At 40.9% G+C, this 72,089-nt stretch overlaps 2 protein-coding genes across 4 annotated transcripts in view; one reads left to right on the top strand and one right to left on the bottom strand.

Moving 5' to 3' along the window:
* LOC139752797 (mitochondrial tRNA-specific 2-thiouridylase 1) overlaps positions 1 to 1,704 on the bottom strand; it is a 111,230-nt gene extending 109,526 nt beyond the window's left edge. Inside the window, exon 1 of one of the 2 annotated variants that reach the window (XM_071668715.1) lies at positions 909 to 1,704. In XM_071668715.1, the coding sequence (XP_071524816.1) occupies positions 909 to 1,002 (94 nt within the window). In that variant the 5' untranslated portion in view covers positions 1,003 to 1,704. The remainder of the gene's footprint in view (positions 1 to 908) is intronic. The other variant, XM_071668714.1, reaches the window with a different exon arrangement.
* An 18,761-nt stretch (positions 1,705 to 20,465) lies between these two features.
* Positions 20,466 to 50,504, top strand: LOC139752796 (DNA-(apurinic or apyrimidinic site) endonuclease 2-like). 2 transcript variants are annotated; one of them, XM_071668712.1, is made up of 6 exons: positions 20,466 to 20,703; positions 22,549 to 22,619; positions 23,042 to 23,114; positions 26,990 to 27,117; positions 30,485 to 30,703; positions 47,077 to 50,504. In XM_071668712.1, the coding sequence occupies exons 1-6, from the start codon at positions 20,583 to 20,585 to the stop codon at positions 48,454 to 48,456; spliced, it is 1,992 nt and encodes a 663-aa protein (XP_071524813.1). In that variant the 5' UTR covers positions 20,466 to 20,582; the 3' UTR covers positions 48,457 to 50,504. The 2 variants fall into 2 exon arrangements, with proteins under 2 accessions (XP_071524813.1, XP_071524814.1); XM_071668713.1 differs by lacking the exon at positions 20,466 to 20,703 and having other exon boundaries at positions 22,576 to 22,619; positions 23,042 to 23,122.
* The last annotated feature ends 21,585 nt before the right edge of the window (positions 50,505 to 72,089 follow it).

Genomic DNA, 72,089 nt, shown 5'->3' with positions numbered 1-72,089 from the left:
ACTGTCTACTATGATTTTCCTGTGGAACAGCGCTGTCCTGTGAGATGTCCCCAAAGAAGATGGTGTGAGATGTCCTCAACGGCTATGGCAAAAATTTTTGAGGTTGAAGTTAACAATAAAGGTGTGGTTGGGTTGGGATTTTGAAGTTATGTCACAGGAAGCAGTCGTCTGGATTTCTCTATCTGTATTCTTTCCTTTGAGACAGTTTGGTGAGGTTGACATATAATGTTATGGGTGAGGTTGTGCATAAGTGTGAAAGTTTGTTTTGGTCACGGTAAAGATTGGCCTGAAGTGCTGTTCTCCAGCACTGACCTTAGAAGCAACACTGCCCTGTGGGGCGATTGTCGTCAGGGATGCCGGGAGCAACTGTTGGGGTTGAGATTGAGATCAATAGGATGGTTTTGAGCGAGTTTAAATGTTGTTATGGTGAACTGTGTTCTGGATTTCTTTCTCTGCACCTATTCCTTTGTGGTAACTTGGTGATTGAGTGAGACTGAAGGTACGGTTGATGTACAGTATTGTGGGTGAGGTTCAAGCTTAGAATATGCATGATTATGAAAGTTTGATTACTCCGAGGACTGGCTTGGTTTGCTGTTTCTAAAACTGTCCTGTGGGACGCCCATAGCATGTGCCAATAACTGTCAGCACCAGAAAAAAGAGAAATACACTAGATCACCAGATTTAATAATGCCTTCAACTAGAAGAGGATCTGTATGCATCTAAACAGTTCGTCACAACCTTAACAGGGCTTTTCGAGAGTTGCAATCAGAGGCAGACGGAACCACTTTACTAACTCATCAAACCATCAGTCACCTCATTTCTGACATTAAATCTGTTGAGCACCATCACAAATTTTCTCCTAAAATCCTGCTATCATTCAACTGTTAGGGCCAGAGGGCAAACAAAACCTTTTCTTTTGAGCAGAAGAGCAGAAACGGCACTGTCCACTCCACCGGATATCCCCAGAACTACGCGTGGAAACCGTTTTGTTACGCCGGCCATTTCTAATCCTTCGTTTTGTCTATATTAATATCATCTACTTGAGAAAGCTTCAGATGTTATATAATTACTTCACATCGTCTCAACAACGTGACTACTTTTTCCCTAGCCAGAAAAGGATAGAGGTAATGAAGATTAAAGATACTAGGCCTAACTGATTTATTTTACGCAAAAATCCAAATATTTTACATATTTCAGAGGATTTATCATAGTAATTATAAAAGGAGAGAGGATATAAGCCAAGTAAAAGGATCTCAGAGCCAATGACATGACTCTGCTGCCCTTACTTCAGCTATATGTTTCATGTATTGTTTTTGTCATTTTGTATTTCATTAGACAATAGTATGAATACCAGATAGAATCTACCAGTTTACAGGGATGATTGCCCAATTGAACTAGGAGTTCAAGCACTATTTTTGTCGGGAATTAGTTTGTTACTGATGTGTTCAAGAGACTTTGTATATGCTACCAAAGCACATTGATTTTTTAAAGTGCGAAACGAAAAGGAAAGCTAGTTTGCTTGGTAATTCCAAGGTATTTCATATCATGCTCTGTCTTGAATTACGATGCGTTTGCGTTAATTTTCTCGTTTTTGTCAATGATTCTATTCATATTGTATGTTAATAATATGTATTAGTTTGGTAATTATATTGCAAAAGGACGAAAATAAATATATATTTTGGCTGTTCTCCAGTTGTGGCTGAGGAAAATATCACAAACAATTATTTTAGAATATTTATGTCGCCTCTTTTCGCGCAACAGCTCGTTTTCCCTTACCATGTGTCTATCATGTTCTGAAACGAAAGAGATACTTTATAACTCTTGCAAATGAATACTTACGGATCCTTTTCTGACTTAAGATTTTCTCTATTGATTTTCCAGTAAATAATATGCGAAAAGACTGCCCCGTAATCAACGTAGCACAAAATCCGAAAAGTTACATTACACAGCGTATTTACACGAGCAGTAGTAATAAAAATCACAATCACAATGGTAAAAATAATACTGTGTACGGAAAACAAAAATTTTATCTTTGCTACAGAAATTTTGCTACATTAAACGTGAAAACATTTCAGTAGTACTCTCTCTCCCATGTTATAAGTCATCGCAGTTATGAGGTACAGAATGTCCGCTAATATGGCCATAGTTTCAACATTTCCTATCATCCTACAGGATGGTCAGACCAAGCTCCCAGGCACAGTGGTAGTCCAGAAGACAGAGTGTGACGCGCTGGTAGTCTTGCGAAAGTGTTGACAGGTATTCATTTACTGGCTAATACTAGATACCAGGCGGGCGTAGGAGAAAAGTTGCTGTCGTGTAGTGTTGGTAGTCATTTAATGGCTAATACCAAATACCAGGAGGATGTAGGAGAAAAGTTAGAGTTGTGGTGTTCAAGCACAGGACGCTTCCATCCGAACTTCAACTTCGATTCATGTGGTTGAATTGAAATATTTATTGACATATATTTTTCTTTTTTTTTTTTTTTACTTTGTCGCGGTCTCCCGCGTTTGCGAGGTAGCGCAAGGAAACAGACGAAAGAAATGGCCCAACCCCCCCCCCCCCATACACAAACATATACATACGTCCACACACGCAAATATACACACCTACACAGCTTTCCATGGTTTACCCCAAGACGCTTCACATGCCTTGATTCAATCCACTGACAGCACGTCAACCCCGGTATACCACATCGCTCCAATTCACTCTATTCCTTGCCCTCCTTTCACCCTCCTGCATGTTCAGGCCCCGATCACGCAAAATCTTTTTCACTCCATCTTTCCACCTCCAATTTGGTCTCCCTCTTCTCCTCGTTCCCTCCACCTCCGACACATATATCCTCTTGGTCAATCTTTCCTCACTCATTCTCTCCATGTGCCCAAACCACTTCAAAACACCCTCTTCTGCTCTCTCAACCACGCTCTTTTTATTTCCACACATCTCTCTTACCCTTACGTTACTCACTCGATCAAACCACCTCACACCACACATTGTCCTCAAACATCTCATTTCCAGCACATCCATCCTCCTGCGCACTACTCTATCCATAGCCCACGCCTCGCAACCATACAACATTGTTGGAACCACTATTCCTTCAAACATACCCATTTTTGCTTTCCGAGATAATGTTCTCGACTTCCACACATTCTTCAAGGCCCCCAGAATTTTCGCCCCCTCCTCCACCCTATGATCCACTTCCGCTTCCATGGTTCCATCCGCTGCCAGATCCACTCCCAGATATCTAAAACACTTCACTTCCTCCAGTTTTTCTCCATTCAAACTCACCTCCCAATTGACTTGACCCTCAACCCTACTGTACCTAATAACCTTGCTCTTATTCACATTTACTCTTAACTTTCTTCTTCCACACACTTTACCAAACTCAGTCACCAGCTTCTGCAGTTTCTCACATGAATCAGCCACCAGCGCTGTATCATCAGCGAACAACAACTGACTCACTTCCCAAGCTCTCTCATCCCCAACAGACTTCATACTTGCCCCTCTTTCCAAAACTCTTGCATTTACCTCCCTAACAACCCCATCCATAAACAAATTAAACAACCATGGAGACATCACACACACCTGCCGCAAACCTACATTCACTGAGAACCGATCACTTTCCTCTCTTCCTACACGTACACATGCCTTACATCCTCGATGAAAACTTTTCACTGCATCTAACAACTTTCCTCCCACACCATATATTCTTAATACCTTCCACAGAGCATCTCTATCAACTCTATCATATGCCTTCTCCAGATCCATAAATGCTACATACAAATCCATTTGCTTTTCTAAGTATTTCTCACATACATTCTTCAAAGCAAACACCTGATCCACACATCCTCTACCACTTCTCAAACCACACTGCTCTTCCCCAATCTGATGCTCTGTACATGCCTTCACCCTCTCAATCAATACCCTCCCATATAATTTACCAGGAATACTCAACAAACTTATACCTCTGTAATTTGAGCACTCACTCTTATCCCCTTTGCCTTTGTACAATGGCACTATGCACGCATTCCGCCAATCCTCAGGCACCTCACCATGAGTCATACATACATTAAATAACCTTACCAACCAGTCAACAATACAGTCACCCCCTTTTTTAATAAATTCCACTGCAATACCATCCAAACCTGCTGCCTTGCCGGCTTTCATCTTCCGCAAAGCTTTCACTACCTCTTCTCTGTTTACCAAATCATTTTCCCTAACCCTCTCACTTTGCACACCACCTCAACCAAAACACCCTATATCTGCCACTCTATCATCAAACACATTCAACAAACCTTCAAAATACTCACTCCATCTCCTTCTCACATCACCACTACTTGTTATCACCTCCCCATTTGCGCCCTTCACTGAAGTTCCCATTTGCTCCCTTGTCTTACGCACTTTATTTACCTCCTTCCAGAACATCTTTTTATTCTCCCTAAAATTTAATGATACTCTCTCACCCCAACTCTCATTTGCCCTTTTTTTCACCTCTTGCACCTTTCTCTTGACCTCCTGTCTCTTTCTTTTATACATCTCCCACTCAATTGCATTTTTTCCCTGCAAAAATCGTCCAAATGCCTCTCTCTTCTCTTTCACTAATACTCTTACTTCTTCATTCCACCACTCACTACCCTTTCTAATCAACCCACCTCCCACTCATCTCATGCTACAAGCATCTTTTGCGCAATCCATCACTGATTCCCTAAATACATCCCATTCCTCCCCCACTCCCCTTACTTCCATTGTTCTCACCTTTTTCCATTCTGTACTCAGTCTCTCCTGGTACTTCCTCACACAGGTCTCCTTCCCAAGCTCACTTACTCTCACCACCCTCTTCACCCCAACATTCACTCTTCTTTTCTGAAAACCCATACAAATCTTCACCTTTGCCTCCACAAGATAATGATCAGACATCCCTCCAGTTGCACCTCTCAGCACATTAACATCCAAAAGTCTCTCTTTCGCACGCCTGTCAATTAACACGTAATCCAATAACGCTCTCTGGCCATCTCTCCTACTTACATAAGTATACTTATGTATATCTCGCTTTTTAAACCAGGTATTCCCAATCATCAGTCCTTTTTCAGCACATAAATCTACAAGCTCTTCACCATTTCCATTTACAACACTGAACACCCCATGTATACCAATTATTCCCTCAACTGTCACATTACTCACCTTTGCATTCAAGTCACCCAACACTATAACCCGGTCTCGTGCTTCAAAACCACTAACACACTCATTCAGCTGCTCCCAAAACACTTGACATATATATACATCAAAAGGACGGGGTCGTACTCCCCTCCTCATCATCCCCCAGTGGGATTTACAAAGTATGTACGAAAATCATAGCTTTTGTGAAAATATGTACAGTGCACAAAACAAACAGTGGCCCTCTTTTTAAATAATCCAATGAACTCATTACAAGGGTGTTACAACCTTGGTGCAAAGTTTTTGTAATGTGCAAGAATCTTATTAATCACACCATTATTGATCATCCAACAAACTTTATCTTTCAAATTACCAGTTTCATTTTTTCTGTACGGCCGATTTTTTTTTTCACAACCTAATACATAATGTTCTAATGTATGTCCATCTTTCATTTGGCAAAGTTGACAGGGTCAACCATTCCCTCCACTTAACTGCCAATAATATTTATATCCCAGTTTGTCTCATTAACACATTATCCCTAGATGTAAGGTTTGCCCCATTAGTTACATTTGTGTTATTTAACACATATAGATAATGTAGTCTCACTTTGTTCAACATTTACAACTATACTTACATTTTCCCATTCGTCTCTTTTCATTTCATTCTTTATCATTCCTACATCATTCCTATACTCTTATAACTAACAATATCTATGTACATCTTTTCTGTAGCTTTCCTGGCCAACCTATCAGCCACTTCATTAAAACGAATCTCTCCATGTGATGGAATCAATATAAACTGTACATCACATTTCATCTATTGCAATCCTATAACCAGACGTTTACAAATGTTAACATGGTAGTTACATGCTTGCTTACTCTGCAAGGCCTTCAGTGCATTTTTACTGTCTACAAAGGATTACGTATCCTTACATTTCTCTATAGCAATCTGAAGACCCCTCACAAATTGCATGTAACTCAGCCAGAGTGGATAAGGTGTTATCACTAACACTTTTAATAATGGTTTCATCTGCGAAACATCCATTACTGAAAAATTCCCTAATAAAAACACCAATATCCCGCTCGGTCGTAATGCAAGACTGATCCATCACAATCTATATGTGCAGAATTACGTTTGGGAAAGCTAAATATTTTCTCCAAAAAAAATCACTCCGTAAGTACTGGGATGGCAATCAGCTTTTCTCCACTCAAGCTGTGAGATATCTACGGCAATACACCCATCTTGCCATGGTCTAAACCTCTGTAAGTCGGTAAGGAAACACAATGTATATCAATTCCATACTCCCCTCATACAAAGTCCTTACATACTTGAACACATTACTAAGATTTCTTCTTACACTCAAATACATCACTGCACGAGACAATCTGTCACTACATTTCTCCTAGTGTATATGAGAGTAGCAGCTACAGCCAGTTCCTTTATCCAATGTTCAGTACTTGGTAAAGTTAATTCCATTCTCAGTGTTTCATTGACAACCTAACACTATTCTCAGGACCTCATTTTGTATGACTTCGAGTTTGTAAATATCTTTCTTACTGTACGTAATGAGAATAGGTGTTGCATAATCAGTAACTGATCGTACTATGGTGATGTACACCATCCTTAAAACCGGGATGCCAACGCCATTTCCACCCTATGCTAAAGCTCTCAGTGGTCATAAACGCCCTTTGCCTGCAGTCTCCAGATACTGTATCTTCCGTACGATCCTGCTGCCGTGTACCCAATGTTCATACCAAGATATTTATAACCAACTTTTTCTAACCTTCTTCCATTTAAGAATAAATCCCCCTGTTTCAAATTCTTAATTTGATAGTTTTCTCATCATTTACAATACCCATTCCACAGCAAAGTATGCTCAAAGCGTCTTAAGTCTGTTGCATGTTACTCATACCTTTTCACTGTAACAGGATATCATCATTATATGACCTGAATATCTCTCGGAAATTCATGCCGAGCTATTATATTCATTAGTATATGAAAATGAGTAGGGCTAAGGACACCTCCCTGTGGAGTTCCCAACTCCATGTCTCTCTCTTCTGAAAGCAAACTCTATCCTTTGTTACTTAAATAATCGTCAGTCCATTTCAGCAACTTCCCGGAAACACCCAAGTTAACAAGTTCTAGTTAAACTTCTTTATTTGCTCTATCAAATGCTTTTAAATCTTTTAAATCTTAAATCGAGAAATGTTCTACATATAGCCTCGCTATTACTCAAACTCATGACACAAATAGTAGTGCTTTACCCTTGTTTAAACCCATGTAATCTAACAATGATGAGAGAATTATAATTAGGCAAGAAGACGTGCAGAAGTCCCTGCAGAAAATACGAGCAGGTAAAGCTACAGAGCCTGACGGGATGCCTGCAAGGGTACTTAAACGCTGTGCTAAACAACTGACACCTGCACTGACCACATTATTTCAGGACTCAATAGATCAGGGAGTGGTGCCTTATAAATGGAAAGAATCGGAAGTGAAACCTATTGCAAAAATTAACTGTCCGAAAGATCCCAAAGATTTTAGACCTGTAGTATTGACATCTAACATTATGAAATGTTTAGAAAGTATATTGAAAAACTACATCTGTGAAAGAACAAATAATTTAAAAGACCCTATGCAGTTTGCTTATTGCTATAATAGGAGTGTACAGGATGCAACACTTACATTATTAAATGATGTTAACGAGCACTTAGATAAGACTAAATCACAAATTAGAGCACTATTCATCGATTTTAGTTCAGCATTTAACACAATGCAACCTCATATTTTGCTTAATAAAATGTTACAGATGAGTGTAAATAGAAACATCTTAAAATGGATTTTTAGCTTTCTAACGCAGAGACCTCAATATACCAATGTAAATAATGTCAAGTCTAATGTGGTAGTTACCAACACAGGACCCCCCAAGGTTGTGTTTTGTCCCCTGTTCTCTTTACCTTCTACACAGATGATTGTAGGAGTGGAACTGATGATTGTACTATTATAAAATATGCCGACGATACAGTTATCCTAGGAAAAGTTATTTTATTTATTTCATTTATTTTGCTTTGTCGCTGTCTCCCGCGTTAGCGAGGTAGCGCAAGGAAACAGACGAAAGAATGGCCCAACCCGCCCACATACACATGTATATACATACACGTCCACACACGCAAATATACATACCTATACATCTCAATGTACACATATATATACACACACAGACATATACACATATACACATGTACGCAATTCATACTGTCTGCCTTTATTTGTTCCCATCGCCACCTCGAAACACATGGAATAACAACCCTCATGTGTGCGAGGTAGCGCTAGGAAAAGACATCAAAGGCCCCATTCGTTCACACTCAGTCTCTAGCTGTCATCTAATAATGCACCGAAACCACAGCTCCCTTTCCACATCCAGGCCCCACAGAACTTTCCATGGTTTACCCCAGACGCTTCACATGCCCTGGTTCAATCCATTGACAGCACGTCGACCCCGGTATACCACATCGTTCCAATTCACTCTATTCCTTGCACGCCTTTCACCCTCCTGCATGTTCAGGCCCCGATCACTCAAAATCTTTTTCACTCCATCTTTCCACCTCCAATTTCGTCTCCCACTTCTCCTCGTTCCCTCCACCTCTGACACAAATATCCTCTTGGTCAATCTTTCCTCACTCATTCTCACCATGTGACCAAACCATTTCAAAACACCCTCTTCTGCTCTCTTAACCACACTCTTTTTATTTCCACACATCTTTCTTACCCTTACATTACTTACTCGATCAAACCACCTCACACCACATATTGTCCTCAAACATCTCATTTCCAGCACATCCACCCTCCTGAGCACAACTCTATCCATAGCCCACGCCTCGCAACCATACAACATTATTGGAACCACTATTCCTTCAAACATACCCATTTTTGCTTTCCGAGATAATGTTCTCGACTTACAAACATTCTTCAAGGCTCCCAGAATTTTCGCCCCCTCCCCAACCCTATGATTCATTTCCGCTTCCATGGATTCCATGCCAGATTCACTACCAGATATCTAAAACACTTTACTTCCTCCAGTTTTTCTCCATTCAAACTTACCTCCCAATTGACTTGACCCTCAACCCTACTGTACCTAATAACCTTGCTCTTATTCACATTTACTCTTAACTTTCTTCTTTCACACACTCTACCAAACTCAGTCACCAGCTTCTGCAGTTTCTTACATGAATCAGCCACCAACGCTGTATCATCAGCGAACAACAACTGACTCACTTCCCAAGCTCTCTCATCCACAACAGACTGCATACTTGCCCCTCTTTCCAAAACTCTTGCATTCACCTCCCTAACAACCCCATCCATAAACAAATTAAACAACCATGGAGACATCACACACCCCTGCTGCAAACCTACATTCACTGAGAACCAATCACTTTCTTCCTACCCGTACACATGCCTTACATCCTCGATAAAAACTTTTCACTGCTTCTAACAACTTGCCTCCCATACCATATAGTCTTAAAACCTTCCACAGAGCATCTCTATCAACTCTATCATATGCCTTCTCCAGATCCATAAATGCTACATACAAATCCATTTGCTTTTCTAAGTATTTCTCACATACATTCTTCAAAGCAAACACCTGATCTACACATCCTCTACCACTTCTGAAACCACACTGCTCTACCCCAATCTGATTCTCTGTACATGCCTTCACCCTCTCAATCAATACCCTCCCATATAATTTACCAGGAATACTCAACAAACTTATACCTCTGTAATTTGAGCACTCACCCTTATCCCCTTTGCCTTTGTACAATGGCACTATGCAAGCATTCCGCCAATCCTCAGGCACCTCACCATGAATCATACATACATTAAATAACCTTACCAACCAGTCAACAATACAGTCACCCCCCTTTTTTTTTTTTTTTTATAAATTACACTGCAATACCATCTAAACCTGCTGCCTTGCCGGCTTTCATCTTCCGTAAAGCTTTTACTACCTCTTCTCTATTTCCCAAATCATTTTCCCTAACCCTCTCACTTTGCACACCACCTCGACCAAAACACCCTATATCTGCCACTCTATCATCAAACACATTCAACAAACCTTCAAATACTCACTCCATCTCCTTCTCACATCACCACTACTTGTTATCACCTCCCCATTAGCCCCTTTCACTGAAGTTCCCATTTGCTCCTTTGTCTTACGCACTTTATTTACCTCCTTCCTGAACATCTTTTTATTCTCCCTGAAATTTAATGATACTCTCTCACCCCAACTCTCATCTGCCCTCTTTTTCACCTCTTGCACCTTTCTCTTGACCTCCTGCCTCTTTCTTTTATACCTCTCCCACTCATTTGTATTTTTTCCCTGCAACAATCGTCCAAATGCCTCTCTCTTCTCTTTCACTAATAATCTTACTTCTTCATCCCACCACTCACTACCTTTTCTAATCAACCCACCTCCCACGCTTCTCATGCCACAAGCATCTTTTGCGCAAGCCATCACTGCTTCCCTAAATACATCCCATTCCTCCCCCACTCCCCTTACCTCCTTTGTTCTCACCTTTTTCCATTCTGTACTCAGTCTCTCTTGGTACTTCCTCACACAAGTCTCCTTCCCAAGCTCACTTACTCTCACCACTCTCTTCACCCCAACATTCTCTCTTCTTTTCTGAAAACCCCCACAAAACTTCACCTTCGCCTCCACAAGATAATGATCAGACATCCCTCCAGTTGCACCTCTCAGCACATTAACATCCAAAAGTCTCTCTTTCGTGCGTCTATCAATTAACACGTAATCCAATAACGCTCTCTGGCCATCTCTTCTACTTACATACGTATACTTATGTATATCTCGCTTTTTAAACCAGGTATTCCCAATCACCAGTCCTTTTTCAGCACAAATCTACAAGCTCTTCACCATTTCCATTTACAACACTGAACACTCCATGTATACCAATTATTCCCTCAACTGCCAAATTACTCACCTTTGCATTCAAATCACCCATCACTATAACCCGGTCACCTGCATCAAAACCACTAACACACTCATTCAGCTGCTCCCAATACACTTGCCTCTCATGATCTTTCTTCTCATGCCCAGGTGTATATGCACCAATAATCACCCATCTCTCTCCATCAACTTTCAGTTTTACCCATATCAATCTAGAATTTACTTTCTTACACTCTATCACATACTCCCACAACTCCTGATTCAGGAGTAGTGTTACTCCTTCTCTTGCTCTTGACATCTCACTAACCCCTGACTTTACTCCCAAGACATTCCCAAACCACTCTTCCCCTTTACCCTTTAGCTTCGTTTCACTCAGAGCCAAAACATCCAAGTTCCTTTCCTCAAACATACTACCTATCTCTCCTTTTTTCTCATCTTGGTTAGATCCACACACATTTAGACAGCCCAATCTGAGCCTTCGAGGAGGATGAGCACTCCTCGCGTGACTCCTTCTGTTTCCCCTTTTAGAAAGTTAAAATACAAGGAGGGGAGGGTTTCTGGCACCTGGCACCCGTCCCGTTTAGTCGCCTTCTACGACACGTGAGGAATGCGTGGGAAGTATTCTTTCTCCCCTATCCCCAGGGAATAGGGGAGGAAAAGTTGTCAATGATAATTATGAACCTTATTCAACTCAAGTCAAAAAATTTGTTGACTGGAGTAAACAAAATTTTTTGGAGCTTAATGTTAAGAAAACTAAGGAGATGATATTCAATTTCGGAACTAAAAATAAACATGTACCCGACTTATTAACAATTGAGGAAGAACACTTTCAAAGAGTAAACCAGTACAAGTATTTGGGACTTATGATTGATGACCAGTTGAAAGGCAGTGTTAATACGGATATGGTGTCAAGGAAATGTAACCAAAGACTACACTTTGTACGTATATTGCGTAACCTAAATGTAGATAAAGTGATCATTAACTTATGTTACAAATCAATATTAGAATCAGTTCTAAATTTTTCAGTGACTGCCTGGTATGGGAAACTTACTTGTAAAGATAAAAACAAGTTGGGAAGAATTGTTAAAAGGGCAGGAAATTTAGGTGCGGCGACCACATCACTAGATAAGCTTTATCAGACAGGCGTAATGAAACAAGTAGATAGGATTATGAAAGATGTAACCCATCCGTTATACAATTGTTACACATATTTAAAATCAGGAAGGAGGTTAGCTTTGCCCATGCAGCGTACTGAAAGATACAGAAAGTCTTTTGTACCAAAAAGCATCCTCCTTTTCAATCATTTGTCATCACAATAGGAAAGTAAAATATTAAAGTGTTTCCTTTAATATTTTATTGCTTTATTGATTTTATTATTCTTTTAATGCAGAAACACTAGGGAGCTCTCAAAGCCAAGAAGAATTTCATTTTGTAATATATCTTGTATTACAATTTTACCAATAAAAACTTACTTACTTACTTACTTACTTAAATTGGACGATAAAAGATTTTCAACTTTATACTACAGCCTGTCAAATATTATTCTCTCCATTATTTTGCTAAAACAGGCATATAAGGTTACTGGTCGAAAATCTCCATTAAATTTAGGTAATGGTAGGATTACTGCTTTTTCTTCCATTTATGTGGAATACAACCTTCATTGTATGACATTAAGTCCAGAAGGGGCCCTTCCCTAATGCTAGCTATACAGTTAATAATGTCATATGTTACTCCATCCTCCCCTGGTGCAGTAGATTTCCCCATCTTAATCACATACAATTATTCGGCTCTCTTTATTGGCACCCATGTATCATCTTCCATCGTACACTGACCCAGTACTAGTTTCCTCCTAAATTTAATTTTGCTTAGTAACAAGCCCTACACTACAGGTGGTAACTCTGCAAAACTGGCCGCTCCAGCCCATTCATGAATAAGTTGATTGGCCCTCGCTTGTGGATCGGCGGTGGTATTGCCGTTGCTTCCAATTCCTCGTACTTTATTTACTTCCCTCCAGACGTCACTCAAGCTCTTATGTTTACTAATTCTCTATAAAAAGTCCTTCCAATACTTATATTTTGCTTTTGGCTTTACCTCAGTGCACATTTAGCAGTCTCTTTCAGCGCTTCCTTAATTTCATTATCATTAGGATTTGCACTCCAATTTTAATGCGCCTAAGTAATTCACTCCACCTTTGTACTAACTTTTCTTTAAAATACACATTATGTTTCCCATAATTGATTTCTCCTTTATACCAATAATTTTTGGTCATCAGCACAGAATCAGTAATATGTAATAAACCATCAAAAAAGCTATCTCCATCTCTTGCTTCATAACCTGTATACCAATCCCGTACAGTACCGATAAGTTCCTCCTTTTTGTCATCCAACAAGCAATATTTTTTTACGCTCAATAATTTTCTGTATCTTATTGATATGTACTGTGACTCGCAAAGTAAAGTGATCACTGAGCAAATCCACCACTATCTCGGCACTCGTCCTCTATTCCACCTGCATTGAAGAGTACCACATGTCCAATCCTCCTCCACGTCTATGGGTAGGCTCATCATTACCCAATATTCTAACATCATAGAACTCCCCTAAAAAGTGTAACCATCTTCTATCATCAATACTGCTGGGTCCTACAGTACCCAAAACTTCGTGTTTTGCATTAATATCACCAAGACATAGCCATTAGTAAATAAACACACCGACATATCATCAATATCCAGACTTTGAGGATGCACATAAATATTAACAATGCATATAGATCTCTCTTGGGGGAGGTAGACTTTAACACAAATCTTCAACCCCACTCTGCTTGTTAGCTAACATCAATTCAACCAGCATATTTTTCCGAACAAGTTAACAGTCCTCTTGTATTATTTCTTTTATTAGCTGGTAAACAGAGACATTGATAATCGCGCAAATTCATTCAACCACCATTCTCTGTGCCCGTTTCTTGAAGAGCGATAACATCCACCTTATTCAACAGCGCATAAGCATGCACTTCTGTGGTCTTAGTACGTAAGCTATTTACATTCCATGAAAGACTACTTAATTTATGGTCTTCCATAAATACTTCAGGGATGTATCCCACCTACGGGTTATCTCTTCTAATGTCCACATTACCGCTCCCTTAAAGCAAGGATGATTTGTCAGTATTTACTTTACTTAACTTTCTAAAAGGGGAAACAGAAGAAGGAGTCACAAGGGGAGTGCTCATCCTCCTCGAAGGCTCAGATTGGGATGTCTAAATGTGTGTGGATATAACCAAGATGAGAAAAAAGGAGAGATAGGTAGTATGTTTGAGGAAAGGAACTTGGATGTTTTGGCTCTGAGTGAAACGAAGCTCAAGGGTAAAGAGGAAGAGTGGTTTGGGAATATCTTGGGAGTAAAGTCAGGGGTTAGTGAGAGGACAAGAGCAAGGGAAGGAGTAGCACTACTCCTGAAACAGGAGTGGTGGTAGTATGTGATAGAGTGTAAGAAAGTAAACTCTAGATTGATATGGGTAAAACTGAAAGTTGATGGAGAGAGATGGGTGATTATTGGTGCATATGCACCTGGGCATGAGAAGAGAGATCATGAGAGGCAAGTGTGTTGGGAGCAGCTGAAAGAGTGTGTTAATGGTTTTGATGCGCGAGACCGGGTTATAGTGATGGGTGATTTGAATGCAAAGGTGAGTAATGTGGCAGTTGAGGGAATAATTGGTATACATGGGGTGTTCAGTGTTGTAAATGGAAATGGTGAAGAGCTTGTAGATTTATGTGCTGAAAAAGGACTGGTGATTGGGAATATCGATTTAAAAAGCGAGATATACATAAGTATACGTATGTAAGTAGAAGAGATGGCCAGAGAGCGTTATTGGATTACGTGTTAATTGATAGGCGCGCGAAAGAGAGACTTTTGGATGTTAATGTGCTGAGAGGTGCAACTGGAGGGATGTCTGATCATTATCTTGTGGAGACGAAGGTGAAGATTTGTAGAGGTTTTCAGAAAAGAAGAGAGAATGTTGGGGTGAAGAGAGTGGTGAGAGTAAGTGAGCTTGGGAAGGAGACTTGTGTAAGGAAGTACCAAAAGAGACTGAATACAGAATGGAAAAGGGTGAGAACAAAGGAGGTAAGGGGAGTGGGGGAGGAATGGAATGTATTTAGGGAAGCAGTGATGGCTCGCGCAAAAGGTGCTTGTAGCATGAGAAGCGTGGGAGGTGGGTTGATTAGAGAGGGTAGTGAGTGGTGGGATGAAGAAGTAAGATTATTAGTGAAAGAGAAGAGAGAGGCATTTGGACGATTTTTGCCGGGAAATAATGCAAATGAGTGGGAGATGTATAAAAGAAAGAGGCAGGAGGTCGAGAAAGGTGCAAGAGGTGAAAAAGAGGGCAGATGAGAGTTGGGGTGAGAGAGTATCATTAAATTTTAGGGAGAATAAAAAGATGTTTTGGAAGGAGGTAAGTAAAGTGCGTAAGACAAGGGAACAAAGGGGAACTTCAGTGAAGGGGGCTAATGGGGAGGTGATAACAAGTAGTGGTGATGTGAGTAGAAGATGAAGTGAGTATTTTGAAGGTTTGTTGAATGTGTTTGATGATAGAGTGGCAGATATAGGGTGTTTTGGTCGAGGTGGTGTGCAAAGTTAGAGGTTTAGGGAAAATGAGTTGGTAAACAGAGAAGAGGTAGTAAAAGCTTTGCGGAAGGTGAAAGCCGGCAAGGCAGCAGGTTTGGATGGTATTGCAGTGGGATTTATTAAAAAAAAATGGGTGATTGTGTTGTTGACTGGTTGGTAAGGTTATTCAATGTATGAATGATTCATGGTGAGGTGCCTGAGGATTGGCGGAATGCTTGCATAGTGCCATTGTACAAAGGCAAAGGGGATAAGGGTGAGTGCTCAAATTACAGAGGTATAAGTTTGTTGAGTATTCCTGGCAAATTATATGGGAGGGTATTGATTGAGAGGGTGAAAGCATGTACATAGCATCAAATTGGGGAAGAGCAGTGTGGTTTCAGAAGTGGTAAAGGATGTGTGGATCAGGTGTTTGCTTTGAAGAATGTATGTGAGAAATACTTAGAAAAGCATTTATGGATCTGGAGAAGGCATATGATTGAGTTGATAGAGATGCTCTGTGGAAGGTATTAAGAATATATGGTGTGGGAGGAAAGTTGTTAGAAGCAGTAAAAAGTTTTTATCGAGGATGTAAGGCATGTGTACGTGTAGGAAGAGCGGAAAGTGACTGGTTCTCAGTGAATGTAGGTTTGCGGCAGGGGTGTGTGATGTCTCCATGTTTGTTTAATTTGTTTATGGATGGGGTTGTCAGGGAGGTGAATGCAAAAGTTTTGGAAATAGGGGCAAGTATGAGTCTGTTGTGGATGAGAGAGCTTGGGAAGTGAGTCGTTGTTGTTCGCTGATGATACAGCGCTGGTGGCTGATTCACGTGAGAAACTGCAGAAGCTGGTGACTGAGTTTGGTAAAGTGTGTGAAAGAAGAAAGCTGAGAGTAAACGTGAATAAGAGTAAGGTTATTAGGTACAGTAGGGTTGAGGGTCAAGTCAATTGGGAGGTAAGTTTGAATGGAGAAAAACTGGAGGAAGTGAAGTGTTTTAGATATCTGGGAGTGGATTTGGCAGCTGATGGAACCATGGAAGCGGAAGTGAATCATAGCGTGGGGGAGGGGGCGAAAATTCTGGGAGCCTTGAAGAATATGTGGAAGTCGAGAACATTATTTCGGAAAGCAAAAATGGGTATGTTTAAAGGAATAGTGGTTCCAACAATGTTGTATGGTTGCGAGGCGTGGGCTATGGATAGAGTTGTGCAGAGGAGGATGGATGTGCTGGAAATGAGACGTTTGAGGACAACATGTGGTGTGAGGTGGTTTGATCGAGTAAATGATAATAGGGTAAGAGAGATGTGTGGTATTAAAAAGAGTGTGGTTGAGAGAGCAGAAGGGGGTGTTTTGAAATGGTTTGGTCATATGGAGAGAATGAGTGAGGAAAGATTGACCAAGAGGATATATGTGTCAGAGGTGGAGGGAACGAGGAGAAGTGGGAGACCAAATTGGAGGTGGAAAGATGGAGTGAAAAAGATTTTGTGTGATCGGGGCCTGAACATGCAGGAGGGTGAAAGGTGTGCAAGGAATAGAGTGAATTGGAACGATGTGGTATACCGGGGTCGACGTGCTGTCAATGGATTGAACCAGGGCATGTGAAGCGTCTTGGGGTAAACCATGGAAAGTTGTGTGGGGCCTGGATGTGGAAAGGGAGCTGTGGTTTCGGTGCATTATTACATGACAGCTAGAGACTGAGTGTGAACGAATGGGGCCTTTGTTGTCTTTTCCTAGCGCTACCTCGCACACGTGAGGGGGGAGGGGGTTGTTATTCCATGTGTGGCGAGGTGGCGATGGGAATGAATAAGGGCAGACAGTATGAATTATGTACACGTGTATAAATGTATATGTCTGTGTGTGTATATATATATGTATACGTTGAGATGTATAGGTATGTATATTTGCATGTGTGGACGTGTATGTATATACATGTGTATGTGGGTGGGTTGGGCCATTCTTTCGTCTGTTTCCTTGCGCTACCTCGTTAACGCGGGAGACAGCGACAAAGCAAAATAAATAAATAGATAAGTATTTTCAGCTCTCTCTCTCTCTCTCTCTCTCTCTCTCTCTCTCTCTCTCTCTCTCTCTCTCTCTCTCACATCGAACTTTCTATGTTCACAAAGATCAGCAATTACATTCTGACTGTCTTCTACCATTTTTCTTAAGTGCCAAAATTTCTTGCCGGTGTTAACTGCTACATCATATACATCAGTGAGTTTGTCATTTACCTTATCTTCTGTAGTAGTTTTCTGTGCAGCCCTTGCATCATTTCGTGTCACCTTCACCGTTTCATTCTCTGCTCTCACACATTCTCAGTGGAAGGTAGCGTTGTCTTTTGTGTAACTCCTTGTCCATCCTCCCTTTCCCGCTACTGCACTTCCTCCATGGTCTGCTTCCGGTCGCTGCACACCTGTGGTCTCCTACTGCAAATTGGCGAACCTGCACTATGGGCACCGTCACAATTGTGACGGGACGGCGCAACACGTTGCCCAGACTATTTTAGTGCCACATTCCAATGAATTATGTTTTTTTTTTTTCCCGCAGTAACGGCAACGATATTCACTTTGGCATTTGCAGGCCATATGGCCCCACCTACTGCACTTATTACACAAAACAGGATGTAGTTTGTTCGAGACATCTTAATGTCATCTTTATTCCGTAGTGGAAGCAGAATTGTAGTCTGTAGGAATGTTAAGATGAAAGGTAGATATAGCTCGTGACGTTAATTGTGAGGGATTTTGAAGAGATGTGCTCATGGGTGGCAGGAATAATCGTAGGTCAGCAACAACAGAGGCCCAGGAGGGAATTTGGGGAGAATCCTGAAACGGGAATCCGATCCCGCGTAACGGAGGTCGATGTAAGCTGACCTGAGACTTGCACACTGCTGTCGTCCACCTTTCATAATGCTATAACTGTGTCCATTCAGCAAGGACTGATTCCAGTCCTTCCTGCAGCGACCCGCTGTTGCTCTACAGTGTCACCTTACTGCCTGCGCCTTGACTTGGTGACAGGTCACGGCGTGTGACCTCACCTGATCAAGTTATTCCTAGAGAAATGAGTTTGATGGCCCATCCTACGGCTGACTCTGTAGTGTTACTCCGTGACACCTATATCAATGTTCGGCGGTGACAGGTCAGAAGATACTTCTATAATGATTTCCATTAAATAGGTGACCTGACCCCTTCCGTGAAAAGAGCTGCTTTCAGTCCAACAGCATGGAGAGGCCAGAGCATGTGACATATGACTGCAACGTCTCCCAGTTCCCTTTGGGAATAGCTTTTCCCAGACCTCCTTCATGACCTTACCTTTCTGGCTCTTATATACGTGATCATTACCACATGAAGGAAGTCAGGCAGTTGACTCGCTCTAGACAACAAGTGTACTACTCCAGTATCTAGTCTTGGTCACGTGACTGGACTTAAACCGCCCTTAGAGCGCCTCTTACGTCAGTAGAAGTCCCAACGTGACTCCTGATGTTTCATCTTTAGAGTTTCCTTGTGGTGCCTCATCTCCGACGTCCACCTTCAGCAGAACTTGTGTGGGTCATTGCCTCCGCCCGCCACGACCAACAGCTATAACAACATGGGACCTACTGCCACGCCCACAGAACTCCTGCAGCCCAAGTACGATCCGGTAGCCGCCGCACACTCCAGGGGCCATGATACGTGCCACGCCCACCTCCTACAGGAGCTCCACCTACACTTGTCATCGCGCACTTTTCCAGGGGCTCCTGCTTCGCTTATCTCGCATCCTCACCAGCATCACAGGGCCCTTGCCGAGCCTGTCTCGTATTACTTAACCGACATTTACCTCTTCATAATCTGCACTTTCTGTGTATTGTTTCTAGGCTATTTCACTCTATGTAACAACCAATAAAGCACACCCAACGTCGCTCCATTACCAGGGAGGAAGAAAGAACGTGAAATATCTCAGCAAAGGTGTGGTTTGTGTTTATGGGCACAAATTTTCCATTTTAGTGCATCTTGGAGCGCCTAAGATACTGATCAGCACTATGGTAAGGGTTAAGAAGTCCTTATTTACACATTCACTGGGCCGATAAATCATACTCGAGTGGGATAACCTATCTCTTGGTGCTTGAACAATTATAGAAAGTTTCATTTTAGGTCGGCTGTCAGATCTTTTATAGCAAAGTATTAAAAGGGAAAATAGGCTCTTTGTATACACATCTTTGTCAACTGTAGGGCTTTGTAATTTTTTTTTTTTTTTTTTTGCTTATCATGGACAATATACATTGGGCGAGAGCATGTGATCTTTGAATGGTCCCTGCCTTACCTTTAACAGATGAACAACATGAATTTTTTTTTCAGTTGGTGTTTATTAGTTGAACGTGACCGACCAACCTCAAGTGGTTTGACGGTTAATAGGTCTAAAGTTCGAATTACTAACTTGATTGGTATCATTTGTTACTAAATAGTATTTTCAATGTATATCATAGTTAATTTGTTTGTCGTTTTGTCATGCCATCTAGTTTTAACTGTATAAAGTTCAGAGTGAATGTATCATGACGTTCTGTCCTAACCTAGGAATTTTGATAAACGTATCATGCATGTTGTTTTTATTTCATAATGTGTTTCTATTATAAAAGCCATGTGAATTTTTAGTAAATACATCTAATCCATTATTTATGCAAGATAATCCTCGTTCTTATCTAGCACAAACTTAATTCAACATTAAAACTTTCATTTAGTACTTAAAAGCTATCAAATTTAGAAAAGACACAACGAATCTAAAAATTGAGTTTGACTTAGTTAGTGCCAAACGTATTCATGCGATGTTTGCTTGTAGACTTAATGAAAACAATTTAAAACTTTTCTGCGATATAATAACGAATGTCAACCGCGAAATTGACGACATTGTAAACAATGTCTTTCCGAATTCTCAGTTGGAATATAAATGGCCTTCGTTCCTTTAAGACTGACATGAAGAAACTTTTGTCAGGCCTAGAAGCAGATATTGTATGTTTTCAAGAGACCAAAGTTACAAGTGAGCTGTGTTATGAGATACATGTTTATTATGCGAAGATTTGGGATTCGGTTCTCACTCAAGTATACCCAAGATATTGTCATCTTCCTCTCACCTTATTGTTTGGTTGGAGCTGTGGAAAGTCATCATACCCGGCAAACACTAGACACTTTTAGTAAACAAACTTCTCGGCATCTGAATGCTTGTAGCTTGATTTATGTTTAACGATTATCGGAAACAAATTGACGTTGCTAGGGATAGGTGATTTGTGATTTTTGTTTATCCCACAGTTTCATATCGTCTTAGGTCCTCACCGTAATACCATTATCTATTAGTTTAACAAGTAAATTTAATGCTCCAAATCACGTTACCTTAATTTAAATTACTTCTACCAAAAAGTATACCATAATGCATTTCATCCATATCCTTAAGTTTTTTCAATGGTGCCTTAAAACTGGTATTCTACAGTCTATTTTTCCCTGTGCCTCAATTATTACTGTACTGGATTTTATTGAACTATTGTCTTCTTCTGGGTTTCCTTGATACAGGCTAGGGCTATGATTAGGAAAGATTGAGTAATTTGAATTTTAACTCATTATTTGGTTAGCATTTTATGATGGGGATGGATAAGAACTTCCTGATAATCCCATTAGTGAAAACAGTGAGATTAAGATTTTTCTTGATTATATATTAGAGGTAAAAGTATTGTTAAAGTCTGTCAGATAGAACATTTGCATCTGTTTTTACATCATTTACTACATCAGGGAGAGGAAACGTGGTTTTGACAGATCTTGCTGAGAGTGTTATTGCTGGGTTCCATACACTGAAGGGTTGAGTTAAAATGTGAGACTTGATGTGTAGCATCTCCCAGAATTTTAAATCAACCATATGCCCAGCAACAACAAACATTCATCTCGTGTACCACAAAAGAAATCTTTCAATACAGCTTCATTTCCATATGCTCGACTTTCAGTTCTTTGCAACAGCACTGGATCTCTTTCAACAAAACCCTTGTATAACCAACCAACAACCCCCGAGTAGAAATAAGATTTTTGACCTGCTTTACGCATCAACAATATGTACTTACAGATCCCCTTTCCCCACCAAACATGACCAACAAAATGTATAGTGTACATAAAAATTATTCAACAGGCACAGAGAACAACCATCCCAAAGCAGTCTTAAATTCTCTTCCAAAAGGCATACTTTTAGGAGTTGAAACTACAAACCCCAAGTGTGTGCAAATTGCACTTTCTTCATTCTTGATACTGCCCATCTCTGCAACATTACAAATACTGATTCAGCATATTAAATGACCAGCCATTTCCTCGATATGCCCTCCATACTTTAACAACTGAACACTTTCTTAGTTGTGCTGCACTCACCTCACAGACATACATAAAACATCACACTTTTTGACTTGTGTTACCACCCAGTGGATGTGGCTAGCTTAGTGTGCTGTGGGAAGCCATAGAAATGGCTCTTGGGGCAGAAAATAGATTTGTATATATATATCATGTATAGTTAATCTTTTTCAGTGTCATGATTTACCTTTCAGAGGCAGTTATTATGGTATTATGAATACAGTACATCAAAGTTAATTAGATTTTAATTAAAATGTCAAACTTATTGGTACCAGTTTTAGGTTAACTATGATTGGATTGGTCATGTCTATATGGTTGATTATGGTGATTAAAATGTCTGCAGGTTTTTTTATTTTGCTGCTGTTTTTTATATTCATTGCACACTGCTGTGATGGATAAGGTGGATAGTTATCCTAGTATGACTTCTTTTACTGACCTTGTGTTATACAGCTATAGTTTAAAAGAATGAGGCGACATATGAATTTACACTACTTTATTGCAGGGGACATGCTGGAGGAACCCCAAGCTATTGTGGATGGCTACTCTTCCTATTTTAATTTTTCAAGGAAAAGGGAAGTATCTTCTATAATGTTGAGTATTAATATTATTACACTTATGAAAAAATGTATGTAAGAATGTACAGTAAATTTGTATCTTATGTTTCTTGGAATACCAAAACACAAATTTGCTGTTGTTGATTTTTTATTATTCTGTACTGCAATGTTTTCTTTTAATTATATTGTTATCTTTTTTGAAGCTTTTCCTGGCTATTTCCTTTTAATTTTTGGTTGTACCGTCATTTCTATATATTAGCACTTCTTAGTATTGTATTTGCCTATGGGTTAGGAATATGAGAGGTTCTATTCTTTATTTTCTCTGGAATATTTCTTAGTAACTTGTTTTTTTGTGAAAATTTTTGTTTATAATGGAATTTTAGAATTACTGTAAGTAACATCACAGTATGACTATTTGAAGATCCTCTTTCCTCTTACAGGAGTGGATACTCTGGTGTTGCCACATATTGCTCACAGCATGCTACTCCCTCTGCTGCCCAAGAGGGATTGTCAGGTATCTGGGTCTGTAGAGGTTCTGTTGCATTGCTCATTTGTTCTTGTATTTATCTGCTTCATTATTTTATGTTTATATCAGTATTTCAGACTATAAGTTGTATTTTTAGTAAGAAATCTTCACTTTAGAACACACCTTTGTTAGTTTTGAAATGAATCTGCCATCATGTGCTTCACTACATCTTTCTAATGTGTTTCATTCCTGCTACTGTAACATCAGAATTTTGGCTCTGTTTCACCTTCAGTGTCTGTATTGGTGATTATTCCATATGGATAATTTTGTGTCTGTATTGGTGCTGTATTGGTGATTTTTCTTTATGGATAATTTTGTGTTCTTTGTTTTTGACACACATTTTTGTTTTTCCTTTACTCAAAGGAATACTCTTGTTTTCATTCCATTTTTCTCCCAATTTATTTTCTTTATTTTTTTACATTGTCCAGTGAGGTAGAAGTCCCCTGGGGTAGTTGTAGCAACTGTTGAGGTTGAGGGTTAGATTAATGGCGAGGTGGATAGGAAGGTTGTATGTGGCGTGTATATGAGCTGAAAGGTTATGATAGGGCTAAGTAGTTGTGTGAACATCTCTCTCTGTGTTCTTGTTGGCAACTTGAAGAGGTTGGTATATTGCAGATGAGGTTTAGGTTGAGGTTGTGCATAAGTCTGAAAGTTGCTTAGGGTGAATATTGGCTTGGATTGCTCTTTTTAATACTGTCCTATGGGGCATTGCTGTCTTGTAAGGCAACTGTCGTCCAGGATATCACTAGCAGTCGTTGAGGTTAAGGGTGAGGTTGATAGGAAGATTGTTGCACTTTCTTTGTGGCAGCTTTGTAGGGCTGAGACTGAATTTGATGTATGATATTGTAGGTGAGTTTGTGCATGAGTTTGAAGGTTTGGTCAGAGTGAAGATCGGTGTGAACTGCATTCATTTTTAACACTCTCCTGTGGGCACCAATTACAGTTGCAGTTGGTAAGATTGAATAGATAAGGTTGGTAGAGGGTTCTGGATGAGGTTGAGCAAGAATTCAAAGGTTTTGTTAAGGTGAGGAGCTGTCTGGATCTCTTTTTTTACATCTTTGTGACATCTTGATGAGGTTGCTGAATTATATTGTGTGGAAGTCAGTGAAAGTGAGAGCCACAGATATTTGGCATTTCTCAAGATTATGATGGATTAAGTCTTGAGAAGCTGATGAGGCAGTCAGTCATAGAGACAGTTAGTTATTATGTCACATAGGATCTGTTAATTTTGCAGTTTCTATAGAAGCCTAATTAGCCAAGTGTCATTAATAAGATGGAGGTTGGGATGATAGCGATGGTTCATAACTTTGAGAGATTTTAGGGTTGTTGATGGTGGTATTAGAGAGACATAAATCCTCCAGACAGGAGGGCATTTTGACGGAAAGAGGGAGATGATGATAGAGCAGAGGGGTTTAGCAAGCAAAGAGGTAGAATTCCCTGCTAGTGTTTCATAGATAAATCAGTGGGTGTAGTGGGACACTTTTACCTTGAAGTTTTGTGACCATCTGGCGACTTCAAACTTATGATCCCTCTTGGTATGTTGGGAATGGAAAGTAGGATAGAAGGCAGGTGGTATGTATGGAAGGTCTGTGGTAGATGGTGGCTAAATTATTGTTGATAAAAGTGTAATGATCCATTTGGATTGCATAGGGGGAGGGGGAATACATTCATTGAGCACTATCTCTTGAACGTTCTCTACTATCATGCAACTTTATAGATTTATGTCTGCTTTCTGTATTTATCATATAGACAGTTATTCTGTTCCATTATTCACCACCTATATACTATAAAAGGACTTCATTATGTCCTTTTAAACAAGTCCCTTGCTTAATTTTATACTGTCATCTGGTTTGTCTATTGCATCATGTCTCAAAGAACTGCTCACTGTTTACATCATTGATTTGTTTTGAAAATTTAAAGTTTCACAACACCCCTCACACTTCTCCAAGGTTATTAGATTTACAGCCTCTAGTCTTTCCCTGTAACTTGGCTCTCAGTTCTCCTACCATCTTTGTTGTCCTCCTCCGAACCTTCTCTTTTTCCTCTTTTTGCTTCTTTAAGTAGATTGAGAAGCCCATTCTAGTTTTGGCCTTATGTAGGGTATGAACAGCTTCCTAGATATTTCCTTACCTGTATATGAAGGGAATCCATCCCTTCAGGCAAGTCATTTACTTAGATCAAGAACAGTAGAGGTCCCACAACAACCCCATGGCATTCCGATGGTCACCTCAACCCTTCTGGAAAAGGTTCCCCAACATGTGTCTACTGTTTCCTTCCACCGAGATAATCTATCCATCAGAAAAGTTCCCCCTTATTTGTGCCTGGTGATCCAGCATCTTATTCACCTTCTCATGCATTACACTGTCAGTTGCAGTCCAGATAAGTATATTCCATCCAACCTTCCTTCTGTCTAAAATAGAGCTCTTTCTCTTGTAGAACTCTAGAAAGTCATCCACTTGCTTTCTAGTTATCTTTTCCAAAATCTTACACCCCAGACTCATTAATGAGACTGTCTTGTAATCCAGTGCCTTACACCCAGTTTTCTTTCTTAGAGATAGGTATGATGTTTGCCCTTTTTTTGTTCTCATGGCGTGTTGCCTTTCTCCTGTGAAAACTTGAACAGTATTTCTGGTGGTTTGTCTTAAATGTCTACACACATCCTCAGCACATTTGGTAAATTTCCTGAGAACCATGAGCCTCGTGTGGGTCAGAACCTTATAGTATTCTGTTGATAAATTTTACAGATTTCTCAATTTCTAAGTTTACCATCACACCAATTCAGACTCACTCTATAAGAACACTTTTGAATATGTTATGCAGTTCCTCACTTATCCTTTCAACATCCTTTACAATTCTTTGCTCTGATCCCCTTAGTCTAAGTAGTTGTTCTTTAAAGGACAACTGACGATGAATTTATGTAAATGTTTTAGATTTTCTACTGCCTTGTTCATAATATTCTTTTTAAAGTTCTTTGTTCCTCCTTTCTCATCTTGTTATCCTCATTTCTTGCTCTTTTGTATCTTGCAAATGTCCCTGCACGTCTCAAAGATCCTTTGTTCTTTGATACCTTTTATTTAATGTTTTCTTTTTTTTTTTTTACCATTCCTTCCATATTTAAGGTTTGAGGTACCCATCTTTCTACTCCATCAATGTAAGTTTTACAGACCATCTCACATAAAGCCCTGGTTCTTGGCTTCTGAACTCCATTTCGCAGTTTATGTTATAGAAATTATTGAGGCTTGTGTAGGTTCAGAGATTATATCTTTTTATGTCTTGTCTTACCTTTGTTCTTTTAATGTTCTCTTTTACCATAGTTATACTTGAGCTTTGCATGATCACCTTTTCCAGCTGGTATATCATATTTGATATTGACATGTCTCATGTAACAACTCAAGTTGGAATGTGTATGAATGATTATGAAATGCATTATAGATATAGAAGGCTTACTTGCTTTATTGCAGTGATCCTAAGTTAAGAACCCATACACATCTCATTTTTCTCAAATGATTGGAAATGGAGAATATACTAAGTAGGTAGATGGTTGATTCCACTAAACAAAATTGATGTAATTCCATAGCCTGTTGTTCTGTCTAGCTTGAGGTATGCATGTTTTATTTTGATGAGAATCTGATATACAGTCTCTGTATTTATACTCCATCTGCTTTAACTTTTTAGATTTATCAGAATATTCTACATAGAAATTTTGCCAAAGTTTTTCTTAGTTCTTTATGACACAATTTCTTTCTTGTAATGTGACATGTCATGTTATGTTAGGGATGCTGAAGATACCACAGCCTATGTATTGTTTTCTTTATGTTACTTATGTTTTCAGTCTATTTCATATTGCTTTAACCTTTTTTTAGGAATGTATGGGGGTGAGTTACATGATAGAGTTGGGACCGTGGAAGCTCTGCTTACTGCGTGGTCAGAGGATGAATTAAAGGATCTAGACAGTGAGGGTCGGGCTGTCATTACACAACATACTTTTAAGGTGAAAGTTATAGAGTTTCTCTGTTAACATTGTATCAGCTGTTATCAATTAGGTAATGCCTACCAGGTTATCTGTTCCTATCTAATACACTGTGTTTTCCATTGTAGTACTAGGACTCAAGTATTCTTCTTGATAACCTGCTTGTGAAATAGAAAAGAGAGATGTATGGATGGTATCTTCAGGGATACCATTGCTTGCTGAGTCTAGTAACATTTGTAGGTATGCTGTATTTTTTCTTCTTATAACTACCCCAAGCATCTTTCTGTGAAAGGGTCCTGGTCTTGCCCAGGGCCTCATTTTAAGGTTCCTGCTGCCCAAGGCTTTTCAAGTAGCAGGGAAATATGGACTCCTTTGGATTGAGAATTTCTTTGATGAGATTTTACTCCCAGTAATACAGCCTTGCCAAAGTTGTCTTTCACTCTTGCAAGTGGAGCCAAGTCACTCCCACCTCTATGTATGTATGTTTCTAATACTACCTTGCTAACATAGGAAATGGTGGGTATGTTTGAAGGAATGGTGGTTCCGACAATATCATATGGTTGCAAGGCATGGGCTATAGATGGGGTTATATGGAGGAGGATGGATGTGTTGGAAATTAAATGTTTGAGGACAACATGTGGTGTAAGGTGGTTTAATCAAGTAAGTAATGAAAGGGTAAGAGAGATATGTGGTAGTAAAAAGAGTGTGGTTGAGAGGGCAGAAGAGGGTGTGTTGAAATAGTTTGGACTTATGGAGAGAATGATTAAGGAAAGGTTGACAAAGAGGATATATGTCTCAGAGGTGGAGGGAAGATGGAGAGGTGGGAGACCAAATTGGAGGTGGAAGGGTGGAGTGAAAAAGATTTTTAGCAATCGGGGCCTGAACATGCCAGAGGGTGAGAGGCATGCAAGGAATAGAGTGAATTGGAATGATGTGGTATACCAGGGTCAATGTGCTGTCAATTGACTGAACCAGAGCATGTGAAACTTCTGGGGTAAACCATGGAAAGGTTTGTGGGGCAAGTATTAGCAAAACTTTAGGGAGAATAAGAAAACCATTTTGAGGGAGATTGATAGTGTGAAGAAAACAGGACAAACAGGATCATTGGTGAAGGGTGCAAATGGGGAGGTGATAACAAGCAGAGATGGTGTGAAGAGGAGATGGAGTGCGTACTTTGAGGGACTGGTGAATATGTTTAATGTTAGGGTGGCAGATATAATGTGTTTGGGTTGGAGAGCTATGCAAAGTGAGAGTCTTGCATAAGATGAAGTGTACCAAGGTGTTGATTGGATAGGATAGCAGTTGAATTTCTCAAGAAAGGAAATGACTTATTTATTGTTTAGTTATGATTTTTCATGTATATATGGATCATGGTGAAGTAGCTGAGGATTGGCAGAATGCCAGTATGATAACACTGTATAAAGCTAAAGGGGAACAAAAATGATATTTCAGATCAGAGAGATATAAGTTTGTTCAGTGTGCCTGGAAAGTTGAGTGGGAGACTGGTGGTTAAGAGGTTGGTGGCATGCACAGAGTTTTTGACTTGGGGGAACATTATGGTTTTAGGAGTAGGAGAGGTATTTGCTTTTAAGAATGCAAGTAAGGTATAGAGAAACAGAAGGATTTGTGTGTGGCACTTATGTATTCAGAGAAAGAATTTGATGGGGTTCATAAAGATGCTCTGTAAAAGGGGTTATGAATATGTGATTTAGGAGTAAAGTTGCTGGAAGCAGTAAAGAATTTTACCAAGACAGTAAGGCATGTCTGTGAGATGAAAGAGAGGAGGGTGAGTGGTTTCAGTTGGAGGTGGGTCTGCAATAGGGATATGTGATGTAACTGTGGCTGCTCAGTGTTTGTGAATGAGGTGGTTAGGGAGGTACAAGTGAGGGTATTGGGGAGAGGGGCATGTCTACAGTTTGTCATGGGTGGAGGGGCCTGGTGGAGAGTCAGTTGCTATTTGCTGATGATACAGAGTCTGTGGCAGATTCACAGAAGTAGGATTTTGAGTTTAGGGGAGTGTGTGAAAAGAAAGAATTCAAGTAGATATGAATAAAAGCAGTATTATTAGGTAACACAGTGGAAAGAGACATGTTAGTTGGGGTGTCAGTTTGAATGGAGAGAACTTAGTGGAAATGAAATACTTTAGATACCTAGGAGTGGACATAGCAGCAAATGGAACCATAGGAGCTGAAGTGAGCCATAAGTTTGGTAAGGAAATAAAGTTCCTGGTACAGTGATGAATATATGGAAAGATGGGTATGTTTAATGATATAGTCATGCCTACAGTGTTATATGAATGCTAGGCATGGCCTTTAGATGATACAGGAGAGGGTGAATGTGTTGGATATGAAATTTTCTGAGGAGAGTATGTGTTGTGAGGAAGATTGATTGAGTAAAAAGTGAAAGATTAAGAGAGGTGTAACAGATGGTAAGAAGAATATGGTTGAGAGAACTGAAGAGGGTGTGCTGAAGTGGTCTAGACATGTGTAAAGGACAAGTGGCAGATGTGAGATGTTTGAATGTTGAGTTATGCAAAGTGAGAGAGTTGTGGCAAGTGATTTGGTGAATAGAGAAGAGTTGGTGAAAGTGTTGCACAAAATGAAGCATGGCAAAATGTTGAGAGTGGATAGTATTGCAGTTGAATGTCTTCAGAAAGATGATGATTACATGTCTTTATGTATGGTCAGTTAGGATATTCAGTGCACATGTGGCTCTTGGTGAGTTGTTGTAGAATTGGTGGAATGTCTGTATATTGTCATTGTATAAAGGCAAGGGGTGAAATGTTAATGTTCTTCCCACAGAGTTATAGATTTGTTGAGTACATCTTGTAATGTTATGGAGAGTAGTGATTGAGAGGGTGGTGGCATACACAGAGCTTCAGACTGGGGAGGAGTGGTAAAGGATGTATGGATCAGGTGTTTGCTTTGAAGAATGTGCATGAGAAATATTTTGAGAGACAGAGGGACTTGAATGTGGCATTTATGGATCTGGATAGAGTACATGATGGGATTGATAAAGATGCTGTGTGGAAGATGTTATGAATGAAGAAAGAAAATAAAGTATTTTGAAAAAACAGTGCATGAGTGGTAAAGGGTGTATGGATCAGGTGTTTGGTAGGAAGAATGTGTAATTTTGAGAAACAGATGGATTTGTATGTGGCATTTATGGATCAAGATGAAATATATGTTAGGATTGATAAAGATTCTCTGCAGAAGATGTTATGAATAAAGAAAGAAAAGAAAGTAGTTTGAGAAAACAGTGCAGGAGAAATATACATAAATTCAAGAATGCAATTAATGAAAAGATCGAAGAATAATCCCTTCAGAATTTCTTCTCGGTGCTTAACTTTTCTTGTCAGTGTAAGGATCTTTAACTTTTTCATTCACAGGGTAAAGATGGCACAAATTTAGAAGTGGCTGTGATCAATGTTTACTGTCCTCGTGTGGATCCTGAAAAACCTGAACGACGCATTTTCAAATTACGCTTTTATGAGTTACTTAGACAGAGAGCAGCTGCAATTCATGCCACTGGGTGTCATGTTATCATACTTGGAGATATAAACACTTCACACAAACGAATTGATCATTGTGATCCTGATGAAACTGAGGTAAGCAAACTTTTTGAGATGCCCAGCTCTTTTTGCATGTCACTTTCCTTATATTTATAATTTTGTTATAAAAAGTATGCTGAATATGCATGTTATAATTTTACTACTCTTTTGAAGTACCATGCTGTATGGGCATGTTGTTATCTCCAAACACTTTATATTTGTTTCACTGACTCACTCTCTTACCTTTCCACCTCAGGTTTACTTTTCTTGATTTCTGTACCCTGGTTCTTCTCACCCAGATTTACCTTTCTAGTCCCCACTTTATATTTATTCATACTGCATGGGTAACTTTATCTTCATATGTCCAGGAATGCCTGTATTAAGATGGAAGAAGGCCTTGGCATAAGTGTTTTAATTTTTGTATTTATGTTTCTAAGTAATTAGATTACCCATTATGAAAATAGTAAAGATGAAATAACCCTAGTTTGAAGTAGGAAGTTTTCAAGACTGCATGTGTCAGTTCTGACTTTATTTTGTTAAGTTTCCTTTTGCATGATATGAATTAACTCACTGCAAGATTAATGTTTATGTGTTTCTCACCCATAGGCAGATCCAATTGATCATATGCGTGAGCACTTGCTCTTTGGGAAATGAAATGCCATTTTGTCTCTCAAAACAGGATTCACCTTCATCAACCTTCATAATACATGTGAGGCTGGCTGTTTCTTGTTCTTATTAATTTTAGGGATTTTTTGGCATGGTATAATGATGAGGTAGCAACAAGCTTACAATTTACTCCATCACTCTCATGCACTATAGTTCATTATGTGGATCGTAACCATTGCTTCTGGAGTTTTCACTTCATAATATGAGATCCTGGACTTTAGAGATGTCGAATCTGTAACCTTTTCTTTGAGAGCACATTTTGTGCATACAGTATGCAGTCTGTTGTGGATGAGAGAGCTTGGGAAGTGAGTCAGTTGTTGTTCGCTAGTGATACAGTGCTGGTGGCTGATTCGGTTGAGAAACTGTAGAAGCTAGTGACTGAGTTTAGTAAAGTGTGTGAAAGAAGAAACCTGAGAGTAAATGTGAATAAGAGCAAGGTTATTAGGACAGTAGGGTTGAGGGAGAAGTCAGGTGGGAGGTAAGTTTGAATGGAGAAAAACTGGAGGAAGTGAAGTGTTTTAGATATCTTGGAGTGGATTTGGCAGCAGATGGAACCATGGAAGTGGAAGTGAATCATAGGGTGGGGGAGGGGGCGAAAGTTCTGGGAGCATTGAAAAATGTATGGAAGTCGGGAACGTTATCTCGGAAAGCAAAAATGGGTATGTTTGAAGGAATAGTGGTTCCAACAATGTTGTATGGTTGTGAGGCATGGGCTATAGATAGAGTTGTGCAGAGGAGGATGGATGTGCTGGAAATGAGATGTTTGAGGACAATATGTGGTGTGAGGTGGTTTGATTAAGTAATGAAAGGGTAAGAGAGATGTGTGGAAATAAAAAGAGTGTGGTTGAGAGAGAAGAAGAGGGTGTTTTGAAATGGTTTGGGCACATGGAGAGAATGAGTGAGGAAAGATTGACAAAGAGGATACATGTGTCAGAGGTGGAGGTAACGAGAAGTGGGAGACGAAATTGGAGGTGGAAAGATGGAGTGAAAAAGATTTTGAGTGATCGGGGCCTGAACATGCAGGAGGGTGAAAGGCGTGCAAGGGATAGAGTGAATTGGATCGATGTGATGTACTGGGGTCGACGTGCTGTCAATGGATTGAACCAGGTCATGTGAAGCGTCGGGGTAAACCATGGAAAGTTTTGTAGGGCCTGGATGTGGAAAGGGAGCTGTGGTTTTGGTGCATTATACATGACAGGTAGAGACAGTGTGAACGAATGTGGCCTTTGTTGTCTTTTCCTAGCGCCACCTCGCGCACATGTGGAGGGAGGGGGTTGTCATTTCATGTGTGGCGGCATGGCGACGGAAATGAATGAGCAGACAGTATGAATTATGCATATGTGTATATATGTATATGTCTGTGTGTATATATATATGTATATGTTGAGGTGTATAGGTATGTATATGTGCGTGTGTGGAAGTGTATCTATATACATGTGTATGTGGGTGGGTTGGGCCATTTTTTTGTGTGTTTCCTTGCGGTACCTCGCTGACGCGGGAGACAGTGACAAAGTATAATAAATAAGATAGAATATAGATCCCTGGGGATAGGGGAGAAAGAATACTTCCCACGCATTCCTCACGTGTCGAAGAAGGCGACTAAAGGGGATGGGAGCGGGAGGCTGGAAACACTCCCCTCCTTGTATTTTAACTTTCTAAAAGGGGAAACAGAAGGAGTCACGCGGGGTGTGCTCATCCTCCTCGAAGACTCAGATTGGGGTGTCTAAATGTGTGTGGATGTAACCAGGATGAGAAAAAAGGAGAGATAGGTAGTATTTTTGAGGAAAGGAACTTGGATGTTTTGACCCTGAGTGAAACGAAGCTAAAGGGTAAAGGGGAAGAGTGGTTTGGAAATGTCTTGGGAGTAAGGTCAGGGGTTAGTGAGAGGAAAAGAGCAAGGGAAGGAGTTGCACTACTCTTGAAACAGGAGTGGCGGGAGTATGTGATAGTGTAACAGGAGTGGCGGGAGTATGTGATAGAGTGTAAGAAAGTAAACTCTAGATTGATATGGGTAAAACTGAAAGTGGATGGAGAGAGATGGGTGATTATTGGTGCATATGCAGCTGGGCATGAGAAGAGAGATCATGAGAGGCAAGTGTTTTGGAAGCAGTTGAGTGAGTGTGTTAGTAGTTTTGATGCACAAGACCGGGTTATAGTGATGGGTAATTTGAAAGCAAAGGTGAGTAATGTGGCAGTTGAGGGAATAATTGGTGTACATGGGGTGTTCAGTGTTGTGAATGGAAATGGTGAAGAGCTTGTAGATTTAGGTGCTGAAAAAGGACTGGTGATTGGGAATACCTGGTTTAAATAGAGATATACATAAGCATACGTATGTACGTAGGAGAGATGGCCAGAGAGCGTTATTGGATTATGTGTTAATTGATAGGCATGCAAAAGAGAGACTTTTGGATGTTAATGTGCTGAGAGGTGCAACTGGAGGGATGTCTGATGATTATCTTGTAGAGGCGAAGGTGAAGATTTGTAGAGATTTTCAGAAAAGAAGAGAGAATGTTGGGGTGAAGAGAGTGATGAGGGTAAGTGAGCTTGGGAAGGAGACTTGTGTGAGGAAGTACCAGAAGAGACTGAGTACAGAATGGAAAAAGGTGAGAACAAGGAAGGTAAGGGGAGTGGGGTAGGAATGGGATGTATTTAGGGAAGCAGTGATGGCTTGTGCAAAAGATGCTTGTGGCATGAGAAGTGTGGGAGGTGGGCAGATTAGAAAGGGTAGTGAGTGGTGGGATGAAGTAGTAAGATTATTAGTGAAAGAGAAGAGGGAGGCATTTGGACGATTTTTACAGGGAAATAATGCAAATGAGTGGGAGATGTATAAAAGAAAGAGGCAGGAGGTCAAGAGAAAGGCGCAAGAGGTGAAAAAGAGGGCAAATGAGAGTTGGGGTGAGAGAGTATCATTAAATTTTAGGGAGAATAAAAAGATTTTTTGGAAGGAGGTAAATAAAGTGCGTAAGACAAGGGAGCAAATGGGAACTTCAGTGAAGGGGGCTAATTGGGAGGTGATAACAAGTAGCGGTGATGTGAGAAGGAGGTGGAGTGAGTATTTTGAAGTTTTGTTGAATGTGTTTGATGATAGAGTGGCAGATATAGGGTGTTTTGGTCAAGGTGGTGTGCAAAGTGAGAGGGTTAGGGAAAATGATTTGGTAAACAGAGGAGAGGTAGTAAAAGCTTTGCGGAAGATAAAAGCCGGCAAGGCAGCGGGTTTGGATGGTATTGCAGTGGCATTTATAAAAAAAGGGGGTGACTGTGTTGTTGACTGGTTGCTAAGGTTATTTAATGTATGTATGATTCATGGTGAGGTGCCTGAGGATTGGCGGAATGCTTGCATAGTGCCATTGTACAAAGGCAAAGGGGACAAAGGTGAGTGCTCAAATTACTTTAGTATAAGTTTGTTGAGTATTCCTGGTAAATTATATGGGAGGGTATTGATTGAGAGGGTGAAGGCAGTACAGAGCATCAGATTGGGGAAGAGCAGTATGGTTTCAGAAGTGGTAGAGGATGGGTGGATCAGGTGTTTGCTTTGAGGAATGTATGTGAGAAATACTTAGAAAAGCAAATGGATTTGTATGTAGCATTTATGGATCTGGAGAAGGCATATGATAGAGTTGATAGAGATGCTCTGTGGAAGGTATTAAGAATGTATGGTGTGGGAGGCAAGTTGTTATAAGCAGTGAAAAGTTTTTATCGAGGATGTAAGGCATGTGTACGTGTAGGAAGAGAGGAAAGTGATTGGTTCTCAGTGAATATAGGTTTGTGGCAGGGGTGTGTGATGTCTCCATGGTTGTTTGATTTGTTTATGGATGGGGTTGTTAGGGAGGTGAATGCAAGAGTTTTGGAAAGAGGGCAAGTATGCAGTCTGTTGTGGATGAGAGAGCTTGGGAAGTGAGTCAGTTGTTGTTCGCTGATGATACAGCGCTGGTGGCTGATTCATGGGAGATACTGCAGAAGCTGGTGACTGAGTTTGGTAAAGTGTGTGAAGGAAGAAAGGTGAGAGTAAATGTGAATAAGAGCAAGGTTAATAGGTACAGTAGGGTTGAGGGTCAAGTCAATTGGGAGGTAAGTTTGAATGGAGAAAAACTGGAGGAAGTGAAGCGTTTTAGATATCTGGAGTGGATTTGAGGGGAAGCAAAATGAGTGGGGTTAAAGGGTTTTGATGCACGGACCGGGTTTTTTTTTTAATTTTTTTTGGGGAGGGTTTATTTGAGCAAAGGTGGAATGGGCAGTTGGGGGAAATTTATTGGTACAGGGGTGTTCAGTGTTGTAAATGGAAATGGTGAAGAGCTTGAGATTAGTGCTAAAAAAGGGGCTTTTGTTTGGGGAATACCTGGTTTAAAAGGGAGATATACAAAGAATTTTAGAAAGTAGGGGGAGAGGCCAAGAGGCGAAATTTTTAGGAAATAAGGGTTTTTTTTTTGGTGGGGGCCAAAAGAGAGACTTTTGGATTTTAATGTGCGAGAGTTGAAAAACGGAGGATGTCTGATTTTATTTTTTTGGGGGCCCAAGGTGAAGTTTTGTAGGGTTTTCAGAAAAGAAGGGAATGTTGGGGTGGGGGGGTGTGAGGTAAGTGGCTGGAAGGAGCCCTGTGTGAGGAAGTACCAGGAGAGTGAGTACAGAATGAAAAAGGTGAGCAAGGAAGAAGGGGGGGAGTGGGGGAGGAATGGGATTATTTAGGGAATCGTGATGGTTGGCAAAAGAGGGTTTTTGGATGAGAAGTTTGAGGTGGGGATAGAAAGGGGGTTTTTTTTTTTGTGAGTGGGGGATGAAGGTAAATATTAGTTTAAAGAGAAAGGGAGGGATTTGGACGATTTTCAGGAAAATGCAAATTTAGTGGGGGAATGTATAAAAGAAAGAGCGGAGGGGCAAGAGAAAGGGCAAGGGTTAAAAAAAAAGGGCAAATGAGAGTTGGGGTGGAGGGGTATCATTAAATTTTTGGGAGAATTAAAAGATTTTGGAAGGAGGTAAATAAAGTGCGTAAGACAAGGGGGCAATTTGGGGAAATTCAGTGGGAAGGGGCAAATGGGGAGGTGATAACAGTAGGTGATGTGAGAAGGAGTGGAGGAGTTTTTGAGTTTTTTTGAATGTGGGTTTTAGATAGAGTGCAGATATTGGGTTTTGGTCAAATGATTTGGTAGCGGATGGAACCATGGAAGCGGAAGTGAATCATAGGGTGGGGGAGTGGGCGAAAATTCTGGGAGCGTTGAAGAATGTGTGGAAGTCGAGAACATTATCTCGGAAAGCAAAAATGGGTATGTTTGAAAGAATAGTAGTTCCAACAATGTTGTATGGTTGTGAGGCGTGGGCTATGGACAGAGGTGTGCGCAGGGGGGTGGATGTGCTTGAAATGAGATGTTTGAGGACAATATGTGGTTTGAGGTGGTTTGATCGAGTAAGTGATAATAGGGTAAGAGAGATGTGTGGTAATAGAAAGAGTGTGGTTGAGAGAGCAGAAGAGGGTGTTTTGAAATGGCTTGGTCACATGGAGAGAAGGAGAGAGAAAAGATTGACTAAGAGGATATATGTGTCAGAAGTGGGGGGCAACGAGGAGAAGTGGGAGACCAAATTTTAGGTGGAAAGATGGAGTGAAAAAGATTTTGAGTGATCGGGGCCTGAACATGCAGGAGGGTGAAAGGCGTGCAAGGAATAGAGTGAATTGGAATGATGTGGTATACAGGGGTCGACGTGCTGTTAATGGATTGAACCAGGGCGTGTGAAGTGTCTGGGGTAAACCATGGAAAGTTGTGTGGGGCTTGGATGTGGAAAGGGAGCTGTGGTTTCAGTGCATTATTACATGACAGCTAGAGACTGAGTGTGAATGAATGGGGCCTTTGTTGTCTTTTCCTAGCGCTACCTCGCACACATGAGGGGGGGAGGGGTTTTTATTTCATGTGTGGCGAGGGGGGGCGATGGGAATGAATTAAGGCAGACAATATGAATTATGTACATGTGTGTATATGTATATGTCTGTGTGTATATATATATATATATATATATATATATATATATATATATATATATGTATGTAAGAAACAATTTAGAAAACAAACTTTTAGCTTGAAATGAATGAAAAAATGAACGTCACATAATGGTTCAACCTCTGGCTATGGAAAAGGAAATGTACAATTTATTCACACAAACGTCAATAGCAGTTCTCATCAATTTCACCACTGAATCAATAAGCTTCAATGTCTAAGCTACATTTTTATATATATGTATGTGTGTGTGTGTGTGTGTGTGCGTGTGTGTGTGTGTGTGTGTGTGTGTGTGTGTGTGTGTGTATATATATATATGTATATTATCCCTGGGGATAGGGGTGAAAGAATACTTCCCACGTATTCCTCGCGTGTCGTAGAAAGCGACTAGAGGGGACGGGAGCGGGGGGCCGGAAATCCTCCCCTCCTTGTATTAACTTTCTAAAATGGGAAACAGAAGAAGGAGTCACGCGGGGAGTGCTCATCCTCCTCGAAGGCTCAGAGTGGGGTGCCTAAATGTGTGTGGATGTAACCAAGATGTGAAAAAAGGAGAGATAGGTAGTATGTTTGAGGAAAGGAACCTGGATGTTTTGGCTCTGAGTGAAACGAAGCTCAAGGGTAAAGGGGAAGAGTGGTTTGGAAATGTCTGGGGAGTGAAGTCAGGGGTTAGTGAGAGGACAAGAGCAAGGGAAGGAGTAGCAATACTCCTGAAACAGGAGTTGTGGGAGTATGTGATAGAATGTAAGAAAGTAAATTCTCGATTAATATGGGTAAAATTGAAAGTTGATGGAGAGAGGTGGGTGATTATTGGTGCATATGCACCTGGGCATGAGAAGAAAGATCATGAGAGGCAAGTGTTTTGGGAGCAGCTAAATGAGTGTGTTAGCGGTTTTGATGCACGAGACCGGGTTATAGTGATGGGTGATTTGAATGCAAAGGTGAGTAATGTGGCAGTTGAGGGAATAATTGGTATGCATGGGGTGTTCAGTGTTGTAAATGGAAATGGTGAAGAGCTTGTAGATTTATGTGCTGAAAAAGGACTGATGATTGGGAATACCTGGTTTAAAAAGCGAGATATACATAAGTATACTTATGTAAGTAGGAGAGATGGCCAGAGAGCGTTATTGGATTACGTGTTAATTGACAGGCGTGCAAAAGAGAGACTTTTGGATGTTAATGTGCTGAGAGGTGCAACTGGAGGGATGTCTGATCATTATCTTGTGGAGGCTAAGGTGAAGATTTGTATGGGTTTTCAGAAAAGAAGAGTGAATGTTGGGGTGAAGAGGGTGGTGAGAGTAAGTGAGCTTGAGAAGGAGACCTGTGTGAGGAAGTACCAGGAGAGACTGAGTACAGAATGGAAAAAGGTGAGAACAATGGAAGCAAGGGGAGTGGGGGAGGAATGGGATGTATTTAGGGAATCAGTGATGGATTGCGCAAAAGATGCTTGTGGCATGAGAAGAGTTTGAGGTGGGTTGATTAGAAAGGGTAGTGAGTGGTGGGATGAAGAAGTAAGAGTATTAGTGAAAGAGAAGAGAGAGGCATTTGGACGATTTTTGCAGGGAAAAAATGCAATTGAGTGGGAGATGTATAAAAGAAAGAGACAGGAGGTCAAGAGAAAGGTGCAGGAGGTGAAAAAAAGGGCAAATGAGAGTTGGGGTGAGAGAGTATCATTAAATTTTAGGGAGAATAAAAAGATGTTCTGGAAGGAGGTAAATAAAGTGCGTAAGACAAGGGAGCAAATGGGAACTTCAGTGAAGGGCGCAAATGGGGAGGTGATAACAAGTAGTGGTGATGTGAGAAGGAGATGGAGTGAGTATTTTGAAGGTTTGTTGAATGTGTTTGATGATAGAGTGGCAGATATAGGGTGTTTTGGTCGAGGTGGTGTGCAAAGTGAGAGGGTTAGGGAAAATTATTTGGTAAACAGAGAAGAGATAGTGAAAGCTTTGCGGAAGATGAAAGCTTTGTCGCTTTCTCCCGCGTTTGCGAGGTTGCGCAAGGAAACAGACGAAAGAAATGGCCCAACCCACCCCCATACATATGTATATACATACGTCCACACACGCAAATATACATATACCTACACAGCTTTCCATGGTTTACCCCAGACGCTTCACATGCCCTGATTCAATCCACTGACAGCACGTCAACCCCAGTATACCACATCGATCCAGATCACTCTATTCCTTGCCCTCCTTTCACCCTCCTGCATGTTCAGGCCCCGATCACACAAAATCTTTTTCACTCCATCTTTCCACCTCCAATTTGGTCTCCCACTTCTCCTCGTTTCCTCCACCTCCGACACATATATCCTCTTGGTCAATCTTTCCTCACTTATTCTCTCCATGTGCCCAAACCATTTCAAAACACCCCTCTTCTGCTCTCTCAACCACGCTCTTTTTATTTCCACACATCTCTCTTACCCTTACGTTACTTACTCGATCAAACCACCTCACACCACACATTGTCCTCAAACATCTCATTTCCAGCACATCCATCCTCCTGCGCACAACTCTATCCATAGCCCACGCCTCGCAACCATACAACATTGTTGGAACCACTATTCCTTCAAACATACCCATTTTTTCTTTCCGAGATAATGTTCTCGACTTCCACACATTCTTCAAGGCTCCCAGAATTTTCCCCCCCTCCCCCACCCTATGATCCACTTCCGCTTCTATGGTTCCTTCCGCTGCCAGATCCACTCCCAGATATCTAAAACACTTTACTTCCTCCAGTTTTGCTCCATTCAAACTTACCTCCCAATTGACTTGACCCTCAACCCTACTGTACCTAATAACCTTGCTCTTATTCACATTTAATCTTAACTTTCTTCTTTCACACACTTTACCAAACTCAGTCACCAGCTTCTGCAGTTTCTCACATGAATCAGCCAACAGCGCTGTATCATCAGCGAACAACAACTGACTCACTTCCCAAGCTCCACCATCCACAACAGACTTCATACTTGCCCCTCTTTCCAAAACTCTTGCATTCACCTCCCTAACAACCCCATCCATAAACAAATTAAACAACCATGGAGACATCACACACCCCTGCCGCAAACCTACATTCAGTGAGAACCAATCACTTTCCTCTCTTCCTACATGTACACATGCCTTACATCCTCGATAAAAACTTTTCACTGCTTCTAACAACTTGCCTCCCACACCATATATTCTTAGTATCTTCCACAGAGCATCTCTATCAACTCTATCATATGCCTTCTCCAGATCCATAAATGCTACATACAAATCCATTTGCTTTTCTAAGTATTTCTCACATACATTCTTCAAAGCAAACACCTGATCCACACATCCTCTACCACATCTGAAACCACACTGCTCTTCCCCAATCTGATGCTCTGTACATGCCTTCACCATCTCAATCAATACCCTCCCATATAATTTACCAGGAATACTCAACAAACTTATACCTCTGAAATTTGAGCACTCACTCTCATCCCCTTTGCCTTTGTATAATGGCACCATGCACGCATTCCGCCAATCCTCAGGCTCCTCACCATGATTCATACATATATTAAATAACCTTACCAACCAGTCAATAATACAGTCACCCCCTTTTTTAATAGATTCCACTGCAATACCATCCAAACCTGCTGCCTTGCCGGCTTTCATCTTCCGCAAAGCTTTTACTACCTCTTCTCTGTTTACCAAATCATTTTCCCTAACCCTCTCACTTTGCACACCTCCCTAAAATTTAATGATACTCTCTCACCCCAACTCTCATTTGCCCTCTTTTTCACCTCTTGCACCTTTCTCTTGACCTCCTGTCTCTTTCTTTTATACATCTCCCACTCAATTGCATTTTTTCCCTGCAAAAATCGTCCAAATGCCTCTCTCTTCTCTTTAACTAATAATCTTACTTCTTCATCCCACCACTCACTACCCTTTCTACTCAACCCACGTCCCACTCTTCTCTTGCCACAAGCATCTTTTGTGCAATCCATCACTGATTCCCTAAATACATCCCATTCCTCCCCCACTCCCCTTACTTCCATTGTTCTCTCCTTTTTCCATTCTGTACTCAGTCTCTCCTGGTACTTCCTCACACAAGTCCCCTTCCCAAGCTCACTTACTCTCACCACCCTCTTCACCCCAACATTCACTCTTCTTTTCTGAAAACCCATACAAATCTTCACCTTAGCCTCCACAAGATAATGATCAGACATCCCTCTAGTTGCACCTCTCAGCACATTCACATCCAAAAGTCTCTGTTTTGCGCGCCTGTCAATTAACACGTAATCCAATAACGCTCTCTGGCCATCTCTCCTACTTACATACGTATATTTATGTATACATGTGTATATATGTATATACATGTGTATATACATATATACACATGTACATATTCATACTGTCTGCCTTTATTCATTCCCATCGCCACCCCACCACACATGAAAATTACAACCCCCTCCCCGATCATGTGCGCGACGTAGCACTAGGAAAAGACAACAAAGGCCACATTCGTTCACACTCAGTCTCTAGCTGTCATGTAATAATGCACCGAACCCACAGCTCCCTTTCCACATCCAGGCCCCACAGAACTTTCCATGGTTTACCCCAGACGCTTCTCATGCCTTGGTTCAATCCACTGACTGCACGTCGACCCCGGTATATCACATTGTTCCAATTCACTCTATTCCTTGCATGCCTTTCACCCTCCTGCATGTTCAGGCCCCAATCACTCAAAATCTTTTTCACTCCATCTTTGCACCTCCAATTTGGTCTCCCAGTTCTCCTCGTTCCCTCCACCTCTGACACACATATCCTCTTGATCAATATTTATTCACGGTTAATCTTTAATCTATGTATATAACATCAAATGCAGTAAACTACTTCACCATTCATAAACTTTCACAGGAACATGACAACACATCTAATCATCATATAGTTAACTTTAATCAGTTCTTTTGAACACCTTGTGCTTAATTACTTCACTATGCTTAAGCTGAGTGTCCACTTGTATGATTAGTGGTGATCCTTTTATTTTTGAAGTAAATTCTTTGAAAATAACTCTGCCTTAGCTTTTCAACAAACTTGTCCTTTAATTTTCCCTTTTTACATTAGATACATTAGATATCACTACAAATAGCAAAACATTACCAGTGATAGGGTCTATCACTGGAATGAACAACACCAGCTAAACTCTGTGAGTAACTATAAAGGTTAGGTCTGTTTTATTGCCACATGTTGATCCTTGGCATACTCTTTAATAGTGCCGTTCTCATATTGTTCTGGACTGATAGCCATGCATAGCACTTTGTTTTATTGTTGCACAATGCTTAAAATGTGTGCTTGCAGAGGTACTGTGATGGAAACACCAGAAAATTTTTCTCTCATTTCTTGCCATATCTCAAGTTTGATCTGAAAAGCCCTGTATTTTGTTGAAATAAGTCACAGCAGTTGAGTAACCATGAAGAGATTTGTTGAAGTGAAAAATTGTATCCTTGAGGTGAGCAAGCCTTAGGTTTGCATGTCATCTGACAGTTTGTTGGTAGAATTTCTTGATTTCTCTTTCTTACTTCTAACAAAGAATTCTTTCAACTGTCTTCATTTTTAGGACTTCAGCAGCTATGTTCTCCTCTATCAACCTTCGTACATCTGTGTGGAGAAGGAAATGCTCCATAATTGTTTATGACAAGTAACTGATTAAAGAAAAAAAAAGCTGGGAGCTGTACTTCCACATGTTCAGACAGTGAGGATAATGGAAGGCAATTTATGGCAGACAAAGTAACTGACTGATGACTCATGATCCAAGTTGGTGGTAATCTTGTTGGTATTTTAGTAAGGTTATTGGGTTTTTGTTTTTTAGAAGTTCAGATTTTCAAAGTTCAATCTGCAGATGCTTTTCCTTAACCTGGCAGACAAGTTCTTTATTAGGAGAAAAACTTTCTTTTCCAGACTTTGTGTCGAGTTGTTGCAGTTCTTAAACTTATTCATAAACTTTTTCTTGGTGGTTTTTAGAAATGAATTTTAGTTAGTTTTTTGATAAATTACAGAGCAGAATAAGTCATGAGAATTGAATAGAGCTAGTAGTTTTAATATTTTTACTGCTGAAAAGAGCTGTTTGGGGGATACTGATGGTAACAGCATATGGATTGAAATGAGCAGTGATGAAGTGTTTTGGAGATGTGGGATGTCAGAGGGCGAAAGACATGGGATGTGTTGTTTTGCAGTGTATGAATAGAAATAACATGAAATGGATTAGTGTTGTGAAGAATTCATAGTTTTAGTTTGGCAAAGAAAATGTGTAGGGAGAGAGGAAGGAAATAGAGTGAAGAGAGGACACCTAACATCTTGGAAGAGGAAATTGAGGGAATATTTTGGTAAGAGGATACAGGAAAGAAAAAGAGGGATAGAATATAGTAGGGAGGTGTGCTTAGATAGGGCGGCTTAAAGATACCATACCTTGGCTGACCCCCCATGGGAAAGTTTCTAGAGAGAATGAAGTGTTATAAGTAATTTACAGGAAGATGGAAAGACTGACTTTGTGTGTCAAGGATTGAATTGATAGTGACCAGTTTTAGATCATAATTTCATTTGCTTCATTGATGGTTGTGTAGGATAATTACTGACTGAAGAGCATCTTTACTTCCTCTGTTGATTACTTCACTTGAGATTCAACACTTGTGGAGTTCTCTCAACCGTACTTCAGCCAGGCTTTTTGGCTGGCCAAATTAGTTGGCTGTCTGCATTCTATAATTGCAGATATAATGTAGAATCAGATTGCTATCAGTTTTAGTAGTTTTCAGTATCTTTGTTTAACCTCAAAAATATGTGAAATCCCATTTCACGATATCGATATTTCCACATTTCTCTGGGGTTGCAATTCCCTGGATCCCCCTAGGACTTTAAAGGGTCAACTTTTCTAAGAAAACTCTTGTGAAGATATATGTTTTAAACCATGCGGTTTGATCTGATAGGAAATATTTTCCAGAGACTTATCACCTTTGAAATGTGGGATAGATTTGTTAGATTTAGAAAAATACTTTAGTACTGAGGGTTTGGGCATATGATTTCATATAAACATATCCTGAACTGTTTTGTCATTATTATGATGGCAGTTGATGAAATGGAGGACTGTTTGTTGAGGTGTTTTGTACATGTGGAAATGATGACATTTGTATTTTGGGAAGGTTACTGGGAGGTTTTGATGAAAGTAGAGATGATGGAAAAGAGAAAGTGAGAAAATATAAGAGAAAGGTGCAAGAGGTGAAAAAGAGGGCAAATGAGAGTTGGGGTGAGAGAGTATCATTAAATTTTAGGGAGAATAAAAAGATGTTCTGGAAGGAGGTAAATAAAGTGCTTAAGACAAGGGAGCAAATGGGAACTTCAGTGAAGGGCACTAATGGGAAGGTGATAACAAGTAGTGGTGATGTGAGAAGGAGATGGAGTGAGTATTTTGAAAGTCTGTTGAATGTGTTTGATGATAGAGTAGCAGATACAGGGTGTTTTGGGCGAGGTGGTGTGCAGAGTGAGAGGGTTAGGGAAAATGATTTGGTAAACAGAGAAGAGGTAGTAAAAGCTTTGCGGAAGATGAAAGCCGGCAAGGCAGCAGGTTTGGATGGTATTGCAGTGGAATCTATTTAAAAAGGGGGTGACTGTATTGTTGACTGGTTGGTAAGGTTATTTAATGTATGTATGACTCATGGTGAGGTGCCTGAGGATTGGCGGAATGCGTGCATAGTGCCATTGTACAAAGGCAAAGGGGATAAGAGTGAGTGCTCAAATTACAGAGGTATAAGTTTGTTGAGTATTCCTGGTAAATTATATGGGAGGATATTGATTGAGAGGGTGAAGGCATGTACAGAGCATCAGATTGGGGAAGAGCAGTGTGGTTTCAGAAGTGGTAGAGGATGTGTGGAGCACGTGTTTGCTTTGAAGAATGTATGTGAGAAATACTTAGAAAAGCAAATGGATTTGTATGTAGCATTTATGGATCTGGAGAAGGCATATGATAGAGTTGATAGAGATGCTCTGTGGAAGGTATTAAGAATATATGGTGTGGGAGGCAAGTTGTTAGAAGCAGTGAAAAGTTTTTATCGAGGATGTAAGGCATGTGTACGTGTAGGAAGAGAGGAAAGTGATTGGTTCTCAGTGAATGTAGGTTTGCGGCAGGGGTGTGTGATGTCTCCATGGTTGTTTAATTTGTTTATGGATGGGGTTGTTATGGAGGTGAATGCAAGAGTTTTGGAAAGAGGGGCAAGTATGAAGTCTGTTGTGGATGAGAGAGCTTGGGAAGTGAGTCAGTTGTTGTTCGCTGATGATACAGCGCTGGTGGCTGATTCATGTGAGAAACTGCAGAAGCTGGTGACTGAGTTTGGTAAAGTGTGTGAAAGAAGAAAGTTAAGAGTAAATTTGAATAAGAGCAAGGTTATTAGGTACAGTAGGGTTGAGGGTCAAGTCAATTGGGAGGTAAGTTTGAATAGAGCAAAACTGGAGGAAGTAAAGTGTTTTAGATATCTGGGAGTGGATCTGGCAGCGGATGGAACCATGGAAGTGGAAGTGAATCATAGGGTGGGGGAGGGGGCGAAAATCCTGGGAGCCTTGAAGAATGTGTGGAAGTCGAGAACATTATCTCGGAAAGCAAAAATGGGTATGTTTGAAGGAATAGTGGTTCCAACAATGTTGTATGGTTACGAGGCGTTGGCTATGGGTAGAGTTATGCGCAGGAGGGTGTATGTGCTGGAAATGAGATGTTTGAGGACAATGTGTGGTGTGAGGTGGTTTGATCGAGTAAGTAATGTAAGGGTAAGAGAGATGTGTGGAAATAAAAAGAGCGTGGTTGAGAGAGCAGAAGAGGGTGTTTTGAAATGGTTTGGGCACATGGAGAGAATGAGCGAGGAAAGATTGACCAAGAGGATATATGTGTCGGAGGTGGAGGGAACGAGGAGAAGTGGGAGACCAAATTGGAGGTGGAAAGATGGAGTGAAAAAGATTTTGTGTGATCGGGGCCTGAACAAGCAGGAGGGTGAAAGGCGGGCAAGAAATAGAGTGAATTGGATCGATGTGGTATACCGGGGTTGACGTGCTGTCAGTGGATTGATTCAGGGCATGTGAAGCGTCTGGGGTAAACCATGGAAAGTTGTGTGGGGCCTGGATGTGGAAAGGGAGCTGTGGTTTCGGGCATTATTGCATGACAGCTAGAGACTGAGTGTGAACGTATGTGGCCTTTGTTGTCTTTTCCTAGCGCTACCTCGCACACATGAGGGGGGAGGGGGATGGTATCCCATGTGTGGCGAGGTGGCGATGGGAATGAATAAAGGCAGACAGTGTGAATTGTGTGCATGGGTATATATGTATGTGTCTGTGTGTGTATATATATATATATATATATATATATATATATATATATATATATATATATATATATATGTGTACATTGAGATGTATAGGTATGTATATTTGCGTGTGTGGACTTGTATGTATATACATGTGTATGGGGGTGGGTTGGGCCATTTCTTTTGTCTGTTTCCTTGCGCTACCTCGCAAACGCTGGAGACAGCGACAAAGCAAAATAAATAGATATATAATAAACATTATGAATGATGGAGGCATATGAGGACATTCTTTAACTGCTTTGCTGTGATGAAAATTTTACTAAAATATCTTCCAGTGTGTCGAGAAGATATTTTTTAAAGAAAGATACAGTAACTGCTTAGCTGTGATGAAAATTTTACTAAAATATCTTCCAGTGTGTCGAGAAGATATTTTTTAAAGAAAGATACAGTACTAATCTGAAATTTTCGACCTTTTGCTGCAGATATTTGAAGATCGGCTGGAAAGAAGGTACCTGGACAAGTTTCTCATTCCACTGTGCAGGAAGGAAATAGATCGGAGTGTTGAAAAAAGATTTTGTAAAGAATATGAAATGAATGCATTTCCAAGTGGTACAAGCAGCAAAGACAGAATCAGCCCACAGAGTCAGGAGGCAAGTCAAATTCCTTCTCTTTCATCAATGTCAGAGAAGACAGGAACTGATGTACACCAAGATCTTGTCAGTTATAACTCAGATGAAGGGCATATCATGTATAAAGATGTAGATGCTCAAATAACATTAGTAAGAGAAGATTTAGAAAAAAATGATCCACACAGAAAGCCAGAGGGAAAGGCAAGGCACACAGATATTGAAGCAGAGGAATTTTCTGATGATCATTTACTTGTGTCTGGAACAGACTTTAGAGTAGTTGATACATTTCGTTACTTTTACCCAGACAGAAAGGAGGCTTTCTCTTGCTGGAATACCTTTACTAATGCTAGGTCCACCAATTATGGAACTAGGATAGATTATTTACTCTGTAATGAGGAATTCCTTCCATATGTAGAGGACAGTTTGATTCTTCAGGACGTAATGGGAAGTGATCACTGTCCAGTGGCTATTGTGATAACAGGAGAATTAGTTTCTTCAGTTAAATTTCCATGCATGTGTACTAAATTTTTCCCAGAATTTCGAGGACAACAGCAAAAGTTGTCATCATATTTTCAGCCAATATCTTCCTCACCTGAGTGCCAAACAAAAACAAATAAGAATTCCTTTCCTCTTTCAAAGACAGGAAGCTTAACTGGTAAAACTTTACCGAGTACAGCCAAAAGAAAAAGTAGTAACACCCAAACAAAGTCTGCAAACAAAAAAGTCCAAGTAGAAAAGCAAATGAAGCTTAGTAGCTTCTTTGTTTCAAAAGTAAGTAACCAGAAGAATCAGACAGTATCATCAAACTTAGAAGGCAACAGATGGGAGAGTCAGAGTCTAGATCAAAATCTGAGTGAAACTGAAGATTCACTGAGTGCAGCAACCCATGTAAATGATTCAAGTCATATCATTTCAGAATCATATGAAGGTTCAGGTTCTTGCCCTCTCGATATTTCTTCAAATTGCTTTTCGACTGTAGCAGAGGACATTAAAACTTGCCCAGAATCTGGTTCGAAGTCATCTAATCAAGCCAAGAAGTCAGGATGGGGTTTCTTAATGAAGGGACCACAACCTCCTCCCCTCTGTTCTGGCCACAAGGAACCTACTGTGCTGTTGACTGTCAAGAAGAAAGGCCCAAATATAAACCGTCAGTTCTATGCATGTGCCAGGGGTGTAGGAAAAGAAGGAGACCCTAATGCTAGATGTAATTTTTTCAAATGGGTTGGAAGATAAATGTAATATTTTTTTTTGTTGAACTTGTTTGCCATTTCTCATGTTAGTGAGGCAGAACTATAAACAGGCAGAGAAAAGGTGTCATTCACTCACATCCATTTACTAGCTGTCATGTATAATGTATTGAAACCATAACCCTCTGTCCACAGTGAGGCCTCACAGACCTTTCCATGGTTAACTCTGGCTGTTTGATGTGCTCTGGTTCAGTTTATTTACAGCGCATTGCTTCAAGTATATCACATTACTCAGATTCACTGTCCTTTGCATACCTTTCACCCTCCCACATGATCAGGCCCAGAGCATCGAAAAAATTTCTCATTCCATCCCCCCAATTCCTGTTTGGTTTCTTCCCTTCTTGTCCCCTCCACTTCAGACACATATGCTCTCTTCATCAACCTCTTTTCACTCTATGTATCTTTATCTCTGATGCCTGTTTCCACCTGGAATTCCCTCAAGGGAGGTGGCCACAGCAATAGTCTCTCCATAACTCCATTGATGTTTTGTAGCCTTTAGTGCCTTACTCTTAATAGGCCACCAGCAAAGGGCAATTCTAGTGCAGTGTTTGCAGAGGCTCCTACCTAATGTTCTTACTGACTACATCTACTTAATGGTCCTGCCTAATTTTCCTGCCTACTACTTTTATCTAATGTTTTTATTCACTCCCCTTACTAATTCTCTCCATATCTTAAGACCATTTCAGCACTATCTTCAGCTCTCAAACAAAGCCTTCTTATTTCCACACTTCTATCTCACCCTCTCATTACATACTTGATCAGCCTTCCTTGCACCACTTATTGTTCTCAAACATTTCATTGCTAACACATGCATCCTTCTCTACATTTTCATCTATAACCCACGTCTTGTATCCGTACCATATCTTTGGGACTACAATACCTCCAAACACACCCAATTTTGCCTTACCGGATAGCCACCTCTCTTTCCACACATTCCTTACTGCTACTAAAACCTTTGACCCCTTACCCACCCAATGACTTGCCTCTGCAACCATGGGTCTGTTCTCTGTCACGTTCACACCTGTCCATCCCACCTAACCCATCTCTACACTGCTGAACTGAACAACTTTCCATTTATTCACATTTACTCTCAACTTCTTCCTTTCTCACATTACCCTTCATTGGCATGTCATCAGCAAGCAACAACTGGGTTTCTTCCTAGGCCCACCTCATCCTCTGCCTGCCTCTCTCTCCAAGACCTTTGCAATACCTTCCTCACCACTCCATCCGTAAACAAATTAAACAGCCCTGTTGCTACAGATCTGCTTTCACCTGGAACCATTCACCCTTCTCTCTACCTACTCATACTCTAGCCTTACTGTCTTGATAAAAACTCTTCACCACTACTGAAAGCTAGCCTCCCACACCAAACATGTATTATTATGAAAAAAATGAAATATGAAAAAGGAAGAAATTCTGAGTACTGGGATATTTTTTTTTATGTATATATTTTGCCAGGTGAGGATATTCCCTCAGAGGCCCAGTCCTCTGTTCTTAACGCTGCCTTGCTAACGCGGGAAATGGCGAATAGTTTGAAAGAATAGTTTTGATTTTGCAACTTATATCAGTAGTTTTTCAGAGTCCTTTATATCACTAAATATGCCAGTTTACACCAATCAATGGTTAGAATCCATCAAAGGTTAGGTGAAATTTAATTGTGTGCTTTTATTGAGAATTCATTCAAGTAGAATCCATTTGTCATTATAAAGATATTTATGCTGTATCACTGCCTCAGAATTTAAGCTCTGAAACTGGAAACCCTTTTATTTCTGATTAGGAGCCTCATCTTTTGGAACTGGGTCTAAATTGGAGCTTTTATCCCCTTATCCCTTGCTTTTCCTCAAAACAAAAATGGTTAGTGTATTCCCAAATGGTACAACTATGAATTTTGATGTGGTTAAAGGCTGTAGTTAATCTTCCGTTGAATGGTTATTTCACGAAAGTGGGCAGTCGTTGGACTGGTTTCCTAGAACCAAACTTCACTCTTTGAAAACAGATTCCAAAAATATTTGATGCATCTGGAAACTTTTTTTTTTTTTTTTTTTTTTTTTTTTTTTTTATACTTTGTCGCTGTCTCCCGCGTTTGCGAGGTAGCGCGAGGAAACAGACGAAAGAAATGGCCCAACCCCCATACACACGTACATACACACGTCCACACACGCAAATATACATACCTACACAGCTTTCCATGGTTTACCCCAGACGCTTCACATGCCTTGATTCAATCCACTGACAGCACGTCAACCCCTGTATACCACATCGCTCCAATTCACTCTATTCCTTGCCCTCCTTTCACCCTCCTGCATGTTCAGGCCCCGATCACACAAAATCTTTTTCACTCCATCTTTCCACCTCCAATTTGGTCTCCCTCTTCTCCTCGTTCCCTCCACCTCCGACACATATATCCTCTTGGTCAATCTTTCCTCACTCATTCTCTCCATGTGCCCAAACCATTTCAAAACACCCTCTTCTGCTCTCTCAACCACGCTCTTTTTATTTCCACACATCTCTCTTACCCTTACGTTACTTACTCGATCAAACCACCTCACACCACACATTGTCCTCAAACATCTCATTTCCAGCACATCCATCCTCCTGCGCACAACTCTATCCATAGCCCACGCCTCGCAACCATACAACATTGTTGGAACCACTATTCCTTCAAACATACCCATTTTTGCTTTCCGAGATACTGTTCTCGACTTCCACACATTTTTCAAGGCTCCCAAAATTTTCGCCCCCTCCCCCACCCTATGATCCACTTCCGCTTCCATGGTTCCATCCGCTGACAGATCCACTCCCAGATATCTAAAACACTTCACTTCCTCCAGTTTTTCTCCATTCAAACTCACCTCCCAATTGACCTGACCCTCAACCCTACTGTACCTAATAACCTTGCTCTTATTCACATTTACTCTTAACTTTCTTCTTCCACACACTTTACCAAACTCAGTCACCAGCCTCTGCAGTTTCTCACATGAATCAGCCACCAGCGCTGTATCATCAGCGAACAACAACTGACTCACTTCCCAAGCTCTCTCATCCCCAACAGACTTCATACTTGCCCCTCTTTCCAGGACTCTTGCATTTACCTCCCTAACAACCCCATCCATAAACAAATTAAACAACCATGGAGACATCACACACCCCTGCCGCAAACCTACATTCACTGAGAACTTTTTATATGTATAATAATACAACTTATACTTCATTGTGATGATTCTTTTTTCTACAAATATATTAATAAATGTTATATTTTATATGATAATGATTTTTTTAATAAGAACTATGTTTGAACAACCAAATTATAAGAACTCTTATTACCATCATTATTGTGCGTGTACATTAGGTGTAATTGTGAAATAAGACGATCAAGAATGTTTGAGTTGTTGAAATTTATTTCTTTATTGGGGGATGCAAAATATGGAAAGAATAGTTGAAAAGATAGTTGTGTAACTTGAGGACCCCTTATATGGGGTTCATGCAGCTTTGAGGCTGCATTCCACATGGGAGGAGGATGAGGTGGGCTCTTTTGTGGTGTAATAACACAATCTAAATTCCTTCAGTTTGAGACTTCATGATAACAGAAAGGGTATATTCAGTGATGGCTCACAATGAGGTGGTATAGATTTTGCTGTTACTGAAGAAAAATTACTTTCTTTTTTATTATACTTTGTCACTGTCTCCTGTGTTAGCGAGGTAGCGCAATGAAACAGATGAAGAATGGCCCAACCCACCCGCTCACAAATGTATATACATGAACGTCCACATGCACATATACATACCTATACATTTCAACTTATACATACATATACATACACAGACATATACATATATACACATGTACATGCTGCCTTCATCCATTCCTGCCACCACCCCACCACACATGAAATAGCACCCCCTCCCCCCATGTGTGAGCAAGGTAGCGCTAGGAAAAGACAACTAAGGCCACACTCGTTCACACTCAGTCTAGCTGTCATGTGTAATGTACACATGACAGTAAAATTTTCAAAAGATCTTCCTTATTTACTGCAGAACTAAATGGTGCTCAGACTGCACATAAGAAAACCAAACAACATTCCCTCTCTCACCCACACAGCACAGCTTTAGACTGAATCACTGCATACTGACCTCACACAACATATTCTGTATAGCTTCAACCAACCACATCCCCTCGTTTAGCACTGTTTTATTAACAGCTGGAATCAACAAAGCATTTGACACATCCTCACACAAAGGATACCTGACACTGCCTTCCACAGAAATGGCAAAGAAATGGTAAGCCAATTTTGTTGCAGACTGACAGGTAAGAGTCACTACTTCCAAAACCCTGAAATTACAATGGAGAACCTCTTAGGAACAGTTGTCTCTCTAATAGTCTTCAGTCTCATCCTACATGACCTCTCAACACCTCCTGCAGACCAGGAGAATAGTTAAGGAGACAAGCTGTTTATGAGCTATATCAGAATAGCTTTCAAGTATATGGATAAGGAAATTTTTAGTAAGTTCTTCATATCCTACTTAAGGCCAATACTAGAATATGCTTCTCAGGTCGCTTCACCTAAAGAAGCACAAAGAGCTTATAGAGAAGGTCCAGAGGAAGGCAACAAAGATGATATCAGACTTAAAAGAGCTCATTTACAAGGAAAGGCTAGATGGTTGAAAGAGAAAAGAATGAATGGTGATCTTATCACAACCTTTAGTTTTTAGAAATCAATGATGTAGACAGTGAGCAGGTCTTTGAGAGATGTGGGTTTTGAGCAATTAGAGAACATAACATGCACTGAACATGAACTGAAGTAAGAAACATGTTAAATAGGATGTAAAGAAATATTTTATAGTACAAGAGTGGTGGATGAATGACAGAAGACATCTCATTTCCAGCACATTCATCCTCCTGCGCACAACTCTATCCATAGCCCACGCCTCGCAACCATACAACATTGTTGGAACCACTATTCCTTCAAACATACCCATTTTTGCTTTCCGAGATAATGTTCTCGACTTCCACACATTCTTCAACGCTCCCAGAATTTTCGCCCCCTCCCCCACCCTATCATCCACTTCCGCTTCCATGGTTCCATCCGCTGCCAGATCCACTCCCAGATATCTAAAACACTTTACTTCCTCCAGTTTTTCTCCATTCAAACTTACCTCCCAATTGACTTGACCCTCAACCCTACTGTACCTAATAACCTTGCTCTTATTCACATTTACTCTTAACTTTCTTCTTTCACATACTTTACTAAACTCAGTCACCAGCTTCTTCAGTTTCTCACATGAATCAGCCACCAGTGCTGTATCATCAGCGAACAACAACTGACTCACTTCCCAAGCTCTCTCATCATATATATATATATATATATATATATATATATATATATATATATATATTTTTTTTTTTTTTTCTTTTATTTTTATTATACTTTGTCGCTGTCTCCCGCGTTTGCGAGGTAGCGCAAGGAAACAGACGAAAGAAATGGCCCAACCCCCCCCATACACATGTATATACATACGTCCACACACGCAAATATACATACCTACACAGCTTTCCATGGTTTACCCCAGACGCTTCACATGCCCTGCTTCAATCCACTGACAGCACGTCAACCCCGGTATACCACATAGCTCCAATTCACTCTATTCCTTGCCCTCCTTTCACCCTCCTGCATGCTCAGGCCCCGATCACACAAAATCTTTTTCACTCCATCTTTCCACCTCCAATTTGGTCTCCCTCTTCTCCTTGTTCCCTCCACCTCCGACACATATATCCTCTTGGTCAATCTTTCCTCACTCATCTCTCCATGTGCCCAAACCACTTCAAAACACCCTCTTCTGCTCTCTCAACCACGCTCTTTTTATTTCCACACATCTCTCTTACCCTTACGTTACTCACTCGATCAAACCACCTCACACCACACATTGTCCTCAAACATCTCATTTCCAGCACATCCATCCTCCTGCGCACAACTCTATCCATAGCCCACGCCTCGCAACCATACAACATTGTTGGAACCACTATTCCTTCAAACATACCCATTTTTGCTTTCCGAGATAATGTTCTCGACTTCCACACATTCTTCAAGGCCCCCAGGATTTTCGCCCCCTCCCCCACCCTATGATCCACTTCCGCTTCCATGGTTCCATCCGCTGCCAGATCCACTCCCAGATATCTAAAACACTTCACTTCCTCCAGTTTTTCTCCATTCAAACTCACCTCCCAATTGACTTGACCCTCAACCCTACTGTACCTAATAACCTTGCTCTTATTCACATTTACTCTTAACTTTCTTCTTCCACACACTTTTCCAAACTCAGTCACCAGCTTCTGCAGTTTCTCACATGAATCAGCCACCAGCGCTGTATCATCAGCGAACAACAACTGACTCACTTCCCAAGCTCTCTCATCCCCAACAGACTTCGTACTTGCCCCTCTTTCCAAAACTCTTGCATTTACCTCCCTAACAACCCCATCCATAAACAAATTAAACAACCATGGAGACATCACACACCCCTGCCGCAAACCTACATTCACTGAGAACCAATCACTTTCCTCTCTTCCTACACGTACACATGCCTTACATCCTCGATAAAAACTTTTCACTGCTTCTAACAACTTTCCTCCCACACCATATATTCTTAATACCTTCCACAGAGCATCTCTATCAACTCTATCATATGCCTTCTCCAGATCCATAAATGCTACATACAAATCCATTTGCTTTTCTAAGTATTTCTCACACACATTCTTCAAAGCAAACACCTGATCCACACATCCTCTACCACTTCTGAAACCACACTGCTCTTCCCCAATCTGATGCTCTGTACATGCCTTCACCCTCTCAATCAATACCCTCCCATATAATTTACCAGGAATACTCAACAAACTTATACCTCTGTAATTTGAGCACTCACTCTTATCCCCTTTGCCTTTGTACAATGGCACTATGCACGCATTCCGCCAATCCTCAGGCACCTCACCATGAGTCATACATACATTAAATAACCTTACCAACCAGTCAACAATACAGTCACCCCCTTTTTTAATGAATTCCACTGCAATACCATCCAAACCTGCTGCCTTGCCAGCTTTCATCTTCCGCAAAGCTTTCACTACCTCTTCTCTGTATACCAAATCATTTTCCCTAACCCTCTCACTTTGCACACCACCTCGACCAAAACACCCTATATCTGCCACTCTATCATCAAACACATTCAACAAACCTTCAAAATATTCACTCCATCTCCTTCTCACATCACCACTACTTGTTATCACCTCCCCACTTGCGCCCTTCACCGAAGTTCCCATTTGCTCCCTTGTCTTACGCACTTTATGTACCTCCTTCCAGAACATCTTTTTATTCTCCCTAAAATTTAATGATACTCTCTTACCCCAACTCTCATTTGCCCTTTTTTTCACCTCTTGCACCTTTCTCTTGACCTCCTGTCTCTTTCTTTTATACATCTCCCACTCAATTGCATTTTTTCCCTGCAAAAATCGTCCAAATGCCTCTCTCTTCTCTTTCTCTAATACTCTTACTTCTTCATCCCACCACTCACTACCCTTTCTAATCAACCCACCTCCCACTCTTCTCATGCCACAAGCATCTTTTGCGCAATCCATCACTGATTCCCTAAATACATCCCATTCCTCCCCCACTCCCCTTGCTTCCATTGTTCTCACCTTTTTCCATTCTGTACTCAGTCTCTCCTGGTACTTCCTCACACAGGTCTCCTTCTCAAGCTCACTTACTCTCACCACCCTCTTCACCCCAACATTCACTCTTCTTTTCTGAAAACCCATACAAATCTTCACCTTAGCCTCCACAAGATAATGATCAGACATCCCTCCTATATATACATATATATATGATGGATCGCGCAAAAGATGCTTGTGGCATGAGAAGAGTGGGAGGTGGGTTGATTAGAAAGGGTAGTGAGTGGTGGGATGAAGAAGTAAGATTATTAGTTAAAGAGAAGAGAGAGGCATTTGGACGATTTTTGCAGGGAAAAAATGCAATTGAGTGGGAGATGTATAAAAGAAAGAGACAGGTCAAGAGAAAGGTGCAAGAGGTGAAAAAGAGGGCAAATGAGAGTTGGGGTGAGAGAGTATCATTAAATTTTAGGGAGAATAAAAAGATGTTCTGGAAGGAGGTAAATAAAGTGCGTAAGACAAGGTAGCAAATGGGAACTTCAGTGAAGGGCGCAAATGGGGAGGTGATAACAAGTAGTGGTGATGTGAGAAGGCGATGGAGTGAGTATTTTGAAGGTTTGTTGAATGTGTTTGATGATAGAGTGGCAGATATAGGGTGTTTTTGTCGAAGTGGTGTGCAAAGTGAGAGGGTTAGGGAAAATGATTTGGTAAACAGAGAAGAGGTAGTAAAAGCTTTGCGGAAGATGAAAGCCGGCAAGGCAGCAGGTTTGGATGGTATTGCAGTGGAATTTATTAAAAAAGGGGGTGACTGTATTGTTGACTGGTTGGTAAGGTTATTTAATGTATGTATGACTCATGGTGAGGTGCCTGAGGATTGGCGGAATGCATGCATAGTGCCATTGTACAAAGGCAAAGGGGATAAGAGTGAGTGCTCAAATTACAGAGGTATAAGTTTGTTGAGTATTCCTGGTAAATTATATGGGAGGGTATTGATTGAGAGGGTGAAGGCATGTACAGAGCATCAGATTGGGGAAGAGCAGTGTGGTTTCAGAAGCGGTAGAGGATGTGTCGATCAGGTGTTTGCTTTGAAGAATGTATGTGAGAAATACTTAGAAAAGCAAATGGATTTGTATGTAGCATTTATGGATCTGGAGAAGGCATATGACAGAGTTGATAGAGATGCTCTGTGGAAGGTATTAAGAATATATGGTGTGGGAGGCAAGTTGTTAGAAGCAGTGAAAAGTTTTTATCGAGGATGTGAGGCATGTGTACGCGTAGGAAGAGAGGAAAGTGATTGGTTCTCAGTGAATGTAGGTTTGCGGCAGGGGTGTGTGATGTCTCCATGGTTGTTTAATTTGTTTATGGATGGGGTTGTTAGGGAGGTGAATGCAAGAGTTTTGGAAAGAGGGGCAAGTATGCAGTCTGTTGTGGATGAGAGAGCTTGGGAAGTGAGTCAGTTGTTGTTCGCTGATGATACAGCGCTGGTGGTGATTCATGTGAGAAACTGCAGAAGCTGGTGACTGAGTTTGGTAAAGTGTGTGAAAGAAGAAAGGTAAGAGTAAATGTGAATAAGAGCAAGGTTATTAGGTACAGTAGGGTTGAGGGTCAAGTCAATTAGGAGGTAAGTTTGAATGGAGAAAAACTGGAGGAAGTAAAGTGTTTTAGATATCTGGGAGTGGATCTGGCAGCAGATGGAACCATGGAAGCGGAATTGGATCATAGGGTGGGGGAGGGGGCGAAAATCCTGGGAGCCTTGAAGAATGTGTGGAAGTCGAGAACATCATCTCGGAAAGCAAAATTGGGCATGTTTGAAGGAATAGTGGTTCCAACAATGTTGTATGGTTGCGAGGCGTGGGCTATGGATAGAGTTGTGCGCAGGAGGGTGGATGTGCTGGAAATGAGATGTTTGAGGACAATGTGTGGTGTGAGGTGGTTTGATCGAGTAAGTAACTTAAGGGTAAGAGAGATGTGTGGAAATAAAAAGAGCGTGGTTGAGAGAGCAGAAGAGGGTGTTTTGAAATGGTTTGGGCACATGGAGGGAATGAGTGAGGAAAGATTGACCAAGAGGATATATGTGTCGGAGGTGGAGGGAACGAGGAGAAGTGGGAGACCAAATTGGAGGTGGAAAGATGGAGTGAAAAAGATTTTGTGTGATCGGGGCCTGAACATGCAGGAGGTGAAAGGAGGGCAAGGAATAGAGTGAATTGGATCGATGTGGTATACCGGGGTTGACGTGCTGTCAGTGGATTGAATCAGGGCATGTGAAGCGTCTGGGGTAAACCATGGAAAGCTATGTAGGTATGTATATTTGCGTGTGTGGACGTATGTATATACATGTGTATGGGGGTGGGTTGGGCCCTTTCTTTCATCTGTTTCCTTGCGGTACCTCGCAAACGCGGGAGACAGCGACAAAGCAAAAAAAAAAAAAAAAATATATATATATATATATATATATATATTCATACTTTGTATGTATATATATATGGATGTTAATGTGCTGAGAGGTGCAACTGGAGGGATGTCTGATCATTATCTTGTTAAGGCGAAGGTGAAGATTTGTATGGGTTTTCAGAAAAGAAGGGAGAATGTTGGGGTGAAGAGGGTGGTGAGAGTAAGTGAGCTTGGGAAGGAGACTTGTGTGAGGAAGTACCAGGAGAGACTGAGTACAGAATGGAAAAAGGTGAGAACAAAGGAGGTAAGGGGAGTGGGGGAGGAATGGGATGTATTTAGGGAAAGCAGTGATGGCTTGCGCAAAAGATGCTTGTGGCATGAGAAGAGTGGGAGGTGGGTTGATTAGAAAGGGTAGTGAGTGGTGGGATGAAGAAGTAAGATTATTAGTTAAAGAGAAGAGAGAGGCATTTGGACGATTTTTGCAGGGAAAAAATGCAATTGAGTGGGAGATGTATAAAAGAAAGAGACAGGTCAAGAGAAAGGTGCAAGAGGTGAAAAAGAGGGCAAATGAGAGTTGGGGTGAGAGAGTATCATTAAATTTTAGGGAGAATAAAAAGATGTTCTGGAAGGAGGTAAATAAAGTGCGTAAGACAAGGGAGCAAATGGGAACTTCAGTGAAGGGCGCAAATGGGGAGGTGATAACAAGTAGTGGTGATGTGAGAAGGTGATGGAGTGAGTATTTTGAAGGTTTGTTGAATGTGTTTGATGATAGAGTGGCAGATATAGGGTGTTTTTGTCGAAGTGGTGTGCAAAGTGAGAGGGTTAGGGAAAATGATTTGGTAAACAGAGAAGAGGTAGTAAAAGCTTTGCGGAAGATGAAAGCCGGCAAGGCAGCAGGTTTGGATGGTATTGCAGTGGAATCTATTAAAAAAGGGGGTGACTGTATTGTTGACTGGTTGGTAAGGTTATTTAATGTATGTATGACTCATGGTGAGGTGCCTGAGGATTGGCGGAATGCATGCATAGTGCCATTGTACAAAGGCAAAGGGGATAAGAGTGAGTGCTCAAATTACAGAGGTATAAGTTTGTTGAGTATTCCTGGTAAATTATATGGGAGGGTATTGATTGAGAGGGTGAAGGCATGTACAGAGCATCAGATTGGGGAAGAGCAGTGTGGTTTCAGAAGCGGTAGAGGATGTGTCGATCAGGTGTTTGCTTTGAAGAATGTATGTGAGAAATACTTAGAAAAGCAAATGGATTTGTATGTAGCATTTATGGATCTGGAGAAGGCATATGACAGAGTTGATAGAGATGCTCTGTGGAAGGTATTAAGAATATATGGTGTGGGAGGCAAGTTGTTAGAAGCAGTGAAAAGTTTTTATCGAGGATGTGAGGCATGTGTACGTGTAGGAAGAGAGGAAAGTGATTGGTTCTCAGTGAATGTAGGTTTGCGGCAGGGGTGTGTGATGTCTCCATGGTTGTTTAATTTGTTTATGGATGGGGTTGTTAGGGAGGTGAATGCAAGAGTTTTGGAAAGAGGGGCAAGTATGAAGTCTGTTGTGGATGAGAGAGCTTGGGAAGTGAGTCAGTTGTTGTTCGCTGATGATACAGTGCTGGTGGTTGATTCATGTGAGAAACTGCAGAAGCTGGTGACTGAGTTTGGTAAAGTGTGTGAAAGAAGAAAGTTAAGAGTAAATGTGAATAAGAGCAAGGTTATTAGGTACAGTAGGGTTGAGGGTCAAGTCAATTAGGAGGTAAGTTTGAATGGAGAAAAACTGGAGGAAGTAAAGTGTTTTAGATATCTGGGAGTGGATCTGGCAGCGGATGGAACCATGGAAGCGGAATTGGATCATAGGGTGGGGGAGGGGGCGAAAATCCTGGGAGCCTTGAAGAATGTGTGGAAGTCGAGAACATCATCTCGGAAAGCAAAAATGGGCATGTTTGAAGGAATAGTGGTTCCAACAATGTTGTATGGTTGCGAGGCGTGGGCTATGGATAGAGTTGTGCGCAGGAGGATGGATGTGCTGGAAATGAGATGTTTGAGGACAATGTGTGGTGTGAGGTGGTTTGATCGAGTAAGTAACTTAAGGGTAAGAGAGATGTGTGGAAATAAAAAGAGCGTGGTTGAGAGAGCAGAAGAGGGTGTTTTGAAATGGTTTGGGCACATGGAGGGAATGAGTGAGGAAAGATTGACCAAGAGGATATATGTGTCGGAGGTGGAGGGAACGAGGAGAAGTGGGAGACCAAATTGGAGGTGGAAAGATGGAGTGAAAAAGATTTTGTGTGATCGGGGCCTGAACATGCAGGAGGTGAAAGGAGGGCAAGGAATAGAGTGAATTGGATCGATGTGGTATACCGGGGTTGACGTGCTGTCAGTGGATTGAATCAGGGCATGTGAAGCGTCTGGGGTAAACCATGGAAAGCTGTGTAGGTATGTATATTTGCGTGTGTGGACGTATGTATATACATGTGTATGGGGGTGGGTTGGGCCCTTTCTTTCATCTGTTTCCTTGCGGTACCTCGCAAACGCGGGAGACAGCGACAAAGCAAAAAAAAAAAAAAAAAAATATATATATATATATATATATGGATGTATATATATATGGATGTTAATGTGCTGAGAGGTGCAACTGGAGGGATGTCTGATCATTATCTTGTTAAGGCGAAGGTGAAGATTTGTATGGGTTTTCAGAAAAGAAGAGAGAATGTTGGGGTGAAGAGGGTGGTGAGAGTAAGTGAGCTTGGGAAGGAGACTTGTGTGAGGAAGTACCAGGAGAGACTGAGTACAGAATGGAAAAAGGTGAGAACAAAGGAGGTAAGGGGAGTGGGGGAGGAATGGGATGTATTTAGGGAAGCAGTGATGGCTTGCGCAAAAGATGCTTTTGGCATGAGAAGCATGGGAGGTGGGTTGATTAGAAAGGGTAGTGAGTGGTGGGATGAAGAAGTAAGATTATTAGTGAAAGAGAAGAGAGAGGCATTTGGATGATTTTTGCAGGGAAAAAATGCAAATGAGTGGGAGATGTATAAAAGAAAGAGACAGGAGGTCAAGAGAAAGGTGCAAGAGGTGAAAAAGAGGGCAAATGAGAGTTGGGGTGAGAGAGTATCATTAAATTTTAGGGAGAATAAAAAGATGTTCTGGAAGGAGGTAAATAAAGTGCGTAAGACAAGGGAGCAAATGGGAACTTCAGTGAAGGAGGCTAATGGGGAGGTGATAACAAGTAGTGGCGATGTGAGGAGATGGAGTGAGTATTTTTAAGGTTTGTTGAATGTGTTTGAAGATAGAGTGGCAGATATAGGGTGTTTTGGTCGAGGTGGTGTTCAAAGTGAGAGGGTTAGGGAAAATGATTTGGTAAACAAAGAAGAGGTAGTAAAAGCTTTGCGGAAGATGAAAGCCGGCAAGGCAGCAGGTTTAGATGGTATTGCAGTGGAATTTATAAAAAGAAAAAAAAAGGGGTGACTGTATTGTTGACTGGTTAGTAAGGTTATTCAAGGTATGTATGATTCATGGTGAGGTGCCTGAGGATTGTCGGAATGCTTGCATAGTGCCATTGTACAAAGGCAAAGGAGATAAAACTGAGTGCTCAAATTACAGAGGTATAAGTTTGTTGAGTATTCCTGGTAAATTATATGGGAGGGTATTGATTGAGAGGGTGAAGGCATGTACAGAGCATCAGATTGGGGAAGAGCAGTGTGGTTTCAGAAGTGGTAGAGGATGTGTGGATCAGGTGTTTGCTTTGAAGATTGTATGTGAGAAATACTTAGAAAAGCAAATGGATTTGTTTGTAGCATGATCTGGAGAAGGCATATGACAGAGTTGATAGAGATGCTCTGTGGAAGGTACTAAGAATATATGGTGTGGGAGGCAAGTTGTTAGAAGCAGTGAAAAGTTTTTATCAAGGATGTAAGGCATGTGTACGTGTAGGAAGAGAGGAAAGTGATTGGTTCTCAGTGAATGTAGGTTTGTGGCAGGGGTGTGTGATGTCTCCATGGTTGTTTAATTTGTTTATGGATGGGGTTGTTAGGGAGGTGAATGCAAGAGTTTTGGAAAGAGGGGCAAGTATGCAGTCTGTTGTGGATGAGAGAGCTTGGGAAGTGAGTCAGTTGTTGTTCGCTGATGATACAGTGCTGGTGGTTGATTCATGTGAGAAACTGCAGAAGCTGGTGACTGAGTTTGGTAAAGTGTGTGAAAGAAGAAAGGTAAGAGTAAATGTGAATAAGAGCAAGGTTATTAGGTACAGTAGGGTTGAGGGTCAAGTCAATTAGGAGGTAAGTTTGAATGGAGAAAAACTGGAGGAAGTAAAGTGTTTTAGATATCTGGGAGTGGATCTGGCAGCGGATGGAACCATGGAAGCGGAATTGGATCATAGGGTGAAAATCCTGGGAGCCTTGAAGAATGTGTGGAAGTCGAGAACATTATCTCGGAAAGCAAAAATGGGTATGTTTGAAGGAATAGTGGTTCCAACAATGTTGTATGGTTGCGAGGCGTGGGCTATGGATAGTGTTGTGCGCAGGAAGGTGGATGTGCTGGAAATGAGATGTTTGAGGTGTGAGGTGGTTTGATCGAGTAAGTAATGTAAGGGTAAGAGAGATGTGTGGAAATAAAAAGAGCGTGGTTGAGAGAGCAGAAGAGGGTGTTTTGAAATGGTTTTGTCACATGGAGAGAATGAGTGAGGAAAGATTGACCAAGAGGATATATGTGTCGGAGGTGGAGGGAACGAGGAGAAGTGGGAGACCAAATTGGAGGTGGAAAGATGGAGTGAAAAAGATTTTGAGTGATCGGGGCCTGAACATGCAGGAGGGTGAAAGGCGGGCAAGAAATAGAGTGAATTAGATCGATGTGGTATACCGGGGTCGACGTGCTGTCAATGGATTGAATCAGGGCATGTGAAGCGTCTGAGGTAAACCATGGAAAGTTGTGTGGGGCCTGGATGTGGAAAGGGAGCTGTGGTTTCGGGCATTATTGCATGACAGCTGGAGACTGAGTGTGAGTGAATGCGGCCTTTGTTGTCTTTTCCTAGTGCTGCCTCGCGCACATGAGGGGGGAGGGGGATGTTACTCCGTGTGTGGCAGGGTGGCGATGGGGGTGAGTAGGAGCAGACAGTGTGAATTGTGTGCATGTGTGTATATGTGTGTCTGTGTGTGTATATATGTGTGTACATTGGGATGTGTGGGTGTGTATGTATGCGTGTGTGGACGTGTGTGTGTGTGCATGTGTGTGGTGGTGGGTTGGTCCATTTCTTTCGTCCGTTTCCTTGCGCTACCTCACAGGCGCAGGAGACAGTGACAAAGCAAAATATTAAAAATAAATAATATATGTATATATATATATATATATATATATATATATATATATATATATATATATATATATATATATATATATATATATATATATATATATATATATATATATATATATATATATATATATATATATATATATATATATATATATATATATATATACACACGAAAGAATGGCCCAACCCACCCACATACACGTATATACATACACGACCACACACGCAAATATGCATATCTATACATCTCAACGTATATATATATATATATATATATATATATATATATATATATATATTTTTTTTTTTTTGCTTTGTCGCTGTCTCCCGCGTTTGCGAGGTAGCGCAAGGAAACAGACGAAAGAAATGGCCCAACACACCCCCATACACATGTATATACATACACGTCCACACACGCAAATATACATACCTACACAGCTTTCCATGGTTTACCCCAGAAGCTTCACATGCCCTGATTCAATCCACTGACAGCACGTCAACCCCGGTATACCACATTGATCCAATTCACTCCATTCCTTGCCCTCCTTTCACCCTCCTGCATGTTCAGGCCCCGATCACACAAAATCTTTTTCACTCCATCTTTCCACCTCCAATTTGGTCTCCCACTTCTCCTCGTTCCCTCCACCTCCGACACATATATCCTCTTGGTCAATCTTTCCTCACTCATTCTCTCCATGTGCCCAAATCATTTCAAAACCCTCTTCTGCTCTCTCAACCACGCTCTTTTTATTTCCACACATCTCTCTTACCCTTACGTTACTTACTCGATCAAACCACCTCACACCACACATTGTCCTCAAACATCTCATTTCCAGCACATCCACCCTCCTGCGCACAACTCTATCCATAGCCCACACCTCGCAACCATACAACATTGTTGGAACCACTATTCCTTCAAACATACCCATTTTTGCTTTCCGAGATAATGTTCTCGACTTCCACACATTCTTCAAGGCTCCCAGGATTTTCGCCCCCTCCCCCACCCTATGATCCACTTCCGCTTCCATGGTTCCATCCGCTGCCAGATTCACTCCCAGATTCACTCCCAGATATCTAAAACACTTTACTTCCTCCAGTTTTTCTCCATTCAAACTTACCTCCCAATTCACTTGACCCTCAACCCTACTGTACCTAATAACCTTGCTCTTATTCAAATTTACTCTTAACTTTCTTCTTTCACACACTTTACCAAACTCAGTCGCCAGCTTCTGCAGTTTCTCACATGAATCAGCCACCAGCGCTGTATCATCAGCGAACAACAACTGACTCACTTCCCAAGCTCTCTCATCCACAACAGACTTCATACTTGCCCCTCTTTCCAAAACTCTTGCATTCACCTCCCTAACAACCCCATCCATAAACAAATTAAACAACCATGGAGACATCACACACCCCTGCCGCAAACCTACATTCACTGAGAACCAATCACTTTCCTCTCTTCCTACACGTACACATGCCTTACATCCTCGATAAAAACTTTTCACTGCTTCTAACAACTTGCATCCCACACCATATATTCTTAATACCTTCCACAGAGCATCTCTATCAACTCTATCATATGCCTTCTCCAGATCCATAAATGCTACATACAAATCCATTTGCTTTTTTAAGTATTTCTCACATACATTCTTCAAAGCAAACACCTGATCCATACATCCTCTACCACTTCTGAAACCACACTGCTCTTCCCCAATCTGATGCTCTGTACATGCCTTCACCCTCTCAATCAACACCCTCCCATATGATTTACCAGGAATACTCAACAAACTTATACCTCTGAAATTTGAGCACCCACTCTTATACACGCACAGACATATACATATAACCACATGTGCATTATTCATACTGTTTGGCTTTATTCATTCCCATCGCCACCCCACCACACATGAAATAACAACCCCCTCCCCCCGCATGTGCATGAGGTAGCCCTAGGAAAAGACAACAAAGGCCACATTCGTTCACACTCAGTCTCTAGCTGTCATGTATAATGCACCGAAACCACAGCTCCCTTTCCACATCCAGGCCCCACACAACTTTCCATGGTTTACCCCAGACGCTTCACATGCCCTGGTTCAATCCATTGACAGCACGTCGACCCCGGTATACCACATTGTTCCAATTTACTCTATTCCTTGCACGCCTTTCACCCTCCTGCATGTTCAGGCCCCGAATCACTCAAAATCTTTCTCACTCCATCTTTCCACCTCCAATTTGGTCTCCCACTTCTCCTTGTTACCTCCTCCTCTGACACATATATCCTCTTTGTCAATCTTTCCTCACTCATTCTCTCCATGTGACCAAAACATTTCAAAGCATCCCATTCTACTCTCTCAACCACACTCTTTTTTATTACCACACATCTCTCTTACCCTTACATTATTTACTCGATCAAACCACCTCACACCACGTATTGTCCTCAAACATCTCATTTCCAGCACATCTACCCTCCTCCGCATAACTCTATAGCCCACGCGTCGCAACCCTATAACATTGTTGGAACCACTACTCACCTCCCCCACCCTATGATTCACTTCCACTTCCATGGTTCCATCCGCTGCCAAATCCACTCCCAGATATCTAAAACACTTCACCTCCTCCAGTTTTTCTCCATTCAAACTTACCTCCCAATTGACTTGTCCCTCAACCCTACTGTACCTAATAACCTTGCTCATATTCACATTTACACTCAGCTTTCCTCTTTCACACACATTACCAAACTCAGTCACCAGCCTCAGCAGTTTCTCACATGAATCAGCCACCAGCGATGTATCACCAGTGAACAACTGACTCACTTCCCAAGCTCTTTCATCCACAACAGACTGCATACTTGCCCCTCTTTCCAAAACTCTTGCATTCACCTCCCTAACAACCCCATCCATAAACAAATTAAACAACCATGGAGACATCACACACCCCAGCCACAAACCAACATTCAATGAGAACCAATCACTTTCCTCTCTTCCTACACGTATACATGCCATACATCCTCGATAAAAACTTTTCACTGCTTCTAACAACTTGCCTCCCACACCATATATTCTTAATACCTTCCACAAAGCATCTCTATTAACTCTATCATATGACTTCTCCAGATCCATAAATGCTACATACAAATCCATTTGCTTTTCTAAGTATTTCTCACATACATACTTCAAAGCAAACACCTGATCCACACATCCTCTACCACTTCTGAAACCACACTGCTCTTCCCCAGTCTGATGCTCTGTACATGCCTTCACCCTCTCAATCAATACCCTCCCATATAATTTCACAGGAATACTCAACAAACTTATATATATCTTTAATTTGAGCACTCACTTTTATCCTCTTTGACTTTGTACAATGGCACTATGCAAGCATTCCGCCAATCCTCGGGCACCTCACCATGAGTCATACATACATTGAGTAACCTCACCAACTAGTCAACAATACAGTCACCTCCTTTTTTTTTTTTTTTATAAATTCCACTGCAATACCATCCGAACCCGCTGCCTTGCCGGTTTTCATCTTCCGCAAATCATTCTCCCTGACCCTCTCACTTTGCACACCACCTCGACCAAAACACCCTATATCTGCCACTCTATCGTCAATCACATTAAACAAACCTTCAAAATACTCACTCCATCTTCTCACATCACTACTACTTTTTATCACTTCCCCATTATCCCCCTTCACTTAAGTTCCCATTTGTTCACTTGTCTTACGCACTTTATTTACCTCCTTCTAAAACATCTTTTCATTCTCCCTAAATTTAATGATACTCTCTCATCCCAACTTTCATTAGCCCTCTTTTTCGCCTCTTGCAGCTTTCTCTTGACCTCCTGCCTCTTTCTTTTATATATCTCTCAGTCATTTGCATTATTTCCCTGCAAAAATCGTCCAAATGCCTCTCTTCTCTTCACTAATAATCTTACTTCTTCATCCCACCACTCACTACCCTTTCTAATCTGTGCACCTCCCACGCTTCTCATGCAACAAGCATCTTTTGCGCAAGCCATCACTGCTTCCCTAATTACATCCCATTCCTCCTCCACTCCCCTTACGTCCTTTGTTCTCACCTTATATATATATATATATATATATATATATATATATATATATATATATATATATATATATATATATATTGCTTTGTCGCTGTCTCCCGCGTTTGCGAGGTAGCGCAAGGAAACAGACGAAAGAAATGCCCAACCCACCCCCATACACATGTATATACATACGTCCACACACGCAAATATACATACCTACACAGCTTTCCATGGTTTACCCCAGACGCTTCACATGCCCTGATTCAATCCACTGACTGCACGTCAACCCCGGTATACCACATCGATCCAATTCACTCTATTCCTTGCCCTCCTTTCACCCTCCTGCATGTTCAGGCCCCGATCACACAAAATCTTTTTCACTCCATCTTTCCACCTCCAATTTGGTCTCCCACTTCTCCTCGTTCCCTCCACCTCCGACACATATATCCTCTTGGTCAATCTTTCCTCACTCATTCTCTCCATGTGCCCAAACCATTTCAAAACACCCTCTTTTGCTCTCTCAACCACGCTCTTTTTATTTCCACACATCTCTCTTACCCTTACGTTCTCAGTGAATGTAGGTTTGCGGCAGGGGTGTGTTATGTCTCCATGGTTGTTTAATTTGTTTATGGATGGGGTTGTTAGGGAGGTGAATGCAAGAGCTTTGGAAAGAGGGGCAAGTATGAAGTCTGTTGGGGATGAGAGAGCTTGGGAAGTGAGTCAGTTGTTGTTCGCTGATGATACAGCGCTGGTGGCTGATTCATGTGAGAAACTGCAGAAGCTGGTGACTGAGTTTGGTAAAGTGTGTGAAAGAAGAAAGTTAAGAGTAAATGTGAATAAGAGCAAGGTTATTAGGTACAGTAGGGTTGAGGGTCAAGTCAATTGGAAGGTAAGTTTGAATGGAGAAAAACTGGAGGAAGTAAAGTGTTTTAGATATCTGGGAGTGGATTTGGCAGCGGATGGAACCATGGAAGCGGAAGTGAATCCTAGGGTGGGGGAGGGGGCGAAAATCCTGGGAGCCTTGAAGAATGTTTGGAAGTCGAGAACATTATCTCGGAAAGCAAAAATGGGTATGTTTGAAGGAATAGTGGTTCCAACAATGTTGTATGGTTGCGAGGCGTGGGCTATGGATAGAGTTGTGTGCAGGAGGATGGATGTGCTGGAAATGAGATGTTTGAGGACAATGTGTGGTGTGAGGTGGTTTGATCGAGTAAGTGATATATATATATATATATATATATATATATATATATATATATATATATATATATACATATATATATATATATATATATATATATATATATATATATATATATATATATATATATATATATATATATATATATATATATATCATCCCTGGGGATAGGGGAGAAAGAATACTTCCCACTTGTTCCCTGCGTGTCGTAGAATGCGACTAAAAGGGGAGGGAGCGGGTGGCTGGAAATCCTTCTCTCTCTTTTTTTTTTTTCAATTTTCCAAAAGAAGGAACAGAGAAGGGGGGCCATATGAGGATATTCCCTCAAAGGCGCAGTCCTTTGTTCTTAACGCTACCTCGCTGACGCGGGAAATGATGAATAGTATGAAAGAAAAAGAAATATATATATATATATATATATATATATATATATATATATATATATATATATATATATATATATATATATATATTTTACCAGGAATACTCAACTGGTAAATTATATGGGAGGGTATTGATTGAGAGGGTGAAGGCATGTACAGAGCATCAGATTGGGGAAGAGCAGTGTGGTTTCAGAAGTGGTAGAGGATGTGTGGATCAGGTGTTTGCTTTGAAGAATGTATGTGAGAAATACTTAGAAAAGCAAATGGATTTGTATGTAGCATTTATGGATCTGGAGAAGGCATATGATAGAGTTGATAGAGATGCTCTGTGAAAGGTATTAAGAATATATGGTGTGGGAGGAAAGTTGTTAGAAGCAGTGAAAAGTTTTTATCGAGGATGTAAGGCATGTGTACGTGTAGGAAGAGAGGAAAGTGATGGTTCTCAGTGAATGTAGGTTTGCGGCAGGGGTGTGTGATGTCTCCATGGTTGTTTAATTTGTTTATGGATGGGGTTGTTAGGGAGGTGAATGCAAGAGTTTTGGAAAGAGGGGCAAGTATGAAGTCTGTTGTGGATGAGAGAGCTTGGGAAGTGAGTCAGTTGTTGTTCGCTGATGATACAGCGCTGGTGGCTGATTCATGTGAGAAACTGCAGAAGCTGGTGACTGAGTTTGGAAAAGTGTGTGGAAGAAGAAAGTTAAGAGTAAATGTGAATAAGAGCAAGGTTATTAGGTACAGTAGGGTTGAGGGTCAAGTCAATTAGGAGGTGAGTTTGAATGGAGAAAAACTGGAGGAAGTGAAGTGTTTTAGATATCTGGGAGTGGATCTGGCAGCGGATGGAACCATGGAAGCGGAAGTGGATCATAGGGTGGGGGAGGGGGCGAAAATCCTGGGGGCCTTGAAGAATGTGTGGAAGTCGAGAACATTATCTCGGAAAGCAAAAATGGGTATGTTTGAAGGAATAGTGGTTCCAACAATGTTGTATGGTTGCGAGGCGTGGGCTATGGATAGAGTTGTGCGCAGGAGGATAGATGTGCTGGAAATGAGATGTTTGAGGACAATGTGTGGTGTGAGGTGGTTTGATCGAGTGAGTAACGTAAGGGTAAGAGAGATGTGTGGAAATAAAAAGATCGTGGTTGAGAGAGCAGAAGAGGGTGTTTTGAAGTGGTTTGCTCACATGGAGAGGATGAATGAGGAAAGATTGACCAAGAGGATATATGTGTCGGAGGTGGAGGGAACAAGGAGAAGAGGGAGACCAAATTGGAGGTGGAAAGATGGAGTGAAAAAGATTTTGTGTGATCGGGGCCTGAACATGCTGGAGGGTGAAAGGAGGGCAAGGAATAGAGTGAATTGGAGCGATGTGGTATACCGGGGTTGACGTGCTGTCAGTGGATTGAAGCAGGGCATGTGAAGCGTCTGGGGTAAACCATGGAAAGCTGTGTAGGTATGTATATTTGCGTGTGTGGACGTATGTATATACATGTGTATGGGGGGGGGGGTTGGGCCATTTCTTTCGTCTGTTTCCTTGCGCTACCTCGCAAACGCGGGAGACAGCGACAAAGTATAATAAAATAATAAAAAAATATATATATTTCTTACTATTCGCCATTTTCCGCGTTAGCAAGGTAGCGTTAAGAACAGAGGACTGGGCCTTTGAGGGAAAATCCTCACTTGGTCCCCCTTCTCTGTTCCTTCTTTTGTAAAATTGAAAAAAGAAAAAAAAAAAAAACGAGAGGGGAGTATTTCCAGCCACCCGTTCCCTCCCCTTTTAGTCGCCTTCTCCGACACGCAGGGAATACGTGGGAAGCATTCTTTCTCCCCTATCCCCATGGATATATATATATATATATATATATATATATATATATATATATATATATATATATATATATATATATATATATATATTGGAAAGGATCACAATTTTGCACGTGATCAAGATATTCCTATGAGTCCACGGGGAAAATGAAACACGAAAAGTTCCCAAGTGCACTTTTCGTGTAATAATCACATCATCAGGTGAGACACAAGAGAGGAATATAACAGTCAGTTGATATACACCGAAGAGACGAAGCTAGGACGCCATTTGGTAAACATGTAATTGTCCAAAACATACAACGAGCGTTCATAAACTATCATTTTACAAATCTTATCAACAACAAAGTTATATAATTTGTACAGACCATCACTAATATTAAGATTATAATTCTTTGTGTATTTAATGATAGAAGATTCAATGATATTTCTCTTGGTAATAGAGTTAGAGTTAACAACTGAGATGGCGTTACTCCAGTCAATACAATGATCATAGTTTTTAACATGATTAAACAAGGCATTTGATTCTTATCCCGTTCTTATACTATATTTATGTTGCTTAAGTCTAACAGAAAGATCCTTACCAGTCTGACCAACATAAAATTTATCACAGTTTCCACAAGGAACTTTATAGATGCAACCAAGAGAATTTTCTGGTGAATTCCTGATTAAGATATTCTTTATAGTGTTATTGTTGCTAAAAGCAACATTTACATTAAAGGATTTAAGCAACATGGGAAGCAAAGTGAAATTATTATTAAAAGGGAGAACTAAAAGATTCTTGGTGTTAATGGGAGGTTTGGGCTCAACTCTATGAAATGATTTCTTT

Source organism: Panulirus ornatus, chromosome 13 (genome assembly GCF_036320965.1).
Source record: "Panulirus ornatus isolate Po-2019 chromosome 13, ASM3632096v1, whole genome shotgun sequence".
Classification (NCBI taxonomy): Eukaryota; Metazoa; Arthropoda; class Malacostraca; order Decapoda; family Palinuridae; genus Panulirus; species Panulirus ornatus.
This window is presented reverse-complemented; position numbering and strand designations above follow the sequence as displayed.

Excerpts from the sequence above, each read along its gene's own strand:
- LOC139752796 (XM_071668712.1), top strand. The coding sequence starts at position 20,583 with ATGTCTTTCCGAATTCTCAGTTGGAATATAAATGGCCTTCGTTCCTTT. Across the intron at positions 23,115-26,989 it reads TGCCCAAGAGGGATTGTCAG|GAATGTATGGGGGTGAGTTA; the intron begins GTATCTGGGTCT and ends ACCTTTTTTTAG. Across the intron at positions 30,704-47,076 it reads GTGATCCTGATGAAACTGAG|ATATTTGAAGATCGGCTGGA; the intron begins GTAAGCAAACTT and ends CTTTTGCTGCAG.